The sequence below is a fragment of the Nymphaea colorata genome, chromosome 11 (assembly GCF_008831285.2).
Source record: "Nymphaea colorata isolate Beijing-Zhang1983 chromosome 11, ASM883128v2, whole genome shotgun sequence".
Taxonomy (NCBI): domain Eukaryota; kingdom Viridiplantae; phylum Streptophyta; class Magnoliopsida; order Nymphaeales; family Nymphaeaceae; genus Nymphaea; species Nymphaea colorata.
The window spans coordinates 2406416-2477619 of record NC_045148.1 but is presented as its reverse complement, the minus strand read 5'-3'; the positions used below and the strand labels follow the sequence as shown (position 1 = coordinate 2477619).

Below are 71204 nucleotides of genomic sequence, written 5' to 3'. Positions count from 1 at the left end.
ACTGTTGCAGCACTTTCTCTAACATGCTCATCTGACGGAAACAACAAAAGAAAACGGAGGGCAACAAAAGAAAAAAAAAACATACAAAAGAGACTTCGAGCTACCATCTCGAACCGCCGAGTTTAGCTTAATTAATAAAACTTCAAGAGGGAAAGACCGCCTCACCAAAAAAAGACGACAAAAAGAATACAAATCCTACAAAAGGAGAAAACCTAACAACCTCAAACTTCTTTCCCCCTAATTTTTCTTTTCTTCCTTTTTTTCTTTGACTGTTTTGACGAATCTGGGTTTTGCTGATGGCTCCCAACAATCCCCATTGCTTTCATTTTTTGTTTCTTTTTTCCAACCTCTGCGTTGTAGGGTTCAGCTATAATACTACTAATAATAATAAAGTAATAATTAAAAATAGTAGTTAATTCCACCAACTAATCTCCTTTCCCACTCACTGCCACGTCAGTTTCAACCTTTCTTCCTTCTACCATACGGCGGACACAAAAAACCATTAAACCACCAGCTGATCAAGCTGCATCTGCTCCAACCACGCACCCAACTGAGAGTGATCCATGACACCGGCATCCACTTGACCCGGATTTTCCTTTCCAGGAGGATTCGAACCCGGTTCCTTGATCTCCGGGGACTCCTTCACCAGGGAATGGACCCAAGAGACGTCCGGCTCATCCGAGCCCGAACCCAGCTCGAACGACGATGACCGTCGGAAACGGCCCGCACCAATGTCCTCCCCTTGTACCCCCCAATCTGCTTTCCCGGTGGGGGCTCCCCATTTAGACCACGGCGAAGCCGTCGCCGCAGTTGTTGCCACCGGAGAACCAATCATCGCAGCTGCTGCAGCACTACCGAGATCCCTAGAGCTGTGGGACCGCAGCTGCTGCTGCTGCTTCTCCCTCTGAGCGAAGGCAGCCAGGCGGAGGCCGAGAGGCGACTGGGGCGCCATGGCAGAGGCGTCTATGCTGCGCGGCGAAGACATCCGACTTGACGACGAGAGCCCGAAAGAGGACTGAAGTAGGGAATGCCCGTTAAGCTGGGATTCCACGGATTTCTGTGAGAAGACATTGCCCGTATTGATCGGAGACAACATTTGGTTCTGTTGTTGCTGTTGCTGGATTTGAGAGAACACGGAGGCCGCAGCCTTCTGGGAGGACTGCACCTGGGGGCTCAGCGGCGAGAAATCCGCTGAGAAGCGAGGGGAGGAGGACATCTCCGAAGCAAAGAGCTCCTCTAGATTGGAGGGGGTGAGAGTCTTGCACCTTAAAGACCGGGCAGAAAGGGACGACCCGTTCCCGGCTGCCACGGCCGAGCCCATCCGCGACTGGCCGGAGATGCACGAGAAGTCATTTAGGAGCTGGTGGGCGGCATCTAGCTCCAGCATCGACATGTCATCAACGGTGGGAATGTCGCGAGCGCTGAGAGAGGACCTCAGCCGGCTCGACTGCAGGTTGCTGCCGGGGAGATGCAGGGTGGGGACGTTGGGCTGAGGCCAGGCCATGGATGAGTGGCCGACACCACCGGATGGGGACATCGGAGGCGTGAGCACTGCTGCTTGTGAAAAAGGGGACATGATGGACATGCTCGATGAGGGGGAGCCAGGCGGACCAAGGTTCATGTTTGCCATGGCAGCGGCCATGTCGAGATTGGAAGCAGACGACCTCGGCGAGGGCACCGCAGAACCAGTGGAGACATACAGAGGACGGAGCTCGTCCGATGTATGAGCGAAAAAGCAGACCCTCCGCGTACAATTGGTGCCGTCTTTGCAGAGGCGCGTGCGATATTGGGCCGGATGGAGCCAGCACTCGAACACGCCATGGGCGTACTCGCAGAGGTCACCTCTCCTGCAAGCGCCCTTGCGGAAGTCTGGGCACGGCACGCAGCTATAGTGAAACTTCCGGGGATCCCTCCTCCGAGCATTTTCACCCGGATGGACAAAAGGGCACTCGGTCCAGTCGTGAGAGTACGCCCTGGAGCAGGGGCGGACCTTGAAGGAGAACATTCTGAACTCGTCAGTAGTGTATATGCTGTTCTTGATATCCGGTAACGACGGATCAACCGGGTACTCTTTCTTCTCCGACAATTCACCTGAAGATGCTTTACCGGCAGGGTCCACGAATTTAGCTGGAGACACCGGGGATGACGTAGAAATAGAGGCAGAAGAGCACCCGTCAGGAGAAGACGATAGAGGAGGAGACGAGCTACAGAGATCGGCGCAACCAGCCTTTGTTTCCTTCACAGCACAACTCCCATCGGCGGTAGTCGAGCCGCATGAGAGGAGAACTTCTAAACCAGTTCTTACATGGGGGAGCTTGGGAGAAACCATGATCACATCGAAAGGCCGCCTCCCGAGCGCATCGACGGCATTTGGATCAGCCCCTGCCTTCAAAAGGAGGTTCACAGCTTCGACAGCGTTGGTAGAGCCACCGGCAGCGGCACAGTGCAGGGCGGTACTCTTGTCCGGGCCACATGCACGATTAACGTCGCCGGGGATAGAAAGAATGAAGGAAAGGACGTCGATGCTGCCGTAGATAGAGGCCACCATAAGCGGCGTACGCTGCTCGAGCACCATCTGGTTCGTTCCCTTCTGGCGACCATACCAGAGGCCGACATCGTCGATCTTGGACGGATCATTCTCGACGACGCATTTGAAGGCGTCGATGTCGTCGTTAGCCGCGTACTCAAACAAGGAAGAGAACGAATCTTCGGTGGCTTCTACAGAAAGATGGTTCATCCTTTCTTCTCTTTCACCAGAGGAAGGCGCTGAAGAGGACGATAACGAGGAACAAGACGAAGATGAGGAAGCAGTCGACGATGATTTCAGATGCTCTGGACCACCGCACATGCTTCTGCAAAATCACCACGAAACATTCTGGAGTGATGATCATAGACCACAGGTCAGAACAAACACGAAGATTTAGGGGTGAAGAAGAAAACAAGAAAGGAAATCAAAGGAGGCGGGGTCAAAAGGGAAAAACTAGAAGCCTTACAGATGTGAAACAGAGTCCCCATCAAGCGAATAGTTAGACGTATCTAAAATCGATCTAGCGGCTCCGATCTTGATGCCGGAAAATTTGTTCTGTACAACACAAAAAGTTGTGAGGCTGAGGTGATACCGAAAAAATAAAAGGTAGCAAGCAAAAAAAATAAAATCGACGTCGAGATTCAGAGGAGAATCTACAGCAGGACTCTGAATCAGGAAAAACTACGGAAGAAAAAACTATTAGTGGAAAAAAATGAAGACGAAGGTGATAAAAGAGGGGAAAACGCTAACCTCATAAGATAGTCCCTCTTGATCAGAAAAAGAACGCCTGAAAGAACTAAAATAAGAATCGAGAAAATGTTCAGGGTCGATCAGACAAGACGGTAGAGATTCCAGCGAAACCCCCCGTGAAACCTACAGGAGAGCGAAGAGGCTCATCAGCGGAGAACAGCAAGGTACTTAAAAACCGGCGTCTAAGAAAGAGAACCGACGGATGCAGAAGAAGAACCTCGAAAATGACGACATAAACAAGAAAGCGCGCCGAGTTCTCCCCCAGAAAACGATCTCAAACTCAGGAAGAAGGAAATAAAGGAAAGCGATGATTCTCAACCCCTCAAGCTCCCAGCAAACAAAAACCTCAGGCCATCTCTTACCAGCAGATGCAATCCAGCCGGACAACTCGCAGCGACCTTCTGGACGGCCCAAATCCGCGGTCAGCAAGCAGGTAACTCTGTTTCAGCGCCGTCAGCAAGACTTACGCCGCAAGCGATGGCGGTCTACAGAACCTCGCGATCGGAACCGTAATGCCTCGATCGAACTATCTACTGCCCGTCAAAACCCATGGACGCGATAGGAGGAAGACGAAAGAACAGTCACCGGTGAGGTAAGCGGTTAGGTTTGGGGGTTAGAATGTCTCCGACTCGCCTGCCTCTTCGTCCCCTCTGGAAGCTTCGCTCCCTGAAAACCCACACACGCAGACACGGAGAGAGAGAGATAGAGAGAGAGAGGAGAGTCTCCTTCCTCGCCAGTCTCTCTCCCGACAGACCCTCCTCTCCCTTTTTACTCCAAATGAAACCCAAACTCACGCGAAATTCGTACAAATTCATAGGAAATGCGAATTAGATTCGTGTGGAATTAAATTCCAGCTCCGTTCAAAATTTTGGGAGTCGGGTGACCAGCTGAGCCGGTTAAAGGCGCGCTTCCCCTTCGTACTTCATTGAGTACCTCACCAACCCCTTCAAAATATCGGAATCTCCTTCTTTTTCAAAATTATAACGTATTTTAACCTTCAAACTTATATCGAACTAACCCCTTCTTATTCATTAAATTTACTACAAAGCAAAATTAATTAATTACATTTGAAAGCAAATCCTGACAAATTATCGCGATATTTTCATTTCGATAAATTGGCGAAAACAACGGCACTCGAGCGGGGCTGCGGGGAGCATCGGTCTACTGGTGAGGTAGGGGAGTAAAAAGCGGGATGCTTTTTGGGTCGGGGGGAGGGGGGGCCCGCGGCGTCAGTGTTTTGAGTGGTGGGACCCGCTAACAGGGGGAGGTGGTGGGGATCCGGACTCCAGAGCCACATTTAAATTCGGTTGATTCAATTTTTTTTTTCTTTGTTGGGTGGGGGGTGGGGGGGTACCCAAATTAAACAAAAACCATGGCAACGAACGAGCGGTCTGATGGGGAAGGGTGAGTGGAGATGAATCGAAGGACGAAGGATTAATTGGCACTGTTGATTTTTTTTGGTAAATTTTTTTTAAAAAAATTACAGGATCAAATTTTACAGGATCAAATTTTCCCCCTTTTAATCTGAGGCTCTGCAAATAAAATCAATCAATTGTTTGGTACACAGAATAGAAGTATGAAAGACTTTAACATGTGTAGGCAGTATATAAATAAGATGGTGATATTTTGTTCATGTAGTTTTAAACAAAAAACTTGCAACATAAATCAGATGAGAAATCAGTTCAAGACAGAAACAGTTTGGAAGCAATACATCATAGATCATCGTGAAATTTTTATTATTGCATCAAGCAAATAGATATACAAAATAGATAGCATTAGAATCTCTATAAATGCTTGGACCACTAGAATTTTTATCAACACGTACAAGATTAATTGTCAAACTTCCTGAACATAATCATTGCTGGCCAAGAATGAAGTAGAATCAGGACTGGAACGTGAAGCAAGTTAACAATCAACTAAAAAAATAATGACAAAAGAGATCATCAAAATATGCAGAATTGATGTCACTGATAGAAGATGAACATAATCCCAGTCTCAATAACCTGGTCGTTGTCCACATACTGTTTTAGAATTGTTTTGTCATCCTGATAACGCTTGACCTCTGCAAGCATAACCAGCAATCCGCTGTGGATCTAACTCGCTACTTATTAATATGAGATATGAAGCATCTTATGTGCCTCAAGAGACATGAGAGCTACTACTCTACAAAATTTTGAGAGCCGTTAGTGGCACAATTGCAGAGTGCAGAGAACAAAACAACCAATTAATATAAGAATTAACGGGGAAAGAAGAAGCCCATCGACTTCCTTCCTCTCCCACTCTCCCCTGTCATTCTTGCAAGCCGCCGTCCGGAACCGGCCATTCCCCTATCAGAATTCGTGTGACTATACTTGAAATCCCCTTTCCCACCCCCACCACCTAAGTTCGTCATTCCTTTCCGATGAAGCCCTGGATTAGCTACACCAGCGCCACCAAGCCCACCAAACCCTCCGCCATACTCAATTTCCCCCAAAACGGCATCGTTTATGAAGCCATCGCCGCGTTCAGCAGCAGAACCAGAATGAGGGTTTGGTGGTCGTTCTTGCGAAGCAGTTGGAGGAGGAAATCACCATCCGAGGGAGAAGGGGAGGGGCCCTGCTACTGCTGCTGCTGCCTCGGCTTGCTCACTCCCCCTGCCTTCTGTCTGCCTTTTGTCTGCCTCTCATCGTCTTCCTTCGTTCCTCTCTCTCTCTCTCTCTCTAACGTCATCTGCTACTGCTTCATCTTCAATGGATGCATTGCGGAAGAAAGAGAGAGTGAAAGATGAATGCAAGAAAGAGAGAGTGAAAGAAGGCGCGAACAGAACGACAAAGGTGAGGCAGCGAGGGAGGAGAGGAATGAGGAGGAGGGGAAAATTGAGAGAACGAGAGAGCCATAACGGCTCTCAAAAAAAATCCGCGTGCGCGTTAAACTTCGCTCGCTCCTACAGTTCTTTCACGTGAAATTTTTCAACGTTTGATGCATGTTACACTCATCGCGTTAAAGCCCGTACCATTTTCACCCAATGCACAGTTCGTGCCCACCAAACGGGTCCTAAAAGCCGCTGCTCGAATGTCCAAAATGGTCTTCCACAATTTATAAAATGGCGATCCCGCCCCTTATTTGCTGTCCGACGTGGTAGGCGTATAGTCGCCAAAAGTTCGGTGAACGGGGCGACCTTTTCAAAAGCTTTTTGAAGCTTTTCTTTCTTTTATCGAGTTTCTGTACATCCAACAAGTTCCACGCCTAATTTTATTATGAAACAACTTAAAATTGGAAAAATAAATGTCAAACCTTATAAAATTTTCCATATTGATGAGCCGCTTATTTTTTTTTATTCTCCGAATTTAAAAAATAATTTAAGAAGATTTAAATTGATTTAAAATATGCAAAAAGATTTTGTCTTAGAGGATATTAAACAACTGGGCCACGTTTGTTGACCGAAGAGGGTGACTGAGTAGGTGACCAAGACTCAACACAGACGCACGCATACTTTGACCGATGAGCAATATAAATGAGTCTATTTCAGGGAGCTAAATCCACTTGGGCCCCTCTTCCATGCCCCAGATTGACTGTCCGGGACAGCAATGGCAGGCCACTGCTTGCTGCATTTATTTCTTATGGCTCTCTCATGTGGCGCGCCCTCCTTAATCTGTTTACTTTGCAATCAAAAGTTAGTCGCCCTTAGATTAGAAACATGGTATTGAGGGATGTACAACTTGGCCAAACTAGGACTTGACTCGAACTAACCCGTGTAAGTTCTACTCGAGCTCGACTCTTTTATTATCGTGCTTGAGTCATAAATAAGTCAACTCTAACTTGCCCATGTAAGCTCCATACGAGCTCAACTCCGCTTGTGCCTTGTCTATTTGTTATTCTTTAGGGCATGCCGGTAATTTTTTATAAATTTTAATACCCTTTTTGTATGAATCAAGTGACACTAGCTTTAAGTGAGTCAAGCTTGAACTCATCGTCAGGCTCGATAGTCACTCGATTCGAGCTCGAGCTCGAGCCGAGCTCTAACTGGCATAGCTCAATTTCAACTCACTCGTTGTACATTCTTATGGATCATGTCCGTGCATCTGATACATCCAACTACTAATAAGAAGTTGTAATCTTTTAATTACATGTTGTAAAGAATCATCATGCTAATCCAATTAATGATATATATTGAAGATGCAGGTTCACAATTGAATTTCAGTATGAGTTTGATATATATGTCCGACCGGATCCAACTTTTGCTTACGAATCTAAGTATGTTACATTAGCCAGATTCAGTGGTCAGTTATCAAGTTCAAAGCCAAATTTCATTAAGTACTGGGATTAAGTAAAAGTTGAGTCATACCTAAATACGAGTTTAATAGAGGACGAACCTTATATATCGGCCTGGTTCAAATTCAGATTCGGTTGGAGTTCAAATCTAAATTTGATTAAGCACTTGAATTTGGTAAAAAATGTATCATACCTAAATATGCGAACCAAAATCATGTTCATTGATAAAGAATCTGGAAAGTAAGCATTTTTTATTTAATTAAATGTTTAAAAACATTTATCAATTCATTTTTCACACATAAATTAATATGGAAAAGGCGTCTCATTGCAAGCCAATATGGGCCAATATGTCGTTATCGTTGTTGATACCGATGGCATTGGTTTCACCCTAATAAGAGGGTCACGACGCCCCCCTGACTTGACCTCAAGTTGGAAAGGGATTTGATTTGACAGCAACTTCACAAAATTTAAGGGTCGTTTTTGGACTTGCATGATTTGTGGTGGTAGGAATTCGACAAAACTTAGTTTGGTGGTGAAGATGTGAGAATAGGTTTTAAGTCTGAAATAAATTCCAAAAAAAAAAAAAAACATTCTAATCTCGAACTTGTTTAATTGGATATGTCAAATAGTTACATCTAGAGTGTATAATTTTGGTAAGCACGTTTGCTTTTAGAACGATTGGTATGAATGAGACCTTCAATCTGACCATGAGTTTTACTAGACCGTTATGATATATTTTCATTCTGTGCTGCCTGATAGTCACAAAATGGCTAAAATTTTAAAAAATTTGTCGCTAAAAAAAAGACTATAAATCATCGCTATAGCCAACGTAAAACCATGCCACATCATAAACAGAGGCTACCAATTTTGTGACAGGTTTTTTAACAGCAAACTTTAAATTTTAGCATCCTGCTCTGAAATACGGTAGCATTGAACTCCCCTCTATATTTCTAAAATATTAAATCTGTTTCTTTTTCCTTGAGTGATGTTTATAAGATAAAAAAAAAAAAATCAATGATGCAGCTTAAAACTGACTTAAGCACCCAATCTAATGAACCTCGACCCACTTTACTTTGGCTTTCAAAAAGAACTGTAAACTATAAAGGTAGTATAAGACATTAAATACATACACGGGTGCTCCAGTGCTCAATTTAAAACATTGAATTTATATGTTGGACTTCAGTGAAATTGGGTTCAATTATATGGGGCACCCCTACAAGACCCGAGTTGCAGCCAATTGAAAATTTGTTAATTATATAATTAGTGTCTCATGAAAAGAAAAATTTTTAGCTCCATCCCTGTATACATACACTCTTTAGTATTTAAGTAGGATAAGGAGTGGGCATGCAATATGAGAATTAATGAGGGAAATTCATTCCCATTTCTTAATATGCACAATCATTACGTTGGTCATTCAATCAATTTTTGTTTGCTTGGGATGAGGTCCCCTTTCTTAATACAACCATCGTGTTTGATTGAAATAAAACATGAGGTCCTAAAGTTTAGACACTATATATAAGCAAGCTTTGCATCTACTATGATGAATGCATGTGTGTCAATAAATCGTGGTGGATAGCCATAATATTTGAATATATTGATGAGAGAGAGAGAGAGAGAGAAAAAAAAAGAATGAAGTTTTTTCTGAGAGGAGTACCAAAAGAGATAGCTTGAGTGGTCAGCTTTTCTTCGTCTTTTTCTTCTCCCCCTCTTCCATGTCTATTGATCTTGGGTATTACACGAGAATATCATTAATCACCGTAATAATTTATTTTCCCTTATCAATGAAATAATGGTTGCTGGAAGAGGGCCGATTGCATCCCATTGGTCTCACCATTGCTCGCTTGCTTTTGTTGATTGATGAAATAGAGGTTTGCTTTTCATATTCAAGTGCTTGGTGCACCCTATGCCGTGGAACAATGTTTATTTTGATTGAAGCCGTGCATTTCTTTTTTGAGAAACTATATAGTTTATTTTATTGTCTCTCTCTCTCTCTCTCTCTTAATTTAGAGTGTCATTCCAAAATAAACTTGGTTGCAACCTGTCGATTTTGCAATGCCTAAAAATAATATTTGATGTGCATGTCTTCATTGTTGGGCTAGTTTCTGTCACATTCTTTCCATGCTTTTGATGATTCAGTAAGAAGATGTTACATGGTTCTTGGTTTTCTTCACTAGCCTCATTTGAATTCCTTGTCTTGCAATGTAGTTTGTTTTCATCATAGTTCTTTTGCTAATTGTTTGATTTGGTTCTTGGATGGACTAAAGCAATTGGAGGCCGAAGTTTTTTCTTTCTCCAAGTTTTAATTGAGTTGCTTTTTTAATTGGAGTATTGATTCTTATATGAAATTTGTCAAGCTTGAAGTTTGATTTTTTTGCTTTTTGGAACATTTATCTTTTTTTTTTTGTTATTTCTAAATTCTTATTGTTTTTGTTTAGAATGTTGCATTACCATGTAATGCTTTCCAATGATCATAGATCTTTAATATCGTTTGGAGGTATGAGATCTTCTTTCCATGTAGCTAATGATTTTTTGTATGGGTAAAAAATAAAAAAAACATATTCTTGCCTTACAAGTTTAAAAAATGAAGCCAATTAAGTGCTTTAATGGATGGACATTATGTTTTGCAACCTTGAGGAGAATATCATTTTAATAATTATTTTGGGATTTTTTTTTTTTTTTATGTACCTTAGCAGTTTTTGTCCTCTGCTTCCTTTAATTAGTTGATAATTTCTCCTTATTCAGTCTAATAAGGCACTTTGACCTTTTGAATTTTAATATAATGCAACTTTCTTATCTTGTGTAGCAATTGGAAAGTTTTAATAGGAAAAAAAAAACAAACTTCTTGTAAGCTTAATAAATTCAGTGAGTTCAGTTGTTCCATGTGATTTTTGAATCTCCAAAATCTCTTGTGAAGCCTTAAACATGATGTAATATGAAGAGAAGTCCACTTTTGTTAAAAGTTATGAGCACTTCAAACTTCTTTATAATGCATTAGTTAATGGTGAAGCATGTATGTTTCAATCGGTATTTTTTGTGTTATTCAAGGTTATAATATAATAGCTATTAATTTTATGTAGTATTGTCATTTAGTTGATAATTGTGAAATTTCATTTAAGATAAGTAAACCAAAACCAGTTTGGAGAGCAAACGGTGGTTGGACACCACAAGTAAGAAAAAAACCATTATGTGCCAATATTTTTAACAAAAGTCAAAATGTAGGCAATAGATTTTGCATTATTGTATAAAGCATAACGTCATCCCCCCATATGAATCCATGGCTTCAAACTTGGAAGGTTTTTTCCTCCCTCACATATAACTTTTTAATTATCAGGCATATCAAGTTGCTACATTGTCAAGGCCAAGAACTAGCTTTGGTTGAGTAGTTAACTAAGTATGCAAATTAGGGTTCACACATGTAGTTGTTTCTTAGAAAGCAAAAACAAGTAACCCATTCAATTAGTACGGCAAAATCAAATCTGTTATGTGTAGACTTGTAGTTGTTCTCTGATTGGCTCAGTTTCCTCATGGTTTCATGTTCTCATTGTCATTCTTATATCCTCATTTCTATTAAATTTGGACTTGTTTATTTTCTACTGCTACGTCAAATGATTGATTGGTGAAAACTACACATTATATTAAGTGATGGATTTTAATTCATTAATATTGTTTAAAAAATATCCAATTTTTTCTAGATATCAACAATTAAGGTATTATGTGTGTCTACTTGTTTATAGTAAATAAATGATGTTACTTTTGTTTTGTGCAATAATTATAAATGAAGGGAATTGAAAGGTGCATGTTTACTATATCAAATTTAAGGTTTGATTGTATGATTTCAAAGCTGTAAGACATTGATTGAAGTGAAATTTAAATTAAAAATGTGTCCCATGTCCTTTCATGATTAAAGCTGAGAGAGAAAAATTATTATATGCTAGATCTATACGGTACTTATTGGAAAATTAACTAACCAAGCCGAGTATAATTAATCTTGTTCCCTCTAATAGCAGTACAATAGTGTGCAAACAATCTCCCTCTAATACTGTGAAAGACTATAAACCTGGCCTCCCAACTGCATAATATTTTTACAAGGAGAAGCCCTGAATACATTCAACCATAGCTTGGAAGTTGCTTACAAAGCCTGCTAGTGTTAGAGCAATTTGAATCTTACTATAAGCCTACTTATCTTGTCGCAGCAAACGACAACAAACTTTCATTTGGGCACTAGAAATTTGTTTTAGAGCATGAGTTCATCTACTCGGTGAAACTGGCATATTTGTGGCGACATTATACTTTTGTAACGTAAAGGAATTTAATGGGAATAGATATCTTCTACATGGAGAACTACACAAAAAATTGGCAACCATAGTAGATCCTCAAGTGGCGGTGAACAGCGCCAGCAACGGGAGCGAGGGACCTTTGACTTCCCCTAATCTGCTGGAGAATGGGGGTTAGGGATTTTTCATTAGGCTGTGTTTGATTGCAAGGGTAAAAATTGAGGAGCGGTTGAAAATTGTACGATTGGTTGAAACTTCAACCGCGGTACCATGGGTGCATCAAACGCATGAAAATTTCACGCGAAATTTTCGTACGACAGGGGTAAATTTAACGCGGAAAAAAGTCAGAGGTCTGACCTCCTACTTTTTTCCGCAGACAAAATTTTGAGCCGTTTGGGCTCAAAATTTCTTCCTCCTTTTCTCTCCGGTTTCCCCTTCCTTCGGAACCCTCGCGTCTTTCCCCTTTCGCCTGAAGCCCCCTTCTCCAGGTCCCTTCTTTCCAAAGCTCCATTCTTCTCTGTCGCTGCCTCTTGTTCTCCTGCTCTCCATCGAAGGCCTCCGTATTCCTCTTCCTCATTTGCGCTGCTTCTCTTTCGCTGCCTTTTGCTCTTCATCCCTGTGTCTTCCTCTTCGCCGAAGCTGCCTGAAGGCATCACCCCTCTCCTTCTGTTTCTCCTATAGGTGCCCTGATCCCTTTCTCTTCTCTCCCTCTGCAGCCTCGCTGTCTCTTTGCTTTCCGTCTGAAGTCGTTTGCTCCTTCTCCCCTGCGGTTCTTGAGGTCCTAGGAGGAAAGATGTCCTAATCGACTTCCCTGCAGGTATACAAGAACTTGTTCTACTGTGAATGGTCAAATGCTTCAATTCTTTTTGTTGTTTTCCTTCTTTTTTCCTGCATGCCCATTTTTCTGCTCTTATGTTACCGATGGGGGTGTTTATTTCTTTCTTCTTCTTCCTTCCTCTCCACGTTGGGTTTTCTGGGTTGCTGGCAGTAAGGCCTCTGCATGCTCGGGATGAATGGAACTGATTATCTATGGAAAGGAGATAATGCTAAAATTAGCATGCTATTCAAGAGATACAGATTACATATTAGTTGATTTTTTTTTTCTTGGTTTGGCCCTGATTGGCCTATAGCTGATCCAGTGCTGGAAAAACACATTCTCCCCTGTGTGTTTCTATGTGTATGCAACCACACAAATATCTATGGTCTAACTTTTTTTTTAGTGGTAGCTTTATGACGAAGTTAGTGGGCCATTCCTGTCTCTTGGGCATACATTTATCAAATGTTAACTAGGTGGGGACATTTTGCATTTGGATGTGAACATCGAAAGATGTTCAGCTTGGTTTGCTAGTTACGTATTGTGTTTTTAGTGTTGTGGGGTTTCGAGTTTTTAGTGTTGTGTTAATGGTATTTGTTTACATCATCTTTCATTTTGTACCATCTTCTGATTTGAAGAGAACCAATATAACATGTTCTAACGGTCAGAAAAATAAATCTCTCCTATTTTTTTACCATGTGCACCAAATGCAGTTAAATTTACCCAGCAAAAAATTACCATGTGCATCAAACACAGTTAATTTTACCCTGCAAAAAACTTTCCTATAATCAAACAGGGCCTCAAATCGAAAGTGGGTTAAATTTCATTCTGTTTTTTTTTTTTCAGAAAAATTTACCACGTTAAATTCTTCCTTGCAATCAAACGCGACCTTAGGCTGCGTTTGATTGCACGGAGAAAAATGGAGAGGCGGGTGAAAAATGTACAGCGAGATGAAATTTCAACCGCCGTACATTATTTGCATCAAACGCGTGAAAAAGTCACGTGAATTTGTTGTACTAAGAGGTTAAATTTAACACTTGAGCCGTTAGGGCTCAAAATTTCCTCCTCGTTTTTTCTCTCGGTTCCCCTTCCATCGAACCCTCACGCCTCCACCCTTTTGCCTAAAGAACCCTCGCGTCTCCACCCTTCCACCTGAAGCTCCTTCTCCTCTGTTGCTGCCAAACTCCCCTCTCCTCTTTCGCTTCCTATTGTTCTCCTGCTCTCCATCGAAGGCCTCCGTCTTCCTCTTCCTCCTTTGTGTTGGCTCTCTTTCGCTGCCTTTAGCTCTCCATCCCTGCGTCGCTGCCTCTTCCTGTCTGTCACTGCCTGTTTCTCTAAGTCGAAGGCATCCGTCGCTGCCTTTGACTGGTGACGATCGACGTTCTCCATTCCTTGTGTTTTTGCGTTTGTTGAAGCGGAAGATCTCGTCTTCGTTGGTAAGGTTGCCCTTTTTTCCTCCCTTTGTTTCTGTTTCTCCATTCCCGGCGTTTTCGTCTTCTGAATGGTGATATGCTTCCTAGGAGCTCAGATCCAACGTTAGTCCTCCCAGCAACACCCGTTTCATTGGAATATGAAAGAGGCGTCCTGTTTTAGGAAGAGGCGCCCTTTTTTAGGCTTTTGCCTTCATTGTCATGTTAAGATCTTTCATCTGAGTAATTTGCGTGGACATACATAAGTTCAACTCGTGGGCAGGGGGTCGGTTTAATCTACTTTCTTGTCTTCTAACTTATGGTGCTAACTGCTTTTGCATTTATGAGGTTGAGACATGGAGCCAGAAAGGCTTTCGTTTTGTGTTAATGAATGGCAGCCATGTCTGTGTTGTATACTTTACATTCCAAACTATGTCTCTTTTGACATAGTTTCGGTCTCATGATTTTTTATCTGTGCGTCAAACACAATTAAATTTTCTCAGCAAAAAAACTACAATGTGCATCAAACACATTTAATTTTACCCTGCAAAAAACTTTCCTGTAATCAAAGAAGGCCTCAAATCGGAAAAAGGTTAAATTTCATTTTTTTTTCAAAAAAGTTTACCACGTTAAATTTGAAGGCCTCAAATGAAAAGAAGGTTAAATTTCATCTTCTTTTTTTTTCAAAAAAGTTTACCACGTTAAATTTATCACGTTTAGAGTGAGGGATTTGGGAGAGAAAATTAGAAGAAGAGAGAGGAACAAGGGACATACCTGCTGATGGGACTCCAACAGCTCCGATTTGTTGCGGAGTAGCAGATGAAGCTCGATGGATTTTTGAGCATTCAGGGAAGTCGGAGGGATAGAGAGAGTAAGAGAGAGAGGGAAGAGACTTTTTCTAGAGTGAGGGAGGGGGAGGAGGGGGAGAGCAGAGAAAGAGAGTGAGGGAGAGAGAGGAAGGGGTATACCGTCGCTGTCGGCAGTCGATCGGTCCTCACCATTGGCAGGTCGAGGTTGGTTGCCAGCCGACTGCGTTTTCGTCGGGCGGTCGGGAGGTCGACATTTCAACCATGGTCACCGGTCGGGCTTCCGTTCTTAACCGTTGCAGAGCGAGCGAGAGAGAGAGAGAGAGAAAGCAACGGTCGCAAGCCGACTGCATCCTCGCCGGGCAGTCGGGAGGTCGTCCCTTTCACCGTGGCTGCCGGATGGGTGCATAGTCTGGTGTCCAGCAGCAAAAGAGAGGGAGAGATCTATGCCCATCTGTGCTTTCACTCCGTCATTTACGAGACAAATGAGGACCGTCCACTCACACTCAATTAATTCGATTTGCTAAGTCCGCATTAAGAATCAGATTCATATCAAATTTCTAATTCCTATTTTACGGCAGGGACAAGTCTAAATATTTGTTATCTTATTTGTCTTTTCTATTCATATTTATTTTAAAAAAATCAATTTTAACATAAAATTCTCAAAGACATATCTTAAGGTTCTAACTTAGCTTCAATGAATCTATTAAGTCCCTTAACTTAAATATGGACTTTACCATCATTTGCAGCCTAAGAAACAGAGCGATCACAATATTTGAGACTGCGTATAGGCCTGGGCATCGGGCCAGGCCGGGCCAACCATGACTGAGGCCCAGTAACTACCGGGCCAGGCCGGGCCGGGGCCATACAAAAAACTGGCTCCCTGGTTAAGCACACAAGGTTCACAAGGTTTTTGAAGTGTATATAGAGGATTCATTCAGTTCGAGCAGAATAACAAAGTTGGCTGCTGAATCAAGTTGAGGACATGATTATTGGCATGTCCTGGCCTCCTTTCTCGAGTTTACGTGTTTAGTTTTGGAGAATTTAGCTGCTCGATTTTTTAAAAATGTACAAATTTCAGAGCTAAGACGTTCAATTATATTGTAAGCTTTGAAGCTTGATACTTATTTCAAAGTTCCATAAAGTTGTGGCAATCACATACAACAACCATTAGCTTGTTAGTGTAAGAAAGTTCTCTCGCATGCAACCTGAATTTTGGAACTTTATGCACCTGCCATTTCGGGATGTTATATATATATATATATATATATATATATATATATATATATATATATATACACTAATGCCAGCTGACAGTGAGACAATGAAAGATTATACAATGTCGCTATCTCCAATAGCTGTGCAGACTATAGGCATTTGTTAAAACATAAAAATTGCTAATATGAAAGCACAACTGCATACATTGGACGTGCAGTTTGATGAACTGCATACAACTGCAAACTGCTAGGAAATAGGAATTCAAGACAGCATCTGGTTGCAATCTCATTCGTCAAATGCTCAAATATTTAAAATCAAAGTATAACGTACAACTGGCTCCCTGGTTAAAAGCTGTAGGATTCTCACATGGATGTACAAGTGAAACTATGAGTTCATCATGTATCCAAGATAACTTACAAGAAAAACCAAAGGCACTGATTTGCCAAACCAAAGAACCACAAGTGCAAACATGGTACCAAATGGAATTGTGCCTGAAGACTTTTCTCCCTAGATGAGTGCATTGAGTACCAAGAAGATGGAGAAGAGAATGGCAGGGAACATGACTGATGTCTTCAGTGTGTTCTTTTTCCATTGAGAAAAGCATAATATTTAATAATAGAAAGCTAAAGGATAGTTGCAAATGATCTCCAACCTCTTATATAAATTACCATAATAGTCATGCACTCGATTAACATTCCTCATCAAAATGGTGCTCTGCATCATGAGAACTGTAACAAAGACACTTATTAATTTAAGCACACTATTATGTTAATATGTATAAACTATGAGCAATGAACATCTTACTTTTCACATAAGTTGTTTGCCTCACCAATCCAACTTTGTGTGCAGATTAACGATTCAACATTTTCTGGAGTAGTTGAACATCGATAATCATTAATAATTCTTCCTGCTATACTGAATGCAGATTCTGAAGCAACTGTAGATACATGAATAGCTAACACATCTCGAGCTATCTTTACTAGAATTTTATATTTGCTTTCATTTGTTTTCCACCAAGATAATATGTTGAACTCTGCAGTAGGTGTAATTTCTTTCATTGGATCAAACAAATATTTGTCTAGATCTGTGTTAACCACTACAGAAGATACGGAGTTGACATATGTTCTAAACACATATCTAGACACACTTTTATACTCTTCCGTTGCAATGATGGTACTAGCGGATGCATTGGCCCTTTTCATATTACATGTGTCAGTATCATACATATTTTTGTACTCAGCATACAATTCATGAAGAGTGCTCTCTATAATTTCATATTTCACTATTGCATCAGGTTTATCTAAATTGCCAAGAAAATACTTCAAGTATGACAACTTGAACCTAGGATCTAAAACAACTGCAATTGCAAAGAGAATATTGTAACTCTTAAAGTATTTGTCAAACTTTTCTTGCATTTTGCATGCCAATGCTCTGATATGTTCATTTGATATTCCGCGATGTGTATACAAATGATGGTAAATTGATACGATTTCTTCAAAAACAAGATTAGCTGTTACCTGTTTGGTGGTAGAGAATAGATTTGTTGCATCGTAGAAGACCTTTAAGAACTGACATAAATCAGATGCATGATACCACTCATCCTGAAGGCAAACATGTATAACTAGGATCACATGATGCCAAATGTTGAAAGACATATTTGAATAATAATTCATCTCTCAACATTATAAATGTAGAATTCCATCGAGTAGGAACATCATAGTTTAAACTTTTTTTCTCATCCAAACCCATTGCCTTTACACATTCTTTGAAAGCATGTAGTCGTTTCGGTGATCCCCTTACATATTTGACACTGTTACGAATTTTTGAAATTGTATCATCCATATCATTCATACCATCTTTAACTATCAGATTTATGATATGTGCACCACATCGAATATGAAAATACTCCCCTCTCAATGGAAAAGAAATATTATTTTTCCTTTCTATGGTCCTTCTCAATAAACTTATTGCACTATTATTTGTTGAACAATTATTAGCAGCGACAAAAATCAACTTTAATTGAAGTTCCCACTTAGTAGTAATGCACTCTGATAATGTGTCACATATACAAATAGCATTATATGGTGGAGGCACATGTATAAAACTAAGTATATGAGAGTGCAGTTGTCAATCTGTATCAATATAAGAGGCTGTCAAGCATAAGTACCCTAATGTCTGCTGTGAGGACCACATATCAAATGTCAATGATACCCGCTGCACTCGGTTATTTAAAATTTCTTCATATCTCTTTTTTTTAGTCGAGAACATTGATTGTACCTCTTTTGTAAGTGTTCTTCTTGAAATTGGCACAAACTTTGGATTGCAATCCTTTAGAAACTCGTTAAAATATTGATATTCTGTAATACTGAAAGGAAGTGCATGCATTATAGTGTCCACATCAAATTTATGTTGACCTATATTTGAGGCATCAGATTCACCAACTCCAAATGACAAAGTTCGTTGTTTTCCATCAAGTATTTGTTTTCTGACACATGTATTTCTATGTCGTTTTAAGTGGCTCGTACCATTGCTACTATGTGCAACAAATCGTTCAGCACAATAATTGCATTTTGCTCACTCTTTTCCCTTAAATTCTATTAATTTGAAGTCATTCCATACTATTGATGTTCTTTTCTTTTTGGGTTCAACGTCTTTTTCAGTACATGTAAAAGATTCATCTTCCTCTACATCTGCCATCAGACGATATTCTTCATCCCCAATGCTAGATGACATGACTTACTATTTGAATGAAATCCGAACAACCTAAACATAGAGTCATAGGGAAACCAATTACAAAAATTCTCACAAGTTTCATAGACATGCATCAAAAAACTGTGGCAGCCATCATATTACAAAAACCCATGCAGTTCATATTCAAAATGCATCAAGATTCATAGACAAAATGGTCTAGGCTAAAGTATTTCCATTGCCATAAATAAGAAAAATATTGAACTACACAGTACAAACTTGGATTTCGTGTTTTTGAGCTGACAAATGCTTTAATTTTCTTCCACTCACGATCAAACCTGAAACATTGCAAGCTTTAATGAGAACAACTTTTGAAACAGCACATTGTTTGGCTATGAATAAATATGAATGGTAGGAGCAAGTTATTAGTAATTCTAGTTTACATTGCAAGCTTCAATGAGAACAACTTAAAAACAGAAATACTTGTTGGGAAACAAGCCAAAAGACTAGATAATACAAATGATTGATAAATAACTTCATTTAAGCTAAAATTTGAATTCTTGATGACATTGATGTAAACAAGGATAAGACTATCTTAAACAAGTGTACTTGAAGCAAAGATTTATATTTTATCCATTAAAGATAAATAATCTAAAAAGCATAGTAGGTACAAGAAAATATGTATAAAAATAAGAAAACAAACTAACAAAGGACTACCAAGGACATGAGCACACGCAGCTACTTGCACTGTTCATGTTTTAGAAATAAGAAACCATCTCCCTCTCTCCCTCTTCCACACACACATACAAAGTTACAAACTAACTTCTTATATTATGTCTCTTTTCAGCGGTTACACCACAGTCCCCACAAAAATGGATTTCCTATTGTTCCTTAATCCAAAACAGGAGGAGACAAACCCATTAGAGATGGGTTCCATTTCAGCCTGTGAGTTGACAACACTGTCATAGCAATATCAGTGTTGATTACAGTCAGATCCATTCTGCCATTAATAGATTTATTCCAAGAACTCAGAAATTGGCCCACCTTACTCATCCGGTTTAAGCATCAGGCAGTCATCATATTTCGAATTCTAGCTACAAATTCCAACGCTTGAAAGTTCGGAAAATAGTAAAACACCTCTTGCCTATGCAGAACATATTATTATTAGTAAACTGGAATTGATCTGGCAAACCTCATGAAGACCAGAAAAATTAATCAAAGTGCTAAAAGGAATGCGAATTTGAAGGGCTTCAACTCTGCCTACTTTCTCTGTTCTATCTAACATGGTTGGAAGTCCCCACAATAATGGATTGGTAGTTGTTTTCAAGCACAACCCCATCCATAACCAGATGATCTCTTCGTATTCGAAAATCTTTATGTAGGTAGGTGTTAACAACATCAGATTTGAAAGACCCATCAACTGATTCAAAAGAACAATCAAACCAATATAGATTGTAGTGACAATCTACACGACAAAAACCAATGCATCTCCATCCCAAGAAGCATGAACGTGCACGTGAAGGAGAGTGAAGAGAAGGAAGACCAAATGTCTAGGAAAACAGAGGGGGGTCGTACCTTGGGCTGTAGCAAACTCCTTCTCTCGCAGTCAGCAGGCTGCAGGCGCCAAGGCAGGCAGTGCTTAGTTTCTAAATTGAGATTTGGAATGGGAAAACAGGCAAAAGAAAAATAACATGTCTAGTGCTAAGAGCAAAACAGAAGAAAAGGGATAAAAGACGTGTACCCTCACAAAGCAAAATGGCGACGGTAGTGGTGGAGCGACGAAAGGGCGATGGACTAACGGTGGCCCTGGCCCAATGGTGGAGACTGGAGAGGAGACGGTGATGGTGGCGACGGTGCAGCACAACAGCCTCTGCCAAATGCGACGAGGAGGAATCAGGAAGGGGGCAGGAGGAGAGGAAGGAGTGAGAAAAAAATTAAAATGAAAAATCTGTGGAATGACTCAATGACCTAACGGGCCCGTCGGGCCGGGCCGGGCTTAGAAGTGATAACCAGACCCGGCCCGTTAAGATATCGGGCCGAGCTAGGCTCAGTAAAGGTAAGCCCGATAGTGAAAATCTTCAACCCAGACCAAGCCTATACCGGGCCGGGCCGGCCCCATGCCCAGGCCACGTAAAGCCGCTGTGCCACAGGAGGAGACACGGAGACATTTGTTGCTTTCCTTTCTTGCATCATGGGGGCACGTGCTATTTTTCTCTTCCGTTATTTCATTCTTAGTTGCTCAAACCTCAATATTTCAAAACAACAACCAAACTAAACGGCTAAATCTGGCAACCATCGGCTTCAGCAAGTCGGACCGAAATCATATTGGACGTACTTCTTGTGCCCAAATTCAGATCCTACTTAGCTTGGAACGGGTTGATCCGGCACGAACCCGATTCATTTGCCGTCGGATCAGTCGCATTTCGGTTTCTTTTCTGACCGTCTCTGGCCATCGCCACCGAACCCCGCTGCTTGTCTGGCCCTGTCCGGTAATCTCTGCCGGATGCCTAGCACCGATATCAGAAGAAGAGAAGCAACAGGGGGAGTGAGTCATGGCGCAGAGGCACAAGGCCTTGGCGGCATTCCCGACCCTCCTCAGGAGTCTCCGGAATCCATCATCTCAAAAGCCCTTCAAGCCTTCTTCCCTGCCTTCTCTCCGGTAACCATCTCTCTCTTCCTCTTATCTCTATATTGTTTTTGTTTCTCCTGGTTGAGCTTTCCCTTGACAATTCTCTTGATTGAGTTTATCCCCCGAAAATTCTGAAACGATTTTCTTATTTCCTTTTCACGATTTTGGCTGACAGTTTGTTTAATATCACCTGTTGTTAGTAACGATATTTGTGTTTGGGTGAATGCGAGAATAGGCGTGCATTTTCTCTTTATGATCAGATTAATCTGATAGATCGTGTCAATGAAGAACAGCTACGTTTCGAGAGGTACTCTCTCTCTCTGTTGGAAATTTTCTTAGGGGCTTGCTTTTCCTTTTTTTGCTTTTGGTTCGATTACTTTTATCTCTTCTTTTTCATTTAGATGGGAATAGCAGTCAGTAAATTTTAAATCTTCAATTACTCTTCCTCTGAAGTTAAATGAATATGATTTTTAGGTGTTTCTAGGCCCCTTTCGGATTGAAGGGGTGCATTACGCCTGCTTCTTCATCCATGGTCGTGTGCTTATACGGGATCGTGCTTACGGCTGAGAATACAATTTAGTCGCTTATCCCGTTCTGATGGATAAGCTTCCGAATCTTAGGATGTGCAACAGTGGGAAAAGACACTAAACTTGGGTTCCGGGTATAGAGGGGAGGGTTAATGATATTGGTTTAAACGTTCTCACTGCAAAAGTATAGAGGCTGCACTAGCTATTGTTTTAGTGTCCCATTCGTTGAAAATAGCATGCTTTCTCTCCTTAGATATTTTGCTGTAGTACAACGCTGCAGCTTTTCTTTTCTGGTCAATGCCTGTTCAAGGTTTGGTCAAAGATCCTCTTGGCATGAGTATGGGATTTTATAAATTGTCCTCGAAGGATCTCCTTTCATATTAGTCATACCACTCCCAGCACTTCTTCAATTCCTGAATGTGCTTTTTTTTGTTTAGTCTGTTATTTTTCACCAGTGAATTTCTTTCTTTTTCCAGGTTCACTGATACAGGATTTACTGTTAATGGTGTCCAATATGAAGGGAGCCTGCTCTGTGTGGGGAACATGGTGTTGTCATGGAGTCCAAGAAAATGGTCAGAAGTGATTCCTGAAAGGTGCAAAAAGTTTTGCTATTATAGAAGGCCAACTTCAAGTCTTCAACAAAGCATTATTGATACCGTGTATAGCTGTCATCCTGGTTATATGAGACAATTCACAAGCAATCTTTACCCTATTAACAGTCCAGAGCTAACCTGAAATTAACTGTGTTCTTATTTCGTTTAGATAACATAGACTCCATATTCATTTTATCTTCTTATTGCCTGTCATATTTTCCTCTAGTCATTAATGCTTAACACTATATAACCATTGTACTGCCCAAATGCTTGTAGTAACGTTCACTTTTCCTGCTTGATTGCAGTTTATCAGTATTCCAAGTTTTGCGACCATCACCAGGTGAATGCTCAAGTTGCAAATGTTTCCTCTCAGTGCTCTCACATGGTTTTGACAAAGTATTTAGTGTTTAGTCTGTTAATTTTGTCCTATCCTTGTACTTTGGTGTTGTTTTTCCATAGTATACTGCTTGCATGCTTTGTAGTGGCTTTCTTTGGCCATCATGTTCATAAGGATGATATCAAATTTATCATAGTTCTAGGTTATGTTTACATTCTTACTGTAGTTCAGTATGACTTCTCATTGGAAAAATAAAAGTTATTTTTTATAGGCACAGTCATGGCTTGGGGCTGTCTAACAATCAAGATATTACCTCTTGGGCCTTATCTAGGCACTAAAAAGAAGACCCACTTTTCATTTCCTTTGTAAAGGACTGTCACTTGTGTATACGAGGTTTGATCATTTATGACACCTTTACTACGGGTAATCGGACAAAGGATTAGACTGTACCCTTTATTATTTAAATGCCTAAATGCCATCCTGGACCTAAATGCACTGTATGAATAAAACAAATGTGCCCTAATTTTGGAAAGGGATAGTTTAATGAAACCTAATATGACCTTTAGATTTTTAGGTTTCCCGAATAAGAGAAGCATTATTAATCACCATATCATCATGGGTCGATGCAACAATTTGATGTAGGCTACATGATGCATGTTTAAGCTTTTCAAATTAGGGTTTTGAAAATTTAGGGTTTCAAAATGAAATGTAGAAATATGAAGGTTTGTTTGGAAGTGTATCCAATGATGCATCAAGAGAAGTTGAATTGTTCCTATACCCAGATTTGGGTCTGTGGTATATTACTAACTGCTTTGCTGGCCATATTGCAGAAAGCAATAAAATTTCCCTAAAAAATTCAAAGAAAAAAATCTTATATTTTTATGCATCAAGTTGCTTATATGAACTATGGTCTTAATTACCAAAGATTTTTTAGTTTACCATGAAAGACCTTGAAATTTATGCTAAAGTAAAACTATATCAGATATATCAAATGTTCATGGCAGATTTCAGAAAAAGAAACACGATAAACACTTGAGCTAGACTCAATTTCTTATAGCCGATCTGATTCCAAGCAAAATTTGCTGTATGGAGCAACTTTCATAGCAAATTTTTTCTAGATAGACAACCATGTTCTTGTTGGCATATGGACAAAAGCTTTTCATTCTACTATATATGTTACAATCATTTCGATATGAGCATTCTAGGAACAAGTCTCCCAAGTTAATCCTTCTTACGCAGCATTATGACTATAATAAGTAATGCCTTTCTTCATCATGGAGCAGCCACCTAGATATATAGAAGGGGACCCTAAGGCATAATAAGTTAGCAATAGTTTTTTATGGTCCAAAGAATTGTCACAAATATCACCTTTTTTCAAAAAAGACCCTTTATTTATGTTAACAAAGATAAAATGAAAAGATCCATTTTTTTGCGTTTTTCTGAAAAAAATGTATTTAACGTGTTTTTTTTCATGTTAGCTTTATGTTATTTTTGCTTAAAAGTTTAAAGGTAAAGTTAAATCATTTATCTTTATATCATTATTAAAATCTCATTTTTATGATTTTATCTAGTTATTTTTTATGTTTTACTATTAGTTTCTCATTCATTTTATTTTTACCTAATTTTTATGATTTTTTATTTTTTAAAAAATTGCAAAGATATTTCCAAGAATAGTAACTTTGCCGAGAAATATCTGAGAAAAACCTTACTGTTAAACACCTGAGAATGGTATCTGTGATGATGGCCCAAAGCAAGCTTCACATTCTTGGTTTAAGTGTATTTGTTTCTCGAAATTCAACACCATGGTTTCTCCAGGGCTTCTCTTGAATGCACTCTTAATATCTTTATAGATACAAAAACTAACTACCCTATTGTTGATACATATCGTTTCTTTTTGCATTTGTGATATGATGCACTACCTGTATCTTAAATGGGTCTTGTATCATATGTACTGTACGATATACATCCTGTAACTTACAATGTGGGGCGATACGCCTCGTATCACATGATATGGGGTAAACTCGCTAAAATGGGGGCTGAATCCCCTTCTATCAATCTGGGTTTTAAAACCCCCTCTACCCTCATTTCTAAACACTTGTAAGAGTTGAAGGAGGGAGATTTTTTACCGGTTCCGAGGGGAAACCATCGATTTGGGAAGAAATCGTCGATTTAAGGAAGAAATGAAGATGATGAAACCTGTGAATGACAATATTTTCATTTGTTATTTGCATTGAAATTGAAGTATTGAACAATTTCATCTTATGATGATGTATCTTATTCCTTGATGTGCTATGGCTTATGGGTTATGACATTAGATTATGTTATGTCATTGTTTGGTTTCTTGATGTGTTAGATCATGTTATGTTATCATATGAATGAATGACCATAACTTTGTAGCTACATAAGCTTACATTTATGTGTAACTTGTTTATTGTAAAGAACATATGTTTCTTGATTTTTCTTGATATTTCCTGAATTTTCTATATCTTATCTGATTTCTTTGAATTTAAAAATAAACTTACGATACATTTACGATGCAATGTGATACTTTATGATACAACATATCTATTGGACTGACTGATACGGGCTAAGATGTGCTTTTTCAGCATTGGTTGATATATGTTGATGAACTTGTTATCATAGTTAATTCTAGCAAATATATTTAAATAGTGAAGATCTTCTATGATAGAAGGTGAAAGATATTACAGACTTGAGATATTTTCTTGGTGTTGAGCTTGACAAGAGAGATTTAAGACTTTGACCTTATTTCACCATAAATATACACTTTTTATGTGGTAGGGTAGGAATTAAAGATTGCAAACATTTGCCCGATTCAAGTGTCAAAAAATTGGGTTGTCATGATGGACACTTGTATAATGATTGATATAGATGGACAGCTTTAGTATCTCACCTTCACTGCACTAGATATCACTTATTCTGTCAATGAAGTATATCAATTTGTGCATCAATCAAGAATTGGTTGCATAAATATTAAGAAGAGAGTATTGATATACTTGAAAGGAACGTTTGGTGATGAGCTTTAGATGGGTAAACAAGTTTCTGCTACATCAGGTGACATTGACTAGGTAATGATAAACTTTAAAGATGAAGATAAACGGTAGTTGAATCTAAGTGATTCTCTTAGAAAGACACAAAAACTAGTAGTTGAATGTCCATTATTGACGTCTCGCCCCGGTCAAGATCACTGTAAGCAGTTAATTCAAGTGAAAAAGATGATGAAAAAATACTCCCTTATTTATAGTTCCTTTGATATATCTGATGATTTTTAATACCGTAGATATGAATCAAGAATATTCTCAAGCAATAAGATGCCAGATTTAGGACTTTTAACTTTTCCTCTTGGCATAGAGGCAACCTACTCCTCAAGAGGCTACCTATTATCTCAAACTAAATTTGCTTCTGGTGTTCTTGAACATTCATGAATTACAAAATGATAAAGTAATGCATACTCCTGAAGCTTTTGGTGTGAAAATGAAGTTCAATGATGGGCAACTCTTGAATGGTTCTACACTCTTCCTCCATACGAACTACTCATCGAAGCATTATCCTATCTCATCATTAACAGACTTGACATAGCTCATGCAGCCCACATGGATAGTTAATGTCAGCTGCACCCACTATTGTTCACATGGGTGCTGTCCTATGGATTGTTAGATATGTCAAGAATTACTCTTACGAAGGGTCTCATTTTGTCTTATTCATCATCCTTGAAGTTTGCTACTTACGCGGTTACACTGATGCTGATTGGTGAGGTGATCCTAGCGATCATCATTCCACAATCGGTTTCTACATCTTTTTGGAAACTCATTAATATCTTGGAGGTGCAAAAAAACATAAAAAATATCCCTATCACCCACTGAAGCAGAATATCATGCGATGACTACAATTATTTTTGAGCTAGTCTGGATAAAAGTCTTCTCATAGATATGGGTGTGTTTGAACTCATCATTGAAGCTATGCTGTGATAATAGAAGTACCATCTACATTGCTAGGATCATATTTTTCATAAGAAAATCAAACATAACAAGATGAACTGCCACTTATGTTTGAGAAAAATTTCTGAAGAAGACTATTGAGCTGCTATTCGTCACATCTGAATATCAGCAGGCTGACTTCATAAACCTCTTGCTAGTTGCCAATTTGCCTTTTTTTGGGCTAACTTTTTGTCGTCCAACTGTAAGTTTGAAAGAAGGAGTTGGGGGGTGGGGGTAATATGTGTGTGTGCACATGTAAATATGTATATACTTTTTCTCTACATACGCTTATGAAACTTTCTTATTTGTATTTTTTGTATTTTTGATATGTACTTTTTTTTTTTAGTTTAACTGGTCAAAGATCAGTCTGCTAGTCATTAGGCTAGTCCAATGGCTCTACTTGGAGCCATTGGAACTAGCCCAACGGCTATCTCCCTCTCTCTCTTATCTCTCATGCTTTGTATTTTGTTGTAGTTTGTATTATAAATAAGGGATTGTTGTCCTGCTTGTATGTGAGCTTCTTTGAAGCATTTTCTGGTTCATTTATGTATATTTTTCAGATTCTAGCTTGCCAATTTCTTGACCATAATGTCAAGTTTTTTATTCTTGATTTTTCTTGACTTTATAGTTAAGGACTCAAGATTCACAAGGATGTTATTCTCTGAGTAGATTAACATCTTTGGATATTAAGGATTGGGCTCGAGGGTCTGTTGAAAGTTTAGACTCTTTTTTATCTGTCAAGACAATAGCTAAAGCAACAAATATACCATCTCGTGCACAAAAGTAAGGTGTGGTATCTCCCAGGATAGTTTCTCCAAATCATGACCTAAGGTTAAACATGGAAGTCCTGGTGCTTCTAACACATCTGATCCTGATACCAAGGAACATCATCGCCTGTGATGAAATCCATTATTTTAGAACAGTTTACTTCTTGAGGAACTAGGAAAGCTTTTGAAAGAAGAAGCCTATGGCATGTGAGTTATGATCCTCCACTGTCAAAGCATTTGAAATAAGAAGGCGATGGCATGTCAGTGACGTTACATAATAGACAAGCTGCCATGTAAAAGGCAACTTACTGAGATGACACAAAGGATGGATGCCAAAACTAACTTCTGCCAAACTGCCAAATTCTAAATAATGTAAAAAAGATTGAACTCCAAATCAAAATCCCACTACCTAAACCCACAACACTTGCTTCATCTACTCTATTCCACTACAATTTCACATGGAAAAGGTATGATATTGTTCTCCAAACAGCTATTCTACAAGGACTTACTTCTACCTTTGCTGGAACAACTCCTCCAGAACACAACTATCTTTTTAAACACTATCTGTGAGATGGCAACAGCTAGAGAAATTTTTTAAATCAATCTGGTCTGTTAAGCCACCTACAAAATCAATCATGTGAAGGATTCATTTATCAAGTAAAAATCATATAGGGCAACAGATAGATGGCCTGGTCTTATGTTAATCATCATAGCATCTTGTAGATGACTAAGATATCTTAGCACACCTAATGAGTTAGGAATTTCCCCAACTAACTGATTTTCTGAGAGGTGAAGAGTCTACAACCTTGAAATTTACCAATTTCAATAGGAAACATGACCATCTATATCATTGTTTTGCATCAACCTAAAGTTTAAGTAGACGCACAGGTTAGACATCTGGAAACCAAACAGGTTAAGCAACTAGAATAAAAGAGTTGCTGCTATCAGCAGCAACAGCTTCAACAACATTAGTAGAATCCACACCAAAGTCCTTGAAGGTGCATGAGAAAACCATACATATTTAGGAGGCAATATAGTGAGAGTAATAATATCAAGAAAGACTATAGGAAAGACTAATGATATTATTCATGGGCAATAGAAGTGTTGTTATTACGAAACAGAGCATGGGGAAAGATTATACTGCATAGTGAATGATCTTCATAATATCTTATGCTTCAATTACCCACACGATGCAACTTCCCAATGATGCCAGTTTCCTGCATAAGTGATCTCGTTGATGGACCAAAAATAGTGCACTTGATCCTGAACTGAACTTTTGAAAAGAAAAGAATTACGGTTATTGTCTTCATTAATGTACAAAACCAACTCTTAGAAAGTAGAAATGAATGACAAACTGAGTTTTTCTCCACAACCATCAACCAAGAGGCAGGAAAGGGAACAGATATCCATCTGCCTCATAGAATCCAGCAATGAGCAAACAATAAATTCAAGTTTCAATTTGTGTACCTTCATAGTTAACCCTCTTAAGTGAGAGCAAACTATCTGATGCCAAATCGGTCAAAGAAACCAGAACGAATGCCAAAAGCCTTGGAGTTTGAGCCGCTACAGACCCAAGGACAGGGCAAAGCTATTATAGGGCTCCCAATAAGATGATTTAGAAAAATGGTTGAGGAAAAATGACCGATTGTGTGGTGGGCAGTGATTGTGGGAAATCATTGTTTCCATTCCACTGTTTGCCATTAAAAAACTTCCACATTGTTCAGGGTGGTCATCCTCATCGCCATCGGTCAGGGCATTTTGTGTATCAAAAAATGGTTCAAAGTGATGAGGGTGTTGTCATTGGCAAGATGACGTTGTGGCGTGAAAGGCCCGGGGAAAGAGGGGGAGGGTGCAGGTTTTTCACAAATAATCAATAACACCGTTTTCTTGAAAGTAGGTTCTCAGAAATGCAGTTTTCAATGTCATTCAAATGGGCCTTTCTAGAGAACTGTTGTGGGTTGTCATCCAAACAGGTTTGGCTTGAGGTAGTATATATTGTCTGGTAGAGTACGCGACTTTCTATAAAATAGGTTAGAAAACCAAGATCTGCCATTTCAGACCTGTGTTTCGTAAAGCATAATTTCCTTGGATCCTCTCTACTACTAGTCATTAAATATCAAAAGTATCATACAATATAGTAAAAGTATCGTAATTCTTGTATCAAAATTTCTTAACAAACAAAATAGTCTCCGTAAAACATGATTTGAAGGCGGATGCCAGAATTATATGCTAAATCTATCAAACCAATACTTTGGAGCTTGCTTTAGTCCATATAGGGGTGTTCTTAGCCTAAGAACTTTCCCTTGATTAACATTCACACCAAGGGGTTTTGACTCCATCATATTCCGATCTAAGACCAAGAATGAATTTATAAAATTTCTCCCTTTTGATTTGTTTTTCTCTAACTCCAATGTGTCTTGGATCGTACCATTCGGGTTCGAATAGAGCAAGTTCGTCCCATAATTGCTCAATTTCTCCAACGTATTCTTTAATGGACTTATCCTCTTGTTGGAGACTTGCAATCTTCATTTGAAAATTGCACATGTAGGCCACATCCTTCATAGTGTGGGTTTTCTTGAGGAATTCTCAAGCTTCATGAGCAAAATTATGTTTTGCTATTTGGCCCATGGTTGTAGTATCAACACAAGCAATAATCCAAGTGATAATCTTGTGGTGTTCTATCTTCCACTCTTCCCATTTTCTCTCATATTCATTCATGACCTTGTCTTTCTCAACTCCATCTAGTTTTTGGGCTTTACCATCTATGGTCTTGGTGAGGACTAATTGAGGTTCACCTTTAGACCCATCAACAAGTCCCCATAGGCCTTTACTTCTCATAAAATGTTCCATAGTTTTTGCCCAAGAAACATAATTTGATGAAGTTAATTTAGGAAGAGGAGTAGAAGAAGTTCTTTCATCCATAATGAGTACCTTGTAAAGGAGACGTTGAGGTAGTGCTAGGATGAAAAACAGCCTCACAAAATGAAGCTTTTGACGCGTCAAAGACTGCCACAATCTTCACCACGAAGGGAGTTTTATCCCGTCATAAATATCACCAAAAGAGGCCAGCAAAATAACAACACCTTCTTGTGTCAACTCAAAGCAGCAATATATCGAACACTTGGAGTGCTTCACAGCTCCAAAGAAAGAGAAATACCAAGGATCTTCAAGCTTGAAAGACAGCAAGACAAAGAGCCAAAACCTCGCTCTGATACCATGTAAATCAGTCTCAATCTCGAGAATGAAAATGCTTCAAGAGATACACTCTTGAAGATCCCAATACCTTCAATAGGTAATGCACAACCAAACCTCAAACTTGAGGAGAAGATATCAAATATATTAATCTCAAGAGAAGAGAACACTTGAGAGGCTTAAAAGCCTTAACAAAACAAGGGACAACAGTCCCTTATTTATAGTACAATGAAAGGGAGAGAAGGAGGAGTTGGCTGTTGGGCCAGCTCCAACGGCTAGAAATCTAGCCGTTGGAAGCTGGCCCAACAGCTAGTTCCCCTTTACAAAAATAGAAAAAGAAAAGAAATAAAAAGGTACATAAAAAGGAAAAAGAAACAAATAAAATAAAATACATAAACACCTATGCATACATAGATATTCATATATACAAATCATGTATGACAGTATATATGAAATATACATATGTATACTTACATAATGTCTAATATTTAAATTCTAACAACCTGCACCCGTACCCGTACCCATGTGACATAGCTTTTTATCTATGTCCCATGGGTTTGGGTATGGGTATATAGTATATACTACTATAGCATACATTATGTTACATAATTCAGGGGTGTAACTTACATCACATCCCATAGTGTACATTGTACAATATGAAGTGTTCATATGTTACCCCTTGAGAACAATTAAAAGGTGATCTTTTTTTTATTTAAAGCACGGTCACAAATATCACGAGATTTAAAATAAAAACTCACGATATTTACAAGAAAAACAAGTAAAGTGAAAATACCGAGCAATTTTGAAAATGTCCAAAAATTTGAATATCTTGCAATTTTCTTGTTAATTTTTTTTGCAAATTTTTGGTGACTTTTTTGCTTTTTTTGTTCACATTATCTTATTTTTCTAATTTTGGGAATTTTTTATATGAATTTTAAATATTAAAAATTAAATTGCAATGTTTTATATTACATTACGATTCATTAGTGACTTATAATAACTTTGTACCCAACCTATGTGGGTTATGTTACACATTTTACATCTGGTGTAGGTGCTTGTGCTAGTGCAGAGCATTTTTAAAAACTTGGGTGCGGAGACACCATGGTACATATATAGCACCATGGTACATATATAGCAACAAGAATGCTTTAAGCAAACACACATATATTCATGATTTATATTAACAAAATATAAATTTTTAAACAAGAAATACCAAAATAATAAAAAAAAAATGAAACATGAGTTTGTTGTGTCCAACCCATGTCATGTACTCCCATATGAATCCACCCATGTTGATACGGGTTCAGTGCCCTTCCATGTGTGTTCATATGGCATAGGGTGGCAGAATAATATATATGTAGGTCGTCTTCGCAACAACCTTTTCCATGGTCAGCAGTTGCTTGCAGGATTCTTTCTTTTAATAAGAAGGAAAACTGATTTCTTAATAAGAGAAAGACATAAAATAACAAAGTCAAATTGATGTCGGAAAGGGTATGGATATGGGTGGGGTACGGAAGGTACAAAATAACAATTTTACAGTTGGGAAAACACACATGCACCCGTATAAACAAGTGCTTTGATGAAAATCGTGAAGTTATATTTAAATTAGTCTGACCTAAATCAGATCCAAAATGTAAATATTTGTGTCGAAGTACTTGTGTCCACTATTTGTTGTCTTCCAGACTGTCATGAATATGTGGACCATTGTCACATAAGACATGTTTTATTCGAAAAAAATGCATATAATACCCAAGAAATAAGTCAGCTGTACAAAACGGCAATTGGACGCGCCTTAAAAAAAATGCCAGAAAATAAAAAACGTGAAAAACGCGTATAACATTTTTTCATAATTTTTATATTTTATTTTTTTATAATTTTCAGGATTTATTAAGTGTTTAAATTTTTAAAAAATTTGCCAAAATTTTTTCAAGATATACAACTTTGCCGTATTATACCCGAGAAATTCCTCGCCGTATAATACCCTTACACGTTATATGTGGACCTAACTGGCCTACCTAATAACCTATGTTACTTATCTGACCATATGTTAGAATGACCTAAAAGCCTGCTAACTGTTACAACAAGTGGGGATTTGTTGATCTGGCTGGTGGACTAGTCTGGCTAACTGATTAGCTTGACTAATGGACTAGTAGGTCGATGAAGCATTGAAGTTAACAATATAGGCCTTTAGGGTTATTTTACATAGGTGTGCCTAAACAGCTACCGCACCCTTTCAATGCAAGTGCTGGTGTTTTTCTAACACAACACATTCGGTATGGTAAACCAATCCAGACTAAAGCTGATCATTTAAATGTGCACTTGACTAAACTAGCCCTAACACAAAAAGTTTATAGTGACTTAAATGTAAATATAGATAATTAAAGTTATTAAACAGTTAATTAACTATATATATATATATGTATGTATGTATGTATGTATGTATGTATGTATAACATGTCTTTGCCGCACCTTGACCTAATTTTTTTTTTTTAAATTGCCTTATCCCACAACTGGCATCCGTACCACACTAGCACCCATGTGATATAGCTTTGAGGGGCGTTTTATAACAGAACTTCTAGGAATGTGTCACAGCTTTTGAGACATTCATGGAACACTGCATTCCAACCAAATGCCTCCTTAAAGGGTAAATACATGTTTCCTCCAATACTATATCTTGCTCTATATACTATGCTGCTAGACACAACGAAAAGGCAGTTTTCATTTCTGAAAACTTGGAGTGCTTCTCCTGCAATGTAGAGAAAAGCAAATGGTTCACTTCGATGGCTGCTTCTGGAATTTAGTTTAATTTGGGTCGGGCTATTGAACATCTGGGTATGATGTGTATCCTGCAGTAGTCTCTTATTATGTTTGCTGCATCAATGTGCTATTTTATGTATTAGATTTTTATTCTAAATACAACTTGATATTATCATGTTCTTTTTTCTTTGATCAGCATCTTAATTGATGATGTGTTTAGATATTCTGATTCTGGGCTGTGGAAGAAATATTCAGCCAGTTGGTCCAGAACTACAGCAATTCGTTCGGTCCATTGGCATGAAATTAGAAGCTGTTGACTCGGTATGGTCTTCCAGTCTTCTTTGTCCTTGGAAATTTCCTGACCCATCTTTGAACATTGGTCTTTTCATGTGATAATAATAACTTGTATTCTTTTTCCCATGATATTTGGATAGAGAAATGCTGCATCTACATACAATATATTGAATGAAGAAGGGCGCTTGGTGGCGGCTGCAGTTCTTCCGTATGGAGCTCAGGACTGAAAGATGCTGCTGATCCAATTTGAGCTGATTCCTTTCAACGTGGAAAGAATCTTTGTAGTTCAACAACTACAAATAAGCTCTCGATGCTGTGATCTCATGCAAGTGAAGGTGGTTAATTGATTTTTTGGCAAGTAGCTGAAGGCTGTAAAGAAGCATTGTGATTATGGGTGGGAAAAGTAGGTCACTGAATGTCAACTGTTTCTTCTATAAAGCATTTGGATTCGGTATATCTGCTTGCAAATGTTTCTGTGGGTTTAACAATTTGAGGCAGTTGCTTCCGATTAGACCAGGCTAGATTGGAGACACAGTATGTGCTTCTTTTAAGGCAATAATTCTTTCTAGTGCTCTAGGTGCAGGAAGATGATCTGAAACTTTACATGCATAGAAGGCTACCAAGTCTCCACCTACTCATGTTTGGTAATTATATTTATGCTAATACGGTTCACCGACACGACATAAGAACGTCAAGCAACGTTCAGGAGAACACAAAAGGAAAGTTGCAGAGAAAACGTTGATGAGATGAAAAGAGAAATCCAGAGAATGTATTAGTCAATGGCTAGTATGAACCTTAATGGCCTAATCTGCAGCCCTTTGGAGTCAAGCGGCGTGGATGGCCTATCTGGTCCCGCGGGACCACTATTTAGAAAGGAGAACGATTGAACTATGATGATGGGATACTCAACTTGACAAACTTATCTCGCAATTTGTGGCCAAACCTCGTCACAAGGTTGAACACGGTCTTAACCATCCAAGAAGTGAAGGACAACCACTGAAAACGGGTACAAGGTTATCAAAAACCAAATATGCCCCTGCACGAAGATTGGAGTCCCCAAGTGCAGTATCAAACACGTCCAAAATTGCAGTGTCATTTTTAGGGAACAGGACCGTTAGAAATCCTTTAAAGGAAAAAAATAGACATCACATAATTGTCATGAAAAGTATTCTTTTTATTAAAAAAAAAAGGCATGGAAGGGGGCCCTTAAAAAGCACATATGTTTGCGGCAAATTAGAATATATTTTGCAACGTGGGTCAAGCACGAAGTCCTTCGAGATAAGTTCTGGCTGTTTGTGAACGTTAAAAACTTGGTCTGCGGTAGATGGGAAGGCAGAACTAGGCTTTTTTGATGTGAAAGGAACATATTCGTTCCAAATTTTTCCCTTTGAGATGTCTGAAAGGAACATATTCAAGTCTGACAGTGGCTCTGCACCTCCCCACCTCAGAACCTACGAGCCAAAGGATGTGAAATTCGTGTTAACTAAAAACAAGTCCTATTTTGAGATTATCAGACGAGAAATTCGGCACCTGGTGCTTGATTCATCATGATGATGGCGAATATCGTGCTGCACGATGTTAATTTCTCTAGGTTTCTGGGATACCGAAAACGTTTGTTCATATCTCCTATGGCTGTCGGTGTTCCTCAGTTCTTAACTTGTGTTTCGTCAATCGCAAGAAAGAGTCTCTCAAGGCCTTTTTGGTTTTAGGCAATGTAGTGCAAGAACAAAAAGTACAGGAATGACGATCAGATCAGATGCGGTAGCATATGGATGAGAAAAGCGGACAATTCTAGTAATAATTCTACCATATAATTTTAAGATATTCTCAAATCTAATTTTATTATTGTTCCACCTAACAATGAGATTACCATGAAAATAGCTGAAGGGAAACCTCATGCAAACTATGTATAGAGTTTATTCTTGTTGGATTGTAATATCTAGATATGCCTATGACAGGCAGGATTCAGATCTGTTGTATTTTTGTGGTATAAGCAGCCACGAATTGTTAACTGTTCTTAGACCTTCCATATGCCACCATTATTTAGTCCAACCATTTAGTTTCATGTTCAGGTGTTGACATGGGTGTATACTTTGGTTAAAATTTGCAGATTATTGAAGAATGCTAGTAAAATGCATATGAGTGGCAAAAGTGGCTGTAGTAGCAACAGTCAACTCATAACTCCTTGTGTAGGCGAGAATATCCATCCAATGGTTAACATCATCTTCAATGAATAAGTGAAATATATTACTGATGGCTACTGCCATCCGCACAAGGCATTAAGAGGAAGTCACATGCTTTCTTATCATGGGTGTAAGAGGCCAAAAGACATTCTAAAGAAATTTTCGAAGACAAAAAAAAAAAAGAGAGAGAGAGAAAAGGATGAGACACAGTATGCAATTAAAACACCCTTATCATTGCATGATGAAACTCGAGCAGCGTATAAAGGTGATTGTGTGGTGGAACTATCAAGACCTTACCGCATTCTTATGAAGTTTATAGAACACAAGTTTATACTTACTATAAATTCATTCTCATGTACAAACACTTCACCGGTATAATGTTTTGTTTCCTTTTGTTCCTACTGCAACACAATCGAAAAAGTGAGGTGGTATATGGAGTGCTTGGTATGTAATATATAAAGTGGATTGAAGAGAAAAAAAATGGGAACGAGTACTTATAAATTGAAATTCACTTGTCTACATTCTGCTCTTATATGTCTGTAACATGCATTTATCTATTTGTAGAGTGGAATTTGCTAGACTATACTCAGTTAGCGATTGTTAGAGCCACTAGGTGCACTGACGTATATTCTTCTCAAACCACTTGCTGATAGTAGACAGTGGTTTACACCACTAAGCGGTGTCCATGTGACTTAACAAACCATTGTAAAATGGAGATGAACGGGTTCACAGATTTATTGCAAAGGCATACCTTGATTTATTTTTTTCCCTTCTCTTTTTTGATGTACTCACTATTTGGATGTAGGCTATTTTAATTTTCCCTTGACTAGCATCCATTGCTGCCATATGGAGTTCGGGTAACGAGATATGTAACACATGGAAATGGGGTTTTGGTGTTTGCGTATTATACTTCGCGAGAGTTTTGGTATCCAAACAGTTGTATCCATGAAGGCTTCAAGCACGGTCTAGGCTTACTACTTCTTCATTTGCATCTTCGTTTGCCTGGTCATTTGCCCCTTCATCTGCCGCTGTCAATGTGTTTTGCCATGATTAACCCTAGGCATCGGGCCAGGCACCCATCGGATATTTGCGTACTTGGCCTATAATGGGCTGGGTCTAGGCTGTCCTTTCGGTCTAGGCTGTCATCTCGGTCTGTAAGTTTTGTAGCGAGGTTTTCTTTTCAACAGTTTTCCTTCACAACCTTTCAAACATATCTTAGTCTCATATGAGCTACATGCTTGGTAAATAGATCTTCAGAAATTCTCATAGTTAAGGGCCTGTTTGGTTGGAAGGAAAGGGAGGGATTGAGCAATCCCTCCTGTGTTTGGTTGGCTAATTAGAAAGGAGAGAAAGGAAGAGAATGAGAGAAAGTCTGTTTGGATGGAAGGGGAGGGAAAGGAAAGGAAATGATTATATAGTGTAAATACAATCCCTCTCAAATCGAATGGGATTGGGAGGGAAAAGAAAGGGAGTAAGTGCAAAAGTGTTGACTGCCCACAATACCCCTCCACGTTTTTTTTCTTCTCGACACAAAAAAGTAAGACCCGAGGCCTCCTCCCCTGCAGCGTGAGAAAGAGGCCCACTCGTCCCCATATCCTGCTGCGACACAGGTACGTTCTTCTTCTTCATCTTCTTTTGATGGGGCTTTTGATACTAGAAGATCCATCTGGTCTTCACAAACAACTCCACCAAATTTGAGGAGATTTGATGATGATTTGAGTGAGGTTCGAGCAAAACACCTCTCCTCTGTTTTGTTCATAGTATCTCCGTATTCTCATGCTTATTTATATTATTGATTGAGTGCTGGTCATTACATTATTGAATCTCTCCATTCTGAGGCGAAATCAATTGAAGAAGAAGATCGGCTGCGTGGACAAGATTCGCTGTGTCACATCCCGACCTTTTGACACTCAACCCTTTTATTTATTTATTTATTTTTTTAATATCCAACATCGATGTGTGACTACACAATAGTTCAAAAAGAAATGAGCCAAGCAATTTGAAACAATGGGGCAAGTTTTCCATTATATAGCATTTCAGTTCAACTGTACATTTGACAAAAATGCCCCAAAATCACAACATCGATGCCTAATAAAAAAACAAGGCATCAGTAAAACCAAAACCCGACGTGCTGGCACAACAAAAACCAAAACCCAAAACCTCCTCAATAGGACGTGAGTGTAGCCATCTGCTCAGTCTGCTGCCTCGGGTCCACCAAAACCTGAAAAAAGGAAACAACTGAAGGCTTAGCCTTCGCAGTATGACAACAAGCCAGGAAAAATCCAAACCCTCTTAGGTTGAGCTCAATATACAAGCAAACATCAGAACAAGGTGGTTGTGCATCATTAGATCCAAAAAAATGATGCACAATATTTGAGCATTGCTCTCGGTTGGCATTTTATTTTTCCAAGACGCTGCATGTCAATAAGGTTTCAGCCCTTATGGACCGGACGATTCTTTTTTTACTATGTTATGTTCGCTGCAGCATTGAGGGTGTTATGTTGGCTGCTGCTATGAAGCAGCTTGAAGACTAATGGAGATTTCATCTTAAGAGTTGCATTTTCTGTTCAATCTGAGTTTGGGTTTGATATTCTGATGAGTTTCACGCAACATTTATAGCTACATTGCGTTCCAGTTGTGGCTATGCCTAAACAAAAATCAAGGGAGAAGATTTTTGCTACTGATATATCACATGTCAACGCTTATTTACCGCCCCTCATTCTACTGTTTGCCAATTATGATTGCCTTGAACGTGTGAAGGTATTTAAGTTTCCTTTCTTTGTGGCGGACTGATAGTAGTATCTTGAGATTTATTGGAGAAGCTCTTGTAGGTAATTTGAACGACACCTCTTCTAGCAGCATCCTCAACTAACTTGGTATCGTCACTCTGACAACTTTACTTTGTCACCATTATCATCAACATCCACCGTCAAGCTTATTTCAGTATTTGCGTCAGGAGAGTGCAATGGACCAAGAAGAGAAAATACGGGGACATACCTTGACACGTGGACAGAAATTTTTAAAATTTTTAGACACGTGGACACAACAAATTTTATATTTTAAAAAAAAATAAAATGAAATAATATTAAATTAATAATTCACTCTTACAATTTGTTTTATCATAAAAAGAATAATAATAAAATGAAAAGGATTGTTCATGAGAATAATTGGATGCATCACAGAAAAATGAAAAAATAAAAAAAACATTAAATTAATAAGTTTTATTTGAAAAAATAAAAAAACATTAAATTAATAACTTTTATTTTATTTTGTGGCGTGTCTCAACCGTGTCTCGTGTTTGGATCCGCGTGTCCACATGTCACGTGGGCGATTTAGCGTGTCACTGTGTCGTAGCTCCACTCCAGCACATGGCTGCACTTTATGGAAAACATAATAAATAACAAAAGAATGAACTCCAGAAAATAAAAAAGAACACACATATATATATATATATATATATATATATATATATATATATATATATATATATAAGAAAATTGAATTTTATGTTCATTTCCTGTTGTTCGTGTCTCTTGATTCATCTTTTGTACGCCAATTTTTTTAGTAACTCCTAGAACTAGTCGAATTGACCGACAGATACAGGATGTACCATCAGGTTGATTCTTGTGGGCGTTAGTTCATTTGATCATAATCAATCATATCTCACACACTGTAGTAAGCTATTTAAACTTAGAAATTCTCTTGTAGAATGGAGAGTGTTACTATGTACTTCAGTCATGAACTGAATTTTATATTCATTTTTTTGTTTTTCGCATTCCTTGATTCATCTTTTGTACATCAATTTGTTAATTATTCCCCTCTCATCCCCTTAATTCCAAATGGTTTCAATAAGTAGTCGGATTGACGGACAGCTACCATCACTTTGATTCCTATGACCGTTAGTTCATTCAATCATAACCAATCATATCTCACATACTTTGTTATGCTATTTAAACATAAAATTCTATTGCCGAGTGGATAGTGCTACCACGTACTTAGGTCATTAATTGAATTTATATTTCTTCCTTGTTGTTCTCATTTCTTGATTCATCTTTTGTACACCAAATTTTTAATAACTCCCCTCTCTAGCTTCAAATGAGTTAGTATAGCTTGTCGAATTGATGGACAGAATTGATGGACAGATGGAAGGCCTGTCATCAATTCGATTCTTGCGGGCATTAGTTCATAGATAATATCCAATCATATGTTACACACTATCTTAAGCTGTTTAAAATTAGAAATTCTGTTGCAGAATGGACTATGGAGTGTGTTACTATGTACTTAGGTCATCAACTGACTTTTACGTTTCTTCTTTGTTGTTTTCATTTATTGATGCATCTTTTGTACACCAAATTTTTAATAACTCTCCTTTCCACCCCTTAGCTCCAAATGGCTTAATATAATTGGTTGAATTGATGGACAGATAGAGGGTCTACCATCAGTTTGATTCTTGTGGGTATTAGTTCATTCAATTATAGCCAATCATACCCACACACTATGTCAAACTCCTGAAAATTATAAATTCTGTTACTGAATGGACAGTGTTACCATGTTCTCAGGTCATTAACTGAATTTTATATGTCTTCTTTGTTGTTTTCGTTTCTTGATTCATCTTTTGTACACCAAATTGTTAATAACTTGGCTCCCCCTTCTTAGCTCCAAATAGCTTAATATAGCTGGTCAAATTGATGGATAGGTAGAAGGTCTGTCATCGGTTCCATTCTTCTGGGTGTTAAGTTCATTCAATTGTAACCAATCATATCTTGCACTCTGTACTAAGCTGTTTAAAATTATTAAAAGTTCTGTTGCCGATGGAGAGTGTGCCATTATGTTCTTAGGTCATTAACTGACTTTTATATTTCTTCTTTGTTGTTCTCATTTCTTAATTCATTTTTGTACACCTTTGTTGTTATTGTTTCTTGATTCAACATTGTACACCAAATTTTTAATAACTCTCCTCGCTCTCTCCTTTTGACTCCAAATGACTTAATATAGCTTTAAAAAAAATGGCTGCCTCAGTTCGATTCTCAAACTGGTCTATAAAGGCAAGTTGGCTTTTTAGCAAGCTGGGTCGAGTTACAACAGGCTAAACCTAACCTGTCACTTCTGCGGACGGTGGGGTCAAGATTCTGGTCCACTTCACTTCGAGGTGGACGACAAGCTCGCACTAGTGGCCACAGAAAATGGAAAAAGGAAAGAAATTCAAAGTAAAATAAGCAAGGATGAGAAATCCCCTTTCATTGGGATGGAAGGATCCCACGAAGAGCGATGGTGGAAGATCCGAAACCTTATCAGTTGTGTGGACGAGAGGAAGGGGCAGCCACACATGCTCACAAGCTGAGTCGGTTGCTCTCACGTAATAAGGAGCTCACAATAAAACACTCGGAAGACGAAGGAGATAACGGAAACCCCTTCCACCCTTTTCCCAATCAGAACATGCACAGGAGATAGAAGGAAAAGACCTCGCTATTTTTTCATGGGTGTCGTCCAAATTTCAGTGTTTACGCAAACTGTCTCCTGAACACGTGTCTTGCTCGCCGTAGGATTCATCCAATTTCATTAAGTCATTCCTGGGGAGCCCCAAAGAAGTCAGAGAGAAAAGAAATCCAGGAAACGAAGAAGAGAAAATTGCTGTTTGTTCAGAGTAGTCGAGGTTCTTTTTGGTGGCGATTTTCATCATACAATGTATTCATTCTCCTTTTCAAGTTGATATTTCTTGGTTATGCCTTAATATTTCTTGTGCACTTCAATTATGGCTTCTCTTGCATCTCTGGCGACTTTGGGGAGTGCAAGAGTCAATTCTTCAACGAGCTTCGAGTCTTCTGCTCAACTGAGTGTTCCCCTTGTGAGAAGTCTTCCATCAAATTCCAAACCTCGAAGGTGGTCTCACTTCCTTTCCTGTAAATATGTTGTTACTACCGACTTCATTACCGAGAAAGGGGATTTCGTTTCCCATGACCCTAACTTTAGGAATAGCAAGGAAGAGGATGCGGATTTTGTGCTAAACCCCTTACCGAAGCCCACCTTGAAAACTCGACCAAGCATCGAGCCTGTCAGGAAGCCGATGCCCAGGAATTCGGCGCCAAGAAGTAACGGATATGAGCTCCCCAATGGGAAGTCAGGCGAATTGGATGATAAGAATAAGGTGATTGAGTCGCTTGACGACGTCTTAGAGAAGGCTGAGCGGCTAGAGAGTATGAGCAAATCTGACACGGCTGTAAATGCAAGGAATGGCAGTCGATCATCAGGTTCTAATAATCCTAGAGAAGCTAAGGCATCAAATTCTAGCTCTATCAGGAAGTCAAAGACGCTGAAGAGCGTGTGGAGGAAAGGGAATCCAGTCGCAAGCGTTCAAAAGGTGGTTGATTTTCCCACGTCCATGGTTGAGAAAGCGCAAAGAAAAGTTGATCTCAGCCAAGACAACTCGAAGGTCGACATTGCCGAGAAGAGAAAGAGCAGCAATATTGCCTCAAAAGCTCATCCCACCTTACAGGCTAAACCGCCTGCTAGGCCAGTTCCTGAAATTAAGAGGCCTGTAATTCTCAAGGATGTGGGCGCCGTTCGGGGACCAGCTACTACTAAGGAAGAAACAGGCAGTTCTGTGCAAGTTAAAGATCGGAAGCCAATTTTGGTCGACAAGTTCGCTAAGAAGCCAGGTGCTGATCCTCTTATATCACAAGTTATTTTACCACCTCCGAAGCCAGCCAGAGGCCCAGCTCAATCAAAAGGCAAAGATGAGCGAAGGAAGAAATCTGGAGAAGTTGGTGCTCCAAGGAGGCGAATGGTCTTCGGTGGTGGCGATGAGGATATAGTGGACGATGACACAAATGAGATTGATATGTCGGTCAGTGGAGCATCAACAGCGAGGAAAGGGAGGAAATGGAGTAAAGCGAGCCGGAAGGCAGCTCGACTACAGGCTGCTAAAGCGGCAGCCCCGGTCAAAGTAGACATTCTTGAGGTTGGAGACGAAGGAATGACGACAGAGGATTTAGCTTACAAACTAGCAGTTAGTGAAACCGAGATCCTTGGCTATCTATTTTCGAAAGGAATCAAGGTTCCAGTGATGCATACATTGGACAAAGACATGGTAAAGATGATTTGCAAAGAGTACGATGTAGAAGTCATAGAGGCAGATCCTGTAAAAGTGGAAGATATGGCTCAAAAGAAGGAAATGCTCGATGAAGAAGATTTGGAGAATCTTGAAGCTAGACCACCTGTGCTGACTATCATGGGACATGTAGATCATGGAAAGGTAATGGTGTTTCGTTTCGGTCATTCTTGTGTGTTTCTTAACTCATTTCATGTCATCGTGTTACTAAGTTCTCTTTTACGGTCTTTTTACAAAGGCACATACATCTCCACATTGGAAACACATCATATGCTGCAATGCAAATATGCAGGTCTAACTTTTTCTTTATCATCTATTCACAGACAACTCTATTGGATCGCATTCGAAAAAGCAGGGTAAGTGGTGCACATTCTGATGTTGATTTGCCTTCGCTTTTAATGGTTCTCGTAATGTATATTTTCTGAAATGCTGCTCACAATCTGGTCTGCAGGTGACTGAATCTGAGGCAGGTGGGATTACCCAAGGGATTGGAGCTTATAAAGTGCTTGTTCCAGTAGATGGGAAGCTTCAGTCTTGCGTTGTACTTGACACACCAGGGCATGAGGTAATTCTTAGTTAAGCATTTTTACAATTTTCAATATTGTTGTGGTTCTGTTCTGTCTCTTTAATTTACTATTATTTATCTCCCATATAAAAGGTATCTGTTTAGAAATTCTCCATATCCTTCCTTAAGATTGACAGTATCTCTACTCTTTGCAAAATTAGGCATTTAGTGCAATGAGAGCACGTGGAACAAGGGTAACTGATATTGCTATTATTGTGGTGGCTGCTGATGATGGGGTTCGTCCTCAAACTACTGAAGCTATAGCTCATGCTAAAGCTGCAGGGGTTCCCATTATTATAGCAATAAATAAGGTAAATAGTGCTGGTTCACTATTTGTTCTATCTGTACATCAACGGTATCTAACTGCACTCGTCTTCCAGATTGATAAAGATGGGGCGAACCCGGACAAGGTCATGCAAGAACTTTCTTCTATTGGTTTAATGCCTGAGGACTGGGGTGGTGATACACCATTCGTTCAGGTCAGCTATGACTATCCACATGAATATGCTATTCTAATTGATGGATGAATGTGATGCAATTGTATATGGAGCAAAGGTATTAATAGTTCCAAAGATCCTTCTCGAGATTGTTACACATCCTTTTAATGGAATATAAACAAATAGTTCATTTAAGCTCTGTGTCATGCTTTGGTTAAAATGCTTTTATTCCATGTTAGGAAAGGAGACTCAAAGAGAACTTGTCGTGTCTCCTATAGCTTGTCAGCAATACAAAACATTAGTTGGCCTGAAAATGCTGGGAGCTCTAGAGATTCATCATGGAAAAATGTGAAATAGTATTATAATGCGGGACAGTATTATAATAAGGGAATAATTTGGTATTACAGTCACAAATATTGGTTTTGGGTTTCTGTTGTTGAGTTTTTATTGGTATTTGTTGAAAGGTTTGTTTTACTCCTAAAAATCTTGGGATCCAACAAAAGTAAAATTTGTATGAAAAATAATAGAGAAAATAACAAAACAATAAACTTTTGCTAATTATCTTAAAAACATTAGTAAAATTTTAAAAATAATTGTTAAAATATTAAAGAAAATAGAAAAAAATTAAGTATATGAAAAATGTTTTGTTGTGAAAACATCATTAAAATATTGTTGGACTTTTGTTTCAAAGTTGAAACTATCCTGATATTGTTCCATTTCACTTGTTTTCAGTGTCTGTATTACAATATTTTGAAAATATTGCATATATTTGTGACAATGCACAAGTTGAAATTCATTTCCTTTGGTAGAATAATGAATATCCTAATACTTTTAGCTATGTTACTTGGATGTCTGTCCATATGTGGACACAGGTGTAGAGACATTTCAAAAGACTTCGATGCAGGGTCAACGCTATATATATATCACGTCATGTCAAAAGCAAAGCCCTGACTTTTGCTCATTCATCTTTGAATTCGGATACATGAATATCCAAAAAAATGGATACATACATACATACATACATACATACATACATATATATATATATATATATATATATATATATATATAACAATCCATTTGTGATTTTTAACTTGCAAAACATAAACTAACAAGGTAACAAACAAATAACTTAACAAGCTAACAAACATACCAAAATGTATAGGGTAGAATGTTTATGAGAATGATCTGATGAACTTATCATTGAGGTTTCCTCCAAAGTCCACATGGAGAAATTGACAGAGAGGACTACAGAGAGAGGAAGGAAGACAAAAAGAGACAGAGGGAAATAGATTGAGAGAAAGGAAGGGAGACTAGAGAGGGAGATAGAAAAGACAGATGAGACAAAGGAAGTGACAAATAGAGGAAGGGAGACGGAGCAAAGGAGAGAGGGAGGAAACTGAGAGTGATGAGAGAGTGGTGGAGAGAATGTTAGAGAGGCTACTTGCAAAGGAGTGTCACCGAAGTCATCCGAGTCATTGGACAGAGATAGAGAGAGGGTTATACAAAGATGGAGAGGACTTGCTTTGACAGATGTTAGGAAGAGGTCAACCAATCATTTCTTCTGTATATGTATATATACTTTTATTCGAAAGCTCTAAGAGTGGATGATTTAGATTTGTTTAAAATTGAAGGAGTATAAAAGAGCAACTTGACATATATACTTCTAATGCCATATTCCATGGAACATAAAAAAATAAAAAAAAAAAATAAAAGGAAAATCTATGTAGAATCAACCGAATAAGAAGCACAAAAAGTACCTTAAATGGCAGAAGGAAAAAGAAAGGGTCTACTTCAGGCAGCCAAGGAAGGGGAAAAAATAGGAAACAAAAAACGGAAAAGAAAAATCTAGGTTTGCAAAAAAAAAAAACCTAGGCTGTTGAGTTCCTACTTCCTGAGTAATGACCTAGTCATTTTTCAAATGGCAGGTCACCTATCCAAGCCTATGGGCCTATGTGAGTATAGCCCAATCCTACATATTTCCAATGGTATAGATGGCAACATAAGTGTGGTTATCAGAACCAATTGCGTTATTTCATGTAAATGTATTCCACCTTTATGTGTTAGCTATTTAGCAAAGATTTTCTGCTGAGCTAATTTGACGTTTCACTTTTCAATCAGATAAGTGCTCTTAAAGGTCAGAACATTGAGGAATTATTGGAAAACGTCATGCTTATTGCAGAGGTAGAGGAAGTATTGAAGATTTTTCTTGGATGTGCTTCATACAGTAGTATCTTGTCAATATATTGGCTCTTTTGATACCTTTCAATATCATAACTAATCTAATGTCTCATTCTGCTATATGCTGTTTCATTACAACTATGAAGTTTCAAGAGTTGAGGGCAAACCCTCATAGAAATGCAAAAGGCACAGTGATAGAAGCAGGCTTGCACAAATCAAAAGGACCTGTTGCAACATTTATTGTCCAGAATGGCACCCTTAGAAGGGGAGATGTTGTACAGTGTGGTGAATCCTTTGGAAAGGTTTGTTATAGAAGCATTTAGGCTTGTGCTCCACACTATTCATATGGTTGACCATATATTCCTTACTGAACATGTTTTTAAATAGGATGACTGACAATAAGCTACTGCCAGGTTAGGGCTTTGTTTGATGACATTGGGAATCGTGTGGATGAAGCTGGGCCATCTATGGCTGTTCAGGTTCTTGTTTTTCTACCAATTTCATACTATTCTTCCTTTTCCTTTAAAGAATGATAGCGTGTATTTTTTCTTGAAGCAGTGGAATTTACTGCTGGCAATGGCATGATCTGTTTTTTGTTAATGTAAATGGTGAATGAAACCATTTAAATGCATCAGCATTATGTCATTATGGCTTCTTGAGGACTTTTAGGTTCTAATGGAACTGCCTCCAGCAGCTGAAGTGTTTGCTTTTCAGGCATTGGTATTCTGCCTTTTTCCTCTTGCATTTTGCCTTGCTGCTGAAACTGTTAATGAATAATAGCCCCTTTCCCTCTTCCCTTTCTCTTGAAGCAAGAACCGCCACATTATCATGTCAACATGTTTTGAAGGTCGCATGCTTTTTTAAAGGAATGTGAAATCCAGAATTGACAACCATGTGGTTTAATCTATAGTGGGATATTTTCTACTGTTGGTTATTATTATTGCATTTCAGCTAATGCTATTATTTGTCATTGTACATGATTAAGGAGTTGTTGTCAGAAATCAGGAATTGCAAAACTATTCTAAGCAGCAGTTTATGGAAACATTTTATACCAAAATCATGCTTTGTGTAAAAGTTTCTGTTTTAGTCATTACTGATTAAGTTTTGCTTGGGGGTGTAGTGCTGATTTTCAGCAGCTTTGTACCATATTTTAGGTAGGCTGTGCTTAGGACTTTCTATAATTTTGAGTTCTTTCTTTGAGGGCTATGTAACATGGACACTTTTAAAAGGTATAAGTGTCTGTGTCGACGCGAGACGTTATTGGTGCTGGTATGGGACACTGCGTGGACACTGCCGACTTAATTTTTGTAATTGTTTTTTTATGTATTTTTGTATTTTTATATGTTTTTGAGCTATTTTAGTTTTTTTTGTCCAGTAATATATATATTATAAATGCAAACAATTAATTTGTGTGTTTATTTGCTTAAAATCTTATTATGTATGTATATACAAATATATATATGGTCGTCATCGTACCCAAGTTTTTTAAAGGTACTCCACACCTGTACCCGTACCAGCACCCGTATCCATACTTATGTGACATAGCTAAAGGGATTGCATGAAAGAGGGGCTCCTATATTGAACTTTTATGTCCCACTATGGCTTGTCAACTTTGTAAAGGTTCAACCTTGAATTCTGATTATGTTTCTGAATGATAGCAATTGCCAATGGTTTCCACACCTTTTGCTTCCATTTGTTACTTGTCAAACATTTTATGGAGATGATCTGACCATTAGAAAGATTGAGAGAGCTTCTGACATGTCAAACGAGCTTTACCAGGATTCTGAGAGGTTGCTATTGGATTCAACCTGGCATTCTTGGCTGGATGCTTTTGGTGTTGCTTCATGCCATGAAAACAATATCACAATATTGGAGCACCATCTCTCCTGCATATTTCACCTGAAGGACTTGAAAATGTCTCAAGTAAATTCATTATGCAGTTTGAGAGATTTTAATTGTCTTTCTAGTATTTGTAGATTATTGCTGAAAAATGATGCTCAGTTGAAAGTTTGATTTTGAATACTGAGATTTAGATTCCTCAAAAGTTTAGTTGGTTTTGAAGATGTGAGTGCTTTTGCAATTTTTTAGGTTGTTTTATAGTTTTGAAGGGGTGCTTTGAACCTAACATGTGGTGATATGATCAATGATGTACTCGGGAGTTTCGGTTGTCTTTGAATGAGTTTTGAGTTTCAGAAATTTTCATGGAGTGTATGAGTTTGGACAATATTTGAGGGACTATGGGGGCATATTGCACCTGAAAGGCTATGTCACATAAGTGCGGGTGCTGGTGCCAATGCGGCACATCCCCAAAAATTTCAGTGCGGCGAAAATATTTATTATTATTAATTTATTATTATAATATATATATATATATATTGTTATTATTAATTTATTATACTATATATGAATATTATGCATTACATATTTATAACTTATAAGGTATAATGTATTGTGTATATGAATGTAACACATTAAGCATTAACATGCTTACAAAGTACAAACATTAAACAAGTAAACAACAAACAAAAAACAACAAAATCAGGACAGAACATAGAAATGGAAAAAAAAAAAATGCTAAACCCTCTTTTTAACGTTAAAAATTTTTTAAATAAAAAAAGGATGAAAATAGGTTTGATGTGGTTTGACCGCACCTGACTCGAGTCAAACGCGAGTCTGGTGCGTGTCCAAAATGGATGAAACGCACCCGACTCTTGTTGACTCAAGTCGGGTGCGAATCTGAGCAGCACCTGCACCTGAGTCATGTTGACACGGGTGCGACAGTCTTTTGCAGCGTCCGTATGACTTAGCTGAAAGGGCACAAACAAGGATTTGAAAAATGTGCCAAGCTATGTCACATAGGTATGGGTACGGGTGCGGGTACGGACCATTTTCAAAAAATTTGGGCGCCGGTGTACGGCCGTACACACGCGTATATATATATATATATATATATATATATATATATAATTCAAACAATTCATGATCCAAAACACAGTATGAAAATGAAAAGTTGTGAGGAATACATGAAATGTTTAGAGTGAAAAGGGAAATAGGAAAAGGGAGGGGGATTTTTAATTTATAACTAAAAAAAGTGGGCAGATTGAGCAAGTCCCACTCAAAACTGGAAACAATTCCAAGACCCGGAAAACAGGTCTGGTCCAGACCCGAAATCTTGTTTTATTTCAGGAACAGGCCAGATCAATTGAAGTGGCGGGTGGGAAACAAAAAAATTGATGAAATGAGGTGGGAAACAAAAAAATTGATGAAATGAAAAGGAGCGCCATTTCCTTCGTACGGGCCCTCGCTCAATCTGCGAGCATTCAAAAGGAGGCCATATCTCTCCTTTCCTCCACTCTTCTCCCCTTCTTCTTGCTCTTGGTAGAGTCGCCCGACCCCCATAGCCATGTCCAGCGACCAAGAAAATTGAGTACCAGTCACGTGGGCAAGGGCCAAAAGAACTGTTGACTCCTCTGCTACCACCATTCCTCTGCAGTAGAAACGCGCCGCATTGGCCGAGCTCATCAACCTCATCGACACCTCTTCTAGCGCCCTTGCTCGATCTAGAAAGAAGTCGACCAAGGCCTTCACTGGAGTTGATCTTGGTGCCCAATCTCGGCAGAAGAAGGGCATTGTCTTGGGCGAGCTACCTGAACTTGCCCATTCATCGTCTGGTGTGGCAGGCTGAACCAGGAGGAAGGCAGGGAAGTCGGGCACTCGAGAAGGGGTTAGGGTTTTTGACTGTTCGAAAATGGACAACTTTGGACTCAGTCAAAGCTGACCGAGTCCAAAAATGGACAAAAATAATCCGGGTACGTTTACCATACCTGGTGCTTCGTTGACTGTATTTTTGCCGTACCTAGACCCGTACCAGTACCGTGCGGCTCCTCATAAAAAGAAGTACCCGTGTGACATAGGTGCCAAATAATTTTAAATTGTATGGTTGTGTCAAATTCAAATCTTCCACAAGTTATAGCTTTTTGCTGAAAATTGATTTGACTTAAAATTTCCTTCTTTGGTTTCTGCAGTTGGATTTTTCCAAGTTGTAGATCGATTTTGAAGATACATACAAATTCTTGCATGTATCTTGGTCTTCTTTTCTTTTTTTTTTTTTTGCAGTATCAGGGTGGTACTTGAACCCCGTATCTACCCAGCTGAGGAGAACTTAGTTGAAAGTTATCTAGGTCTTTTAGAATTCTTCCTGCAGCTCAGTGGCTCACAGGGTTGTTTCATATCAAAGTTTCCATAAATATAAAATGTTTTTCCATCCAAATTGATATGAATGTAATTCAATAAGTTAGATGTAGATGAAAGCAACCATAAGTTTGTTGTGTCTAGCTATTGAAGAGTGTAACTAGAAGACTAGGAAGGATTTTTCCTTTTTGAAATATTCAACCTGCAATGTGGAGATGAGATTGCAGATTGGCAGATTAGCTTTTCCAAGATCCAAATCTTGTTGCTTGGATCAGTTGAACAAGGATGACAATCTGTTTGTCATGTTTAAAGAGCTCAAAATGCATGAGGTTTTTTTTTATTGAAGTGCACCAGACTAGTGGTTGGCATGAAGTTGTTGACAAATGCAAAAGTTTAAGTGTAGGGCAAGAAAATTGGCTAGATGGAGCAAATTTGACATTTTTGTATAAAAATGGTGCCTAGGTGCATCAACAAGTACAGGGCTTATCAAGTAAAGGTAACAAGGAAGATGAGTTGATTCATTGAATTTGAAACTAGTGCATCACATATACAACATAAAGAAATACTTTATTCACTAATTACACAAGAAGCTTGTTCTTGCAGATGGGTAGAATGGTACAAATACAGGAGAAAGGAGGAGGATCATCCTTGGGAAGCCTAATTTGGAGCTGATCCATTTTAGGCAATCTTGTTGCATGTACTGGTTGGGTTAATAGTTAGATATGTATTGTTGTTCTTAACGTTAAACCAGTGAGAATAAAGAAGATGAAATAGGAGATAGTCGAGAGAAGCTAGAGAAGAGAGAAAGTGAGAGAAGGGAGCAGTCTTACTTACGGCTCCTCCTCTTCCATTAGATTAGAAGGAACTAATTAGGGTTATGTCTAACCCCTTACATAAAGAGTTTAATAAATAATTAAAAATTCAAAAAACTACCTAATAATAAAGTTCCAAAATACAGAAAACCTCAAACCAGTACGTTTTTTCTACACTCCCCCTCAAGCTGGAGCATAGATGTCTATTATGCTCAGCTTGCTACAACACTTCATGAAATTTGATATAGGGAGAGCTTTGTTGAATATATCTGCTGCTTGATTTTTTGAAGCAACGTATTCAGTAAAAATAATCCCTACTTGAACCAAGTCCCTAATATAATGACAATCCACCTCGATATGCTTGGTCCGTTCGTGGAAGACTGGATTATTGGCTATATAAGTAAGCCGCTAGCCGTTTTATTACATTGTCACAAAAAACATGTATGGGTATTATACGGTGAAGAATTTCTCGGGTATAATACGGCAAAGTTGTATATCTCGGGAATAAAACGGGAAAATCTCGGCAAATTTTTTAAAAATTTAAAACATTTAATAAATTCTAAAAATTATAAAAAAGTAATAATAAATACGCAAAAATGCAAAAAAACGCATATAATACGTGTTTTTTCACGTTTTTTTATTTTTTGGCGTTTTTTAAAAAAAGATGCGTTTTTTTCACGTTTAATACAGTTGACTTTGTTTTGGCATCTGTTTCCAATAAGACGTGTTTTTTGTGACACTGTTAAACCCTTTCTCTCTCTCAGCGCCCTTTTTCCCGTGGCAGTCTGCTATTGGATAAAGGTTTACAAGGGCACCAGCTCTCTCCCTCCCTCTCTCTCTCTCTCTCTCTCTATATATATATATATATATATATATATATATATATATATATATATATATATATACATACGCAAACCCCCACTGTATTGCCGCTCCTGCAATTCTGTCTGTTTAGAGGAGAAAGAATCAGGTTTTTTTTTGGGAAAACCTGTTCGTGGAATAGCTTAAAGAAATGAGGTGGCCGAGCCAAAACCCCTTCTCCTCCACTTGAATGTCCTAGCACTATCTATGGTGGGGAACTTCTATTTCCTATCCTGCCATTTACGTTCTGAGGCTAGCTCCAAATGGGCAGACATGGACCACCTTAGCTGGCAGTGCTCATGTCCCATTTTTCTCCTGCCATTGGCCCAAAAAAGATATTGAAGAACTGATTAAAAAAAAAAAAAAAGAACTTTTTGCAACATGAGACCATTTCCGAGCCAACCATGGTTGGAAAATGGTTAGAGAGTTTAATGTTCCTCAGTTTCTTTTACCTTGCCTATTTTTCAGCCACCAACAATGAGGAGAAGAGCTAACTGGGCAGCCTGTGCGGGGTACCCAGCCAGTAGGTGGCTGAAAAATGCACTGTAGAGTTTTTTTTCTTTTGATTTTTCATCCTTTTTCTGTTCATCCAGCCGTTTTCTGGCCACTCACCGGTGGGAAAGTAGGCTGAATGGGTCTCTTATATTGGATGGCTAATCTAGCCTATCTGCTGAGGCCAGTGGATACTTGGGAAGTGTTTAATTTTTGTGTCTTTTTACTTTTATCAAATTTTTTGGCCAAAAATGAGGTTTTGGGACCCAAACAATAAATTCCAAGTTTTTTGTCCAGAAACCTGGCTAAAGGATTCCTGGTCTGTATCATTCACCTGAGCAGAGTCCCCGGTGACCTGGACAAATAACAATGATGCAATCTGAAATAGGATGTTTGAAATAAACTGACAGCTAAGCTGCCATCTGAAATAGGATATAAATTTCTTACTGGTGTGTCTGGAGCCAAACTAATATCCTTGGGATCCTCTTGGAAAGAATTTTTGTTCCGTGATTTTCTGTTCGGTTTTTATCTTGTTGATTCTGTTGGTTAAATTCATCCAAGTAAAAAATTTTCTGTTCGGTTTTTATCTTGTTGATTATGTTGGTTGAATTGATCCATTGAGTTTCAACTTGGTATCACAGGTTATTGGACTGAACAGCGTGCCAATTGCTGGCAATGAATTTGAATCTGTTGACTCGCTTGACATTGCTCGTGAAAGGGCAGAAGCATGTGCTGAGTCACTACGGAATGAAAGAATGTCTACTAAGGCTGGTGATGGAAAAGTGACTCTTGCTTCCCTTGCATCTGCTGTGTCATCTGGCAAGCAAACTGGCCTAGATATGCACCAATTAAATATAATCATGAAGGTTGATGTGCAGGTATGTGTAAGTGGAATGGTTTAAGATGAATTGTTGGATATACCTGCATGGTTTAGGTGTGAAGTATTATGTTGGGAAGACAATTTTTTCTTTTTCGCATTGAATTAGCCTCTCTCTAACTACACAATCCTTGTTCATGGTAAAAGTTTCTTACTAGCACTGGAATTGATGAAATTTTTATAATCTTCCTGTAGAATAGAGAAGACATAGCTTCTCACTCCTATCTCATCTTTTACTGTTACAGGGATCTATTGAGGCCATCAAGCAAGCTCTTCAAGTTCTTCCACGGGATAATGTTACTTTGAAGTTCCTATTGCAGGCAGTTGGCGATGTCAGCATTAGTGATGTAGATCTCAGTGTTGCTAGCAAAGCCATTATACTAGGATTCAATGTCGGAGTTTCGGGTTCTGTAAAGAAATATGCAGAAGGTAAAGGTGTTGAAGTGCGAATATACAAAATTATCTATGAGCTTATTGATGACATTCGAAATGCAATGGAAGGACTTCTGGATTTTGTTGAGGTGAACCTAGTTACCTTTTTGCAATTATTTGACAATTCCAACATATTTTTCAGAAGCTGTTGCTGAATTACATTTGTGTTGTAGGAACAAATACCAATAGGATCTGCTGATGTCAGAGCCGTATTTAGCAGTGGTAGTGGGCGGGTTGCTGGATGTATGGTGACAGAAGGAAAAGTAGTGAAAGGTTGTGGTGTTCAAATTACTCGAAATGGTAAAACTGTCCACACTGGTGTACTTGAATCTTTGAGGAGAGTAAAGGAAATGGTTAAAGAGGTAATCGATTCTTGGCCTATTTTGCATTCTATCTGCCATTTAGGATTAAATAGATTAACCGTCTACTGTGCATGATCATGATAACTACTTTTCTGCTTGCCCATATCTTCTTTGTTGCTTAAAGTTCTACCAGTCAATGCAGTGAAGATGCCTGTATTTTTTGTTTGTTTGCTTCCTTGGGTATACTAGACTTGCTATTTTGTTTGAGATCTTATACTCTCCAGAATTTAACAGGTGAGTTCGGGATTGGAGTGTGGCATCGGTGTGGAAGATTTTCTTGATTGGGAAGTTGGTGACAGAATTGAGGCATTCAACGTTGTGCAGAAGCGACGAACCCTTGAAGAGGCATCAGCTTCTGTTACTGCTGCATTGGCTGACGCAGGAATTGGTTTTTAAGATACGAAAGACTATTTGCCTGTTGCATATCAAATTTACTTGACGCGTGTGTTTCTGCATCACTGGCTGATGAAAGTGGAGGAATTAATTCTCCGCCAGTTTGGGTTGGCTTGGTTTTGACCTATCAAGTTCATTTTGCTTCCGAACTTGCGCCAAGTTGTATGCTGATGTATATAATTCTTAGATATCGGCATTTGTAAAGGTTTATTCATTTCAACGTTCGAAAATTCAGTGGCTATCGTATTGTAATTGTTGAATTATTTAAGTAGTATTGTTTCTGATGCAAGATAACGTCTCACCAACATGGAGATACCTGTATCTATATGGTCTCAATTTGAGAGTTGATTGTTGAGGTTCTTTTTTTCCTTTGTGTTTCATCATTTATAATCGACTAATCTTGAGTTGAAAAGGCTGGTTATGGAAGGAGGCGGAAGTGAGTAGTCAACTCATGATAGGTACAATTAGTCCAGGCTAATTTAAGTCGTTGATTAGCTAAGATATAATGACAACTTATCTTTTTTAAAAAACTCCCTCTCGCTCACACACAAACACACACACGTAAGCACGGATATGAAATTAATATGGTAATCTGTGTCTGAAGAATGTGGGCCAAGAACAAATGGAAAATTATCAGCTTCAAATACTTGAAAATCACAAGAGTTGCGCATTGAAATATACATTAAACAGAAATTTATCATGTTTTATAATTATATGCCATTGAATTAATTCTCTCTCTCTCTCTCTCTCTCTTGTCGCAAATGTAATTCGCTCATCTAACCCTCATATGGACTTCAGCCAGTATTTTCGGTGTCTGAAATCCTCATGGCCATCAAACAGCTTTTTGGTCTCAAAATGCCGAGAATAGTGGTTTTCCCATGGATTTATTTTATTTGGTTGTGGGATGATGTCAAGATTGATGTGATCTCAAGATTGATATGATCTCAATGTTTCCAGACTCGTATCATAACACTGGACTGTCTTCTGGGGAATGCATAAGACCCTCATTCTGTTGCTCCAAACGTGACAGGATTCCACTGAAATTTCTTATCTACGGGTTACTTTTCCTCATGGATGCACCCAAATTCATTGGCATGAAAAGTCTTGGCGACTAGACTTCGTCCATTTCTCCCCATTTGATTTCATCAACTCAAATGGCTTTCGTAACTAGGAGATCTATTGACGCCGATGCATTAGTGATTTGAGGTTGACACACTCCACAACAGCATTTGTGTTGTGTTTGTCATTGGTTGGCGAATAAATTCCTTTATTATCTGTTTGTGTGAAGAATATTTTTTGCATTTCAAATAATATAATGAAACAAGTAAGATGAATGATATGTACCATGAAATTGACTTTATAGAAACCTTTCAAAGTTGTTGTTCTAACATTGCTTATTTACTTGTAAGGTTGGCAATCCTCCATGTACATACCAAGTAAATTGTTGTTAAGTGGTTGAGTATGGGGACCACTTTTAGTCACCATCACGGAACTAGACCTCACAATAAAGCAGATGTTTTGAATAGACAAGCAAACCACATTACTTTCCTCAGACCGGTTAGAGTTGTTGGTTTCTCCATTGCGGGCGATCTTGTGGAATGTGTCATCCTTATTGAAAGGACAGACAATTTGTTGGAGCCACCACCTAGATTTCTCGCAGAATGTGTCCTCCTCATTGTAAAGGCACACAGTTTTTCGCTCTGAAGAGTCTTCCTCTCCCTAGCCATTGAGTATCTCTTTCCGGCAGTCGATTTTTGTCGTGGGGCTTGTTACCAGAGATAGTTTTCTTGTTAGAGTCGGCCGCCCTAATCTATTAAACATCTAAGAAACCGCCTATTTTTTACTTCCACCCGTTTTAAGGGGAAACAAATCAACCGCCATTTTTTAGTTCTGACTTGTTTTACTGGGAAAGGGGCCAACCGCCTTTTGTCATGCCTACCCTTTTGAAAACAAACATTTGAAATTCAAATAGATTGATTGTGTTCAAACACATTTGTTAATGAATATTGATTTGATTTATTTGATTATGAACATATAACTTAGTAGTATCTACTTAATTGTTATGTTGAAGAATGAATATTGATTTGATTTATTTGATTATGAACATATAACTTAGTAGTATCTACTTAATTGTTATGTTGAAGTTATTTATCATTGATCATCGTTCAATTCTTTCAAATAGATTGGTTGTATTTAAACATATTCATTAATGAAGATTGATTCAAATTATTTGATCATGAGGATGTAACTTGGTTTTATCTACTTAACTGTTTTGTTGAAGTTTTTTTGATCATGGATCAACGTCCAATTCTTTCAAATAGATTGGTTATATTTGAACGCATTCATTAATGAAGATTGATTTGAATGAATTAATTATGAACACATAACTTGGTATTTATCTACATAGTTGTTATGTTGATATTATTTATTATCGATCACAGTCTAAATGTTTTAAATGCATTAGTTTTAATCACATTTATTAATAAAGATTGATTCAAATGATTTGATTAAGAATATATAACTTCGTATTGTCTACGTAGTTGTTATGTTAATGTTATTTATCATCAAAATGTCATCCAAGTCATGCATATGGAGGTTATATTTGAATACATGAAGATTGATTCGATTGATTTGATTATGAACATACAATGTTTATAATTTTTATGTTGTTGTTATTTATTATTAATCATCATTCAAGTCTTTCAACCGATTGATTATATTTAAATACATTTGTTTATGAAGTTTGATTTAAATGATTTGATTACAAATATATAACTTAGTATTGTCTATGCAATTGTTATACTGATGTCATTTCTCATCTATCAGAATTCAAGTCTTACATGTGAAATTAATATTTAAACACATTTGTTCTAAAGATTTATTTGTTTACGAATATATAGTAAACATAATTGTTATGTTGATGTTCTTTTTATCATTTATCATCATCTAAGTTTGTCAAATGGATTGGCTATATTTAAACACGTTTGTTAATGAAGACTGATTCCAATGATTATTGTGAAGATATAATTTGGCATTGTCAACTCAAGTGTTATGTTGATGTTAAGTCTGGCCATCGGGCCGGGTTCGGGTCAAAAAATCATGTTATCGGGCTAAACTTGAGTGAGCCCGGCCCGGCCCAAGATCTTAACGGGTTGAGCCCAGTTCTAACTTTTATGGTCTGGCCCGGCCCAGCCCTACGGCCCGTTTCTCCTCTCCTGCATGCAGCACCCTCCCCTTTTTGTTCACATTTTCGTTTGTTTCCATCGAAGGCAGAGAGAGGCATCAAGGATTTGAGGGAGGCAGAAACAGCGAGAGACGGTGACCGCGTGCCACCGGCTACCAGCCAGTCCACCACCGCGACGGCGCCACCGTCTCCGCTCCACCCATGGTCCACCATCACCCTTTTGCTATGTGAAGGGCGACGGTGGACGCTGCTCACTGTTCTCAAAAAAGAGTGTCGTCAGGTCGCCTATGAGTTCCTTCTCTCCCTTTACTTGTAACTCTCTCTCTCCCTCTCCCTTTACTTGTAACTCTCTCTCTCTCTTGCTTCATTGGTGAAGAAAACCCAACTCTTTTTCCAAATATGCTTCTGCTTCTTCTTCCGAACAATGATTAGCATTCACTTTGCTTAATTGGTGAAGAAACCCTAAACTGTACATTTAGAACTCACTCTCAGGAACATTAACCGCATTGTATTGCCTTCAGTCGTCTGTTCGAAAAACGACCTTGTCGCTTGGAGAGGTATATTGGCGTTTTAACTACCAAGTACGAATTATCAGAATCATTCCCGTCGATTCACTACGGACAGGGACGTGCATCGATTTGGCTTCCAATTTACTTCCACACGACACGTGGAAAATGGTTGGCCGACGTGCCCAAAATTTTGGTGCACCATGACGTCATGTATAACACGCCTCAAGTTTGGGAGTCTTTCACTTTCTTTCTTTCTTACCTTTTTAGTAGCACGCGTGGGTGGTGGTATTTGAGGAGTCGTTCACTTTCTTTCTTTCTTATCTTTTTAGTAACACGCCTTTTATCTTTTTAATAACACGCCTTAACTAAAAAACAAGTCCGATATTATAAACGGACAAGTTAAAAATGTAAAAAACAAGGCCCCACATTATAAACGGATCGGGCCTACTTAATATCGGGCATCGGGCTTTAACTTATGCCCGAGGCCCGGCCCGATTATTAACGGGTCGAGCCGAGCTTTTTCGGGTTAAAAGAGTTGAAAAACATGGGGAAGGAGACAAGTGAGCTTGGCACCGGTAACCCATAGAAACAGAAGCTTAAGTTGTAGCGGTTTTCAGATGACAAGGGTGGAGAGATATAGGGGAATGGTCATGTTCTGGCAGACCTCGGACAATGCGCGTCGCTCGGCTACCTCAACATTCAGTTTTTTGAAAAAAAAAAAATAATGATGTCGAGCTTCTCGGGCCGCTGACGATCACAACGGCAGGCCCGAGCCCGACCCATTAATTACCGGGCTGGGCTGAGCCCGTTAACCTCAACCCGAAAATCATTCTTTCAAGGCCCGGGCCCAGGCCCGTAACGGGCCGGGTACCCGACGGTGGCCCGGCCCGTTGCCCAGTCTTAGCCTTAAGTAATATCTTGTTTTTCCAAGATGCACAGTATAATTTTCTTTTCTATCCTACAATCATTTGTTTTTGCCTTATGCCTGCTTGCTTTATGTTCTAATTTAATTTTAATGTCACTAGGGCAGGCATAGAGGTTGGATATGCCTCCCTATTCCCTTTTTTTATTTCAATTTAGTGCTTCATTTCTGAATTATATTTCATCTTTGCTTTCTGCATTATACAGTCCTCCCTTCTACAATACATCATCTAGATCGAGCATGTATAAGTTCCAATGATTTAATCTGGCACTATCGTCTCACGAATGTTGCACACATCACGGTTTGATTGGGAATTCTATCAAATATGATAGATATTGTGCCCTTGATGGCAGTTTAAATACATGAAAACCCTAATTTGATTTAATCCTTATACAAATACATTTTAGAAAACAAATTTTTAAATGATCTTCCAAAACCAAACTCTTCCTAAAACCCTGATTTTGAGATCTGTAGCTTCATGTACGATCAAGCTGAAACCCTAGTTCAAATCCCACAACTATGAAAGTCGTAGACCTAAACCCCATGTTGACCTGGCCTAGTGTTACCCCTAAACCTGCGTCCATTCTAAAGTCCATATGATCGTTGTGCTTAGTCAATCTGAATTCTAGTTATATTAAAAATGAAGGGAATTGGGGCCTTGATGTTAAAATGAAGGGAACTGTGGATCTGTAAATTCGGATCTGGGTTTGGATCCCTTGAACCTGACCCCAATTTACATCTTGGACCTTGATGTTAAGACTGAATCTTAAATGAACTTTAATCCCAACATTATTTGACCTTCTGTTCCCAAATCCTAGATCTTGAATTGAATCAAGTTTTGGATCTGGATATCGGAGTTTGACCTTCGACTTGGATCATGACAATCAGAATATCAATATCGGATCACAATTTATTGCCTTGATTGGGACACGAGGACCAAACCAATCTGAGCGGCAACCAATTTGAAGTTCCTCATCTCAATCGGTTCAACATTAAATCGAAATAAAAATGCAAACCTTGAATTAAAACTATATGCAGATATTGAATTCTCAATTGATTAAATTGACGTGAAAGGGATAAAACATTAGTTTGGCTTACTACGTGGGGATAAAAATGCACATTACGAGGTTGGAACAATCACATTATACGAGATGGCTTACTTTTTGTGTATAAAACCGCATAGTAAATTGATGGCCATGGGGCCCTTTGACAACAATTACATATTGTTACTGTTCTATAAACTTGTCACAAAAAATGGTATAGTTTCATGGGATGTTGTACCATATAGTGTTTTATGAGTCTACCGAATTTATTGGACAAATTCATTGAACATTATCAATTTGTTGCCTTGCCAAACGAACGGCTCCATGTAGTGCTAGAGGACCATAATGACAATGACAGACAACCATGGACCCCATGACTCTGCCTTTTCTCCCCCCTGGTTTATGGATACTTAATGTATGTATTGAAGAAGAGTTTATCTGGTGTTTGTGATGTTTAAAACAACGGACATTTTTGTATATGTAGACAAAAATGGGAAAAAGGCAACTAGTAGAAGAGCAAAGCTGGTTTATATACGATGTGCCTGTATGAATTTTTCATGTGTCATTTTAATAATAACAAAAAATGTCCATGTTAATATAAATGTTAATATAAAAAAGAAACTTTTTGTATGGACAAAAAAGAAAACTACAAAAGAGAAGTTCAATAAAGAAAAACTAAAACTTTTAGTTCGTATATGTATATCTTTATGACCAATATATCTTTCTAAGTGGTAAAAAAAGTCGTTATTTTTTTTATCTCGCTCGTAGCATTGTCTCACTATTTCATAAATCTTTTATTATGTTTAAATCTTTTATTATGTTTAGTGTTATCTCATATATATGTTTGTTATCTTATCTCATAATTTTTTGTTATCTCTTATACATTATCTCATTCTTATGTTTTTTATATGTATTTGTTATCTTATACCCATTTATTATTTCATACCTACTTATTATCTCGTACACACTATCTCATCTCATTTTATACCTACTTATTATCTCGTACACACTATCTCATCTCATTTTATACCTACTTGTACGTATACATTATCTCATTCATGTATGTATCCTCATTCACATATACTTGTATCGTATACATTATCTCATTCATGTATGTATCCTCATTCACATGTGTATGTAATGTTTGAGCATTAAAATAACTCCTAGGAGGCTAGGACTTGTCCGTAATGTGCGTTATCTCATCCGGTGGCCAACATCCAAACGCGGTCTCGGCGCGGGGATCGGCAGCAATCCAGTCTGCAGCTGAACCAGATCCTTCCCAACGCGGGCGCCAACTCGAGGACTGCTCATGGGGATCCCGGTTCTCTTCCTGCTCTGCTTCCTAGTCTCCGTCCTCCTGAGGTCCACGCTTCACTCCCTAATCTTGCTCTTTCGCTTTCTGTCGGCGTCCTTCCTCCATTGGTTTCTGCCTCGGCGGCAGCAGGAGGGCGAGCCGACCCTCGTCCTGTACCAAGGGAGGGTCTGGCATCGAAGGGAGAAGCCCATCTTCCACGCCTTCGAATACGACGTCCGATATGCCCTGCTTGACCTGGACCGCCCGCCCGCCTCCCTTGCCCTCTCCATTCGACGCCATCACATGACCTCTCAGGCTGCGCGTAATGCTGCCGGCACTGATGGCCCCGTGTATGTTTTATCGCCTTCTGATTCATCTTCCTGCTTAGATGAATGCCTGCCACTCTTGCTTTTTCCAAGCCTTTCTCTTTTCTAATCCTTTCATCCGACTCTGTCAACGTCCGGGATGCAGCTTCCTTTTGACGATACCTTCTAGCGTAGGCTACGAACAAAATCCGTTGAGCGTATATTATTGTTACAACTATGACGGCTCCGATAACAGCTTACAGCTCAAAAGCTGCATTGCCGAGGTGAGTTGGAGAATTTCATCTTGCTTCTCCCCGTAATTATGATTCTATTCTTCTGATATCTTCATCAGCTCTTAGTTAAGGCCGCTTCTTTTGTTTTTCTTAGTTGTTTTCCAAATCATTTTGGTTCGTATGTTGCATGCCTGCACAGCACGTTTTTGTCGCGAGAGATTAATCGTCCTATGACATTCTTCTGGTTGATTTTCATTCCTCGTGTCTCAAGCATAAACGCGTATGGAGGAGGGAATATTTTCTGCAGAGTGACCTTCGCGTTGCCTTAGCTGACATTCAACGAGGTTATTTTATATAGGCAATTATACGGAAGTCTTAAATTATTTGCGATAGCAGCCATATGCAGTTGAACTCGCAAGAAACTTACCTACGGCGCAAGATATGGCCTGTAACTTATTGCTTGAACTGCATTAGTTCCACAAACTTCCACCTTCTTATGAGAAAACAAAGAAACCACGCATTGAAGATTCTGCGCACAAAAAGCTAGTCAAACCTCACGCCAGAGCAATTCAGTAGCCAGTTCGAAGCATAAAGCAACGATGTGGTGCTCTGTACATGCTGCGGTTGTGCACCATAATGCAGCATTCATGTTCCGTCAGATTGACGGATAAGTCTGAGGATGCATTTCCAGCGCCCAAAAATTGCTGCCTCGCGATAAAATTTGATTAACTTATTTTATCATTCATCTCTACGGTGAAAAATGTTCTCTACCATGTTTTCCAAATTTACAGCAGGTTTACAGATGGTTTTGGTGCATTGCTATATCATAACTGCAGTTTTTTGGTGTATTAGAAAGTGTTTGGTGTTCTCCATCTTCCAATTCTGTCTTCCTCACTGCGTGGAGCTCTGGTTCACTTGAAGGTTTTTCATTGTCTGAAGCTTTACTCAATCTAGTTTTGCTGCTTTAGGTGACAAATACACCTTGGGGAGAAAGGGTGTCATTTGTCTTCAAGCCAGGATCTGATTTGGTGTCAAAGCCATTGCATGTTAGTCCATTCATGGTAAGATCTTGTCTGATTTATATTTCCTCTCTCTATATGGTAAACTCATCTTCAGTTTATAATTCTTTCTGTGAAACAGGACTTTGATGTCTTCTAATGATAACAGTAAGCATGACTTTTTGTGTTTATGCCAACTAAAACTTTTTTTTATCCGATTATTCTCAAAAGTAAAAAGGTGCACCTGAAATTCTTTGTTTGTCTCTTATTAATTTTGTTGGTTAAGTTTTTTGCTCAATTGTATACACTTCTGAATCGTTCTTCATCATATGTCACACTTGAAACTCCACACTGTGCATTCTTAAACTTTGTTTGTCTCTTGCTAATTTTGTTGGTTAAGTTTTTTGCTCAATTGTATACACACTTCTGAATTGTTCTTCTTCATATGTCACACTTGAACTCCACACTGTGCATTCTTAAACTTTCTTGTGCAAACATATTGTAAGAACATGGAAAGACCAAGTTAGTGAGGAACCAATGATAACCACAATATTTCAAGAGACCAGTAATACATTGACAAATGTGTGGACTTGGGACAACATAGCGGGATGAAGCTCAATGATCAGATCGGATGTGATCCTTTTGGTGAAATGTAGTGGTGGGACCTTTATTGTCTTTGATGTACCCATTCCCTACATGCACTTGAACAGCTGGTCCACACTTGGTTTCAAACTTATGCACAGAGCGACTTTCTCAAATCCTTCTTATGCTTTACTTCATGTTTCTGGTGATCCATATTACCCACCATGAACATATTCTTCTTGTTTTTGACCGTGTGTACAGCCAAGAAATTTGATGCACTTTGATCGTCAAAACGAGATATGTTGTGTTCAAGGCCTTCAACAGCTGCCTTTCAGTGTCAACATGTAACGGAGCTCTATGGTCCTTATGATTAGAGAAATCAAGTTGGTTGAAATGCCTCCTAGATTTGGTTAGATGAACTTGCAGCTCTTTCTCTCTCAACCGACAATGTAGTCTTCAACAGTGGACTCATTTTCAATAGCCTCCTTATACAAAGTAACAGTTGCGAGAGACCACACATAGCACTGAGTAGAAATCTGTGAAAAACACCAATCTATATATAGATACACACATGGAGAGACATATGTGTGTATATATTGTTTATACATTTATCTTTTTTTTTTGTATACATGTGTATCATACATTTTGGATGCACATATATTTGATTTATACATGTTAGACTTTAATGGTTTAACTTCATCAAGTATGTTACTTACTATTTTTATTGTCATTCAGTGTAATGTGTTAGAATCTGTTTTACATGACTTTGTCAGATGTGTACTACCAAAGCATGAAGTCACTGTCAAAAAGGTCTGCACACTAAGACTGAATATTGCTGGATAGATGAACAAAAATAACACTCCGCCCTATTGTATAAATCGGAGTGTTATAGAAATGCTGAGTAGCTTATGAAGGACTTTCAAAATTCTGAGCATAAAGGAAAAACCTCTACATAGATATGTTGTCGAAGGCTCGCCTAGGCTTATGCCCAAGCTCCCAAGCTGGGCTTGTAACCTAGGCTAGCTGTTTCTAGGCAAACTACCACATGATTTTTCTTTCTTCTGTTTTTATGCATGTTTTTCACCTTTTTGTTGTTGCGTATGATTTTGCATTAAAAGTATATGCATGTGCATGTATGTGTGCTTATGCAAGCATATATGTCTGTATGTGTGACTTTACAATGAATGTACTATTGTACTTTGACTATATGTATGTCCTTTTAGGTTTTTAACTATGCTTTACGTATTTGTGTATGTATGTGCTGTCTTCTTAATAATTTCTATGTTTATTAGAATTGTAATGAAAGAGTTTTATGGCAAGCAATGTTAACATAAACGTCAATTTTATTGAGGATTTTATGTTTTTTAATTGGAAGACTAATTTTATGTTTTCTTTTAAGACTTTAGTTTTGGAAGTTAAATTTAAGAGATTTAGAAATTGGCATTTAGGATATGGTAAATTTTTGCATATTCTATAGCATTGGAAAATGTTGATTTACCTGTAAGTTTTTCTATTGTGCTATATAACTTGTGACTTCATCATAGTTGATCTTCAACATCTGAACCTTGTAGTTTTACACCTTAAAAGTGAAAATGACATTATTGGGTAGTTTTCTGTTTTCCAAGTTCCTATTTCCTTGTACCTCCCATGCTTTGTTTCTTACCCTTGTTGGAAATTTCAGGATATGCTTGGGGACTGGAATATGTATGCAGATCCTCCTGGAGATAACCTGTTTTTAAGGATTTCAGTGCAGCATCCCACACTTGGAAACTATTTTACAGCTACACTAAAAGCCAGGAAAGCAGTAGATTCCTTCTTCTGGAAGCACAATCTTGAAATGTTTTTCTGGTTAATGCCACAAAAGGTGGCCATTTGGATATACTGGCAGGTAAGTATCTCTTTGTCAAAGTGCTCTTCTTTTTCCTGTTGAATGTTGATGCTCTTGTTGCCTTTGTTTTACTTTTAATCTTCTGTACTTTGGAAAGATTGCTTTAACAGATTATGATAAGTAACAGTGATTTCCTATAGAATTCTCTATGAAAAATGTGCTGTAAATCTTAACAAAACTCAGCCTTGTTCTCTGCTCCAATTACCTTGCTTTTGCTTTCATTTTTGGCTTGTGAATTTAACATGCACGATGCAAAGAGTTCAGTGCACCACAATGAAGGATTAAGTCATGTAGGCAAGAGTTGTACAAATCTTTCACGCAATATAGGGTGTCATGAATGCAAACACAGGTATGAAGTAATTTGAAGAAGTTTAGCTTTAGGAATGTAAATGTTTTCATGCCTCTTAAGGGTATCATGGTAAAAATCATAGTCACAAATAACGTCTCAGAGTTTTAAATAGCGAGGTTTTTCTCGAATATAAAATGATGAGCTTGAAAAAAAGGGGAAAAATACGGTAAATTTTTTAAAAATTGTAAAAAACTAAAAATGGGGGGAAACAAAATAAGTGAGAAACTAATAACACAAACATCAAAAGATCAAAAAATGTAGGGTCCTTCATGCCTAACAAACAATACATATTGATTTCTTCCGCAGTAGACCATGAAGAGATTAAATCATACGATATATGTAAAGCAAAATGTCATGGTATTGTTCCGGTTGTAACACACTGTAGGGTGTTTTTCATTTCCTGTTAGTTTTAGTCTTTTAGAATGATGGGAACTATGAATTGGACTTACTCATGTAACCGTAGCTTTTCCTGGAAGGACATAATGACTTATCTAGAATATTGAATCTATGTTGGATTGGTGCGTGCTACATTTTCTGCTTTTGTATCAGAAATGCACACTCTTGAACAACCCTTCAGGAATTCTTAGTCGCTGAAATACATGTTAATTTTTTAGGCCATCAAGCTAAGGTCAAAGAATGTGTCTTTTATACATCACCCTAAGTATTCGAATAGCAATTACAGAGAGGAGGCATTGCTGCGAGAGAGGAAACTTATGGGTTGTGGAGAAAGTATGCAAACGGAAGGTATCTGCCATGAAGCCTCCATCACAAGGGACCAGGTTTTACAGGGAAATATTGGAAGCAGGTGGTGTGTGTGGAGAGATGCTAAATGGCCATGGTCTTAGAATTTTTGTGCAGTTTTCTTATCCAAATGAATCTGTGTATTGAACATGGAGAAGGGATGCTCCCACCCATTGTGGTTGCCTATTTCCCTTGTACCATTATACTGCTACTATCCTTTCCTTTCCTTTCCACTTCATTTCCAAATTGCACGAAACAATATTTCTTAACCAGTTTAGATCATACGCATATGGTGAGGCTTGTTATTATTATAATGACTCTAAGGATGCAGACAGAAAGGGAACTTCATGGTACTGCCATTCACTAAAGCTTTTGATTCTGTTGGGGAACTTTTAGGGGACCTTTTGTCTGTCTTTTACATTTCTATGTCCACCGACTTTCTTCCCGCACAGGAGGAAGGAAACTTCTGTGATCATTTGGACCATTTAAGTCATTTTTGTGACCACCTACTTGCTTTCCAGACAGGAAGAAGGTAATTTCTGTGATCACTTGAACGATTTACATCATAACTGGTTGAATGGAATGATTGATGAATGCGTTGGCAGAAGAGGGATGCAGTTTTGGATGCTCATGTTTTAAATTACTATCAGCCAATAAAAACCAGTGACAGTTGTGCATTGCATAATGACAGTTATAAAAACCTGCTTCCACAATATGGTGAATTAGGGTGGAGCATGAGGAACAATACTTTGAGATGGAATTTGAAAAGATAACTTTATTACTTCAACTAAAAAATCTAGTCCAGAATTAAGTTAAATCAAGGCAAAATACAAAAGCAAGAATTCTTATGCAGGATACTAAAACCGAGATACTTCTCTAATCGGTTCTTCAGCCTAGCAACTTTTATTCTGCACAGAAGTCATTATGTGTCCATCGAGTCCTTCACATAATAAGCTGCTCCTATTTTGGTGCACCAATCCGCATCCAAAACACAAAATGAAAAGGCAAAAATAACCTTAAAATTGATACTAGTTCTTAACTTCTCTAAATTAGATCTATATAATTTAATTGTAATGGCAAGGATGTAACTTATACACTATTTCTAGCTAAGGTGTGGCAAACCTAATGCAGTTAACTTAAATACTTAAAAATATAATAAAACCACTAAGACTTCACTTATAATGCTTGCTAGACTCTAGGTAAAACTAAAACTCTTTAACTATTAGTTGATAAAAGTATGCTTGCTCTAGATTACTTAATACTAATAATAGCTACTTAAGGTTGTAAACCAATCTGTCGGGGATGAGGTCCAGTCTTTCCTGGCACCTTTTGTTGGAGCTTTGCTAGAAATCTAGATAGCGCACAAACGAAAATGCAGAAATCGAAAAACAAAAACAAACATTCATGATTCATGTGGTTTCATATAGGGCGGAAGTAGAACCTGTAGAGGCGACCGCCGACTGAATGTCGGCGGCTGTGGGAAGAACGGCTACAGTCCCCATAGAGTCGTTCCCCTGCGGAGGTAGCGGCGGCGGCGGCGGTGGCGGCAATGGGTTTCTCTCCTCAGCCATAGCAGCCCAGTGATGGGGACAGGCAATTCACGTATGGCTAAGGGGACCGATTACCCAGACGGTAAAAACTTGATGTGTTTCACACCATCACAAGACACGACTATTTATACTTAAGGGTTCGAAACGGATATGGACCCGTATCAACTCTGGACTATCTAGATGGGGAAATCCCAACACCTTTACCATGATAGCCAAACCAATGTTTGAATTTATGCCTAATGTTGATTAAGTTTCTAAATACAAACCTAATATGCCTTTATGAATGCATGATTTTAACATTGAAATAGGCTAACTTTAGAAAATACGATACAAAAACTAAATTTTGGTAAGGATGCACAGTTAGAAAACCCTCTAATTGAACCCTCAAGGTTTCAAAAATATATATGAAGTATTGTTTTGCAACCTCTTTTATCATCAGGTTCATGCATGCATGTGACGTAATTTTGTATGATACATGAATTTGGAAAAGCTAAGGTTGAAAACTAGATTTGAAATAGAGTTTAAACCATGATTCAGCCTTTATTTGAAAATTAAATGAGGCTTAGAATATAAAATGAGGGACATTGAAGCTCGTCTTGATTGAATCACCTTTCAAATTAAAAATGTTGAAGGTCCATCTTTGGGATTTGATCCAAGCTATAATCCTAGGGAATGGTCCTAATAGATAGAAGTTGAGGCCTAACTAGGACGGCAAGTTTTAAGTTAAATCTAACGTTCGTAGGGATTTTTAGAATCAATAGTGAGGAAAGCAAAGTAAAATCAATTTAATAGTAAAAGCAAGTCAAGGTCTTGAATTGAACAACCTAGTTTGACGGGATTTGGAAAGGGAATTAAAGAGAATAATAATTGAAACTAAGCAACTTAGACTTTCAAGGTTGTAAAATTTGTGAATGGAAGGAGGAAAAAACCTGACTATAGTCATCTAAAATAAACATCTCCAATGACAGATAAGGAAAACAATGTCAGGAGCTTGAGTTATAAGGTTTGTAACTCGTAACACAAAATTGTTTTCCGCAGAAAGCGGAATCCTAACCATGCAGAAAATGAGGGTTAGGGAAACGGTTGAAAAGGGGTTTTAGACTTTTGGATTCTATCTCAAGTTTTAATGGGAACGTCTAGAAATGTGCAAGAAACAATTCCTTTTTACATAACTAAAAAATCTGCTCTACACTCGACTTATGCTTCCTGCAAGTTGACCCATTTCTAAAACTGAGTTCTATAGTTTTAATGTTGCATAGAAAAACAAACTTTGGTGGGCAGAAGAGACATCTAGAAGGTTCATATTCTCACCAAAATTGGTCTGAGACATCTAAGGGTCTATAGGAAGCAACCCCCTTTTACGGAACTCAAGAATAGTAACAGACTATATTAACTCAACATCCAACACCAGCCTGAGCAATAGATCTAGCGCCACTCCTGTCTCGGGTGTTTAGAGAGGACTGCCAAGCGCCTTGGTTCTGAATTTAATAAGCCTAGGCATTGGGCGGGCCCGGCCGGGCCAGCGGTCTCAGGCCAGCCCGACACCCGAAACCCGGGCCCGGCCTGGCCATTCAAACTCCAACTCAGCCTGATTAAATTTTAAAAATTATTTTTTAATATAAAATCACATCATAATAAAATATTATATGTATATATAAAATTAAATTAAATAAATATTAAAAAATTTGGATTTAGCGAGCCCAATCGAACCGGCCTGATAAATTATTGAGTTCGCCCGATGCTCTTTTTTCCAGGCTGTAGTCGGCCAAGTACCGGGTACTCGTCGGCAGCTTGGCCCAGTGCCCAGCCTTTCTGAGTCACCAGGATAGACCAAAAATAGCATTGTGTAACCTTCTACTGTGACTCCAAGTTTGGTAAACCTGTATGCTACTGCATTAGCATTATTATCAAATATATGCTGACCTCATGTTCGGCATAGTCTCCATAACTTGGGGGAAGAGCACTTAATATATACAATGTTTTTTTCTCGGGGACAGTGAAGTCCGTTCTCATACCCCCGCCCCTACATTGCCAACTCTGCACCTTTTACAGTTGGGCTTGACCGGATTCTTGTCCGTAAAATCCATGTCTCACGGTAAAAACCGGCCTCATGCCATACACGTGCTCAAGCCATGCAATTGCATAAGGAGACAGCAAACAACCATCCGTAAGGGCATGCTCATCATGGATAACATGAGATAGCAAATAGCCAACATATGTTGACAACATCATACTGCGCGCTCGAAGTTGTATCTCTGAAACATTTCACAGTCATCATTCATTCAGCTCTTACTGGAGCAATCAGACAGGTCGTGCTACATTTTATATCTGGATCAAAAGGCATCTACAAGGAGGTGATCATCATAATATCACGTAACATCATCAAACAATGTACATGATTAACACATTCCAAGCTTAAATATTAGGGCCATACCTTGCCATTCATGCAGCCTGAGCTAACCATATGATATCATATAATAGTTAAATCATGTGATTACTGTGAGATGTGGGTGTTGGGCCCATGTGGGCACCATGTGAGCAAAGCAAAATGAGTGATCTAGACACCTTGTCTCAGTATACAAAAGCAATCTGCAGCTAATGGCAACTAATAAAAGCAGACTACACCCAACTGGCGATCCTTGGCTAGCTAAAGCTATCTTTGGCCAATATTTGCTCCACTGCTACTGGGAAGACACTGGTGTCATAGCCGCACACTGGCAAGGACGTAAACAAGCCTTTCTATGCAAACCGAACCTAGAAAACCTAAGTTGTTCGCTAGTGTGTGATGCAGCTTAAAGTTATAACAAACAGGAATAATTTTTGACGCAGCTTGTGGATGCCTTGGAGGTGGTGCGTGTGAGGGCTACAACTAGGCCATGTGGCC

General features: G+C 38.5%; 5 protein-coding genes across 11 annotated transcripts in view; 3 read left to right on the top strand and 2 right to left on the bottom strand.

Annotated features, from left to right (window-relative positions):
- LOC116264169 (zinc finger CCCH domain-containing protein 30-like) overlaps positions 1-4031 on the bottom strand; it is a 4223-nt gene extending 192 nt beyond the window's left edge. Inside the window, exons 1-4 of one of the 6 annotated variants that reach the window (XM_031644234.2) lie at positions 3640-4031; positions 3278-3400; positions 2994-3082; positions 1-2875 (exon numbers count right to left, since the gene is read on the bottom strand). The exon at positions 1-2875 is cut by the window's left edge and continues 192 nt beyond it. In XM_031644234.2, coding sequence (XP_031500094.1) covers positions 503-2848 — 2346 coding nt within the window. In that variant the 5' untranslated portion in view covers positions 2849-2875; positions 2994-3082; positions 3278-3400; positions 3640-4031 and the 3' untranslated portion in view covers positions 1-502. The other 5 variants (XM_031644233.2, XM_031644235.2, XM_031644238.2 and 2 more) reach the window with 5 other exon arrangements.
- Positions 4032-12146: 8115 nt separating this feature from the next.
- LOC116264293 (uncharacterized) lies at positions 12147-17464 on the bottom strand. The gene is made up of 3 exons (XM_031644429.1): positions 16874-17464; positions 14800-14923; positions 12147-12829 (listed from the first exon to the last, which is right to left on the bottom strand). The coding sequence occupies exons 1-3, from the start codon at positions 17462-17464 to the stop codon at positions 12147-12149; spliced, it is 1398 nt and encodes a 465-aa protein (XP_031500289.1).
- Positions 17465-21081: 3617 nt separating this feature from the next.
- On the top strand, positions 21082-34282 carry LOC116264571 (uncharacterized). 2 transcript variants are annotated; one of them, XM_031644872.2, is made up of 6 exons: positions 21102-21396; positions 21602-21673; positions 22370-22486; positions 22792-22826; positions 33755-33855; positions 33969-34282. In XM_031644872.2, the coding sequence occupies exons 1-6, from the start codon at positions 21290-21292 to the stop codon at positions 34053-34055; spliced, it is 519 nt and encodes a 172-aa protein (XP_031500732.1). In that variant the 5' UTR covers positions 21102-21289; the 3' UTR covers positions 34056-34282. The 2 variants fall into 2 exon arrangements, with proteins under 2 accessions (XP_031500733.1, XP_031500732.1); XM_031644873.2 differs by lacking the exon at positions 21602-21673 and having other exon boundaries at positions 21082-21396.
- A 6983-nt stretch (positions 34283-41265) lies between these two features.
- LOC116263513 (translation initiation factor IF-2, chloroplastic) lies at positions 41266-55090 on the top strand. Its single transcript, XM_031643249.2, has 12 exons — positions 41266-43263; positions 43443-43475; positions 43571-43684; positions 43846-43995; positions 44065-44163; positions 46243-46305; positions 46449-46604; positions 46716-46781; positions 53300-53536; positions 53781-54056; positions 54141-54329; positions 54564-55090. Exons 1-12 carry the CDS (start codon positions 41764-41766, stop codon positions 54723-54725), a joined length of 3045 nt encoding a protein of 1014 aa, XP_031499109.1. The 5' UTR covers positions 41266-41763; the 3' UTR covers positions 54726-55090.
- A 6469-nt stretch (positions 55091-61559) lies between these two features.
- On the top strand, positions 61560-67123 carry LOC116263723 (uncharacterized). Its single transcript, XM_031643466.2, has 5 exons — positions 61560-62024; positions 62146-62263; positions 63181-63273; positions 65474-65680; positions 66644-67123. Exons 1-5 carry the CDS (start codon positions 61690-61692, stop codon positions 66872-66874), a joined length of 984 nt encoding a protein of 327 aa, XP_031499326.1. The 5' UTR covers positions 61560-61689; the 3' UTR covers positions 66875-67123.
- The last annotated feature ends 4081 nt before the right edge of the window (positions 67124-71204 follow it).

Bases quoted from the DNA above. Each gene is read 5' to 3' on its own strand.
- LOC116264293 (XM_031644429.1), bottom strand. From the start codon at position 17,464: ATGCAAGAAAAGTTTGACAAATACTTTAAGAGTTACAATATTCTCTTT. The intron at 14,924-16,873 runs GCAAACAACTTA...CCCTCACTCTAG, and splicing joins CACAAAGTTGGATTGGTGAG to AAAAAGTCTCTTCCCTCTCT. The intron at 12,830-14,799 runs GTATGTCCCTTG...TCCTTTCCATAG, and splicing joins TGTTGGAGTCCCATCAGCAG to ATAATCAGTTCCATTCATCC.
- LOC116263723 (XM_031643466.2), top strand. From the start codon at position 61,690: ATGGGGATCCCGGTTCTCTTCCTGCTCTGCTTCCTAGTCTCCGTCCTC. The intron at 62,025-62,145 runs GTATGTTTTATC...TCCGGGATGCAG, and splicing joins GCCGGCACTGATGGCCCCGT to CTTCCTTTTGACGATACCTT. The intron at 63,274-65,473 runs GTAAGATCTTGT...TGGAAATTTCAG, and splicing joins TGCATGTTAGTCCATTCATG to GATATGCTTGGGGACTGGAA.
- LOC116264571 (XM_031644872.2), top strand. From the start codon at position 21,290: ATGGCGCAGAGGCACAAGGCCTTGGCGGCATTCCCGACCCTCCTCAGG. The intron at 21,674-22,369 runs GTACTCTCTCTC...TTCTTTTTCCAG, and splicing joins GAACAGCTACGTTTCGAGAG to GTTCACTGATACAGGATTTA. The intron at 22,487-22,791 runs GTGCAAAAAGTT...GCTTGATTGCAG, and splicing joins TCAGAAGTGATTCCTGAAAG to TTTATCAGTATTCCAAGTTT.
- LOC116263513 (XM_031643249.2), top strand. From the start codon at position 41,764: ATGGCTTCTCTTGCATCTCTGGCGACTTTGGGGAGTGCAAGAGTCAAT. The intron at 43,264-43,442 runs GTAATGGTGTTT...ATCTATTCACAG, and splicing joins GACATGTAGATCATGGAAAG to ACAACTCTATTGGATCGCAT. The intron at 44,164-46,242 runs GTCAGCTATGAC...CTTTTCAATCAG, and splicing joins GTGATACACCATTCGTTCAG to ATAAGTGCTCTTAAAGGTCA.